At 33.1% G+C, this 62,052-nt stretch overlaps 2 protein-coding genes across 6 annotated transcripts in view; one reads left to right on the top strand and one right to left on the bottom strand.

Moving 5' to 3' along the window:
- The first annotated feature begins 3,961 nt into the window (after window positions 1-3,961).
- On the top strand, window positions 3,962-31,598 carry LOC143256213 (uncharacterized). 4 transcript variants are annotated; one of them, XM_076513103.1, is made up of 4 exons: window positions 3,962-4,297; window positions 23,568-23,776; window positions 25,221-25,349; window positions 31,316-31,598. In XM_076513103.1, the coding sequence occupies exons 2-4, from the start codon at window positions 23,586-23,588 to the stop codon at window positions 31,425-31,427; spliced, it is 432 nt and encodes a 143-aa protein (XP_076369218.1). In that variant the 5' UTR covers window positions 3,962-4,297; window positions 23,568-23,585; the 3' UTR covers window positions 31,428-31,598. The 4 variants fall into 4 exon arrangements, with proteins under 4 accessions (XP_076369218.1, XP_076369217.1, XP_076369219.1 ...); XM_076513102.1 differs by having other exon boundaries at window positions 3,966-4,297; window positions 25,221-25,525; XM_076513104.1 differs by having other exon boundaries at window positions 3,967-4,297; window positions 25,221-25,405.
- Window positions 31,599-61,500: 29,902 nt separating this feature from the next.
- Window positions 61,501-62,052, bottom strand: part of LOC143256211 (uncharacterized) — a 120,562-nt gene continuing 120,010 nt past the window's right edge. For both annotated transcript variants that reach the window (XM_076513097.1, XM_076513096.1), the window contains exon 5: window positions 61,501-62,052. This exon is cut by the window's right edge and continues 379 nt beyond it. The gene's annotated coding sequence lies outside the window, so the exon portion shown is untranslated.

The following is a 62,052-nucleotide window of genomic DNA, read 5'->3' as shown; positions in this document are numbered from 1 at the left end:
GAAAATGTGAACTAACATAAGCAGCTGCACTAAAACTATGTCCCCCCTCGCTGGTAAAGCAGTAAGTCTACAGATTTACAACGCTAAAATCATGGGTTCGATTCCTCTCGGTGGGCTCAGCAGATGGCCTAATGTGGCTTTGCTGTAAGAAGACAGGCACTATAAGTGTACAAGTAATAGACAGAAACACTACATTAGCAGACAAATCTTTCCAAGGAACTAAATGTTGAATTCGTTTCATTTTCATGAATTCAGTTTCGAATAAGAACATTTAAATTGAATAATGCAATAAATTCCTACAATGGCCAATTCCAATAATCTTGTAACATCGACTCAGTGACTACTTAGGATTTTAGTGTTGTTTTATGTACCCACCCACCCCTGCCTTGTTTCTGTACGTTTAAGATTTGTCATCTCTGTATTACACCTCAAGGCCTAGCGTGGCCAGATGGTTAAAGCACTTGACTCGTAATCCGAGGTTCGCAGGTTCGAATCCCTGTCTTACCAAACATGCTCGCCCTTTCAGCTGTGGGGGCGTTATAAAGTCACGGTCAATCCCACTATTCGTTGGTAAAAGCGTAACCCAGGGGTTAACAGTGGGTTGATGACTGTGGCTAACCGAGATAGCCCTCATGTAACTTTGCGCGAACTTCGAAACAAACCAATCATTCCTTGAAAAAAATTACTTGTTCCATCTTTTTTTTTTTTTTGACAGTATCAAATAATATTTTCTAATGAATAGCAGTCACCCTGAATACCATGTATCTAACGTGGTGTCATGAGTTGCCTTGATGGGCATCCTGTGATGAAATTAGTAAAACGCTATACTGCTACAAAATTCTGAACTTTATTAAATGACTTTGCAAAGCACCTTTCGTCAGACTTTCCAAATCTTTTCCCACAACTGATGTAAGACTGATAGGCCTATTACTACTAGGATAGTTTTTAATCACGATGAAACTTCTACAAAGTTTCATCGTGTATACTCTGCCTGAACAATCTATCAAAGAAAGTTTTTATCACCTTCTGATAATAAAGGAGTAACACCTACTAACTTCCAATTCTCTGTTACCTGCCCACTGTTCAAGGAGTTACACAAAATAGTAGCATGTGGATTACATATCCAATCCTTAACCTCCTTTGAAACCCTTGTGGAAGTGTTATCTGGCCAAGGATCCTTATTATTATTTAAAATTCTGAAATAATAAGTTTACAATTAATGTAATCATGTTGTTTCCATTGATCAACTGTTCAAAATGAGAAATACTGTTTAAGTCTTCGTTGGTAAAAAACTGAAGAAAAGTAGAAGTTACTAGCCTAACCATCTCATAACCATCAGATATGAATATTTCTCTTTCTATGCCAATATGAATTGGCCCGGCATAGCTAGGTGGGTTAAAGCGTTCGACTCGTAATCTGAGGGTTGCGGGTTTGAATCCCGGTCGCACCAAACATGCTCGCCCTTTCAGCCGTTGGGGCGTTATAATGTGACGGTCAATCCCACTATTCGTTGGTAAAAGGATAACCCAAGAGTTGGCGGTCAGTGATGGTGACTAGCTGCCTTCCCTCTAGTCTTACACTGCTAGCACAGATAACCCCCAAGTAGCTTGGTACGAAATAAAAAAAAAAAAAAAAAGCCAACAAGTGTTTAATCAAACTTTTTAAGATTTGTTTTTTCAGTTTCGAACATGTCTAGGGTAGTTGTTCCTTACTGAGCAGTGGAAGACTAGAGAGAAGGAAGCTAGTCATACTCTTAGTTTACTTTTTTAACAACGTCACTTATAACTCCCTCACATGTTTAGTATGACGGGGTTTCGAACCTGTGACCCTCGAATTACGAGTCGAGTACCTTAACCACCTAGCCACGATGCTGGCTTTATGTTTGAGAATCTACTGAAATAAATGATTGCCAGAATACTGTAATTAGAAATAAACAACAAATCTAATTGTAGCAACTCACCTATAAAAAATTCTGATATGAAAAATAAAACGTTTTCAAAAGATTTTTCAGAGTTTAATAGTGAATATTCCGGGAAAGATTTAGACATTTTAATACTAAAGTTAGAAAAAAAAAGACCTATACTCTCCAGAGGATATTAAAAATATTTTTATTTCAGTCAATGTTTCGTAATTGCGGCTTCATCGGGAAGACCCTGCTACGAAACCCACAAAAACAAATGCTTAGGTTTCTTATTGTTGGCTATTTGTGTGAGTATGTATGTGTTTCCTTATAGCAAAGCCATATCGGGATATCTACTCTGTCTACTGAGGGAAATCGAATCCCTGATTTTAGTATTGTAAATCCCAAAGGCTTACCGTTGTCCAGGCGGTGGGCATGACAAAATGTTAGATAAAATAAAACAAATTTGTAATTATCTGAAGTGTTGATTGGATTGATTTGCAGTAAACACGAAGTTATCTGTTTTGTGACCATCATATAACATAGTGTGTCAAAAGCTGTTTCTATTTCTCATGGTTAAACTGTTCAAGTAACATTATGTTAACAGCCGTTACTACTCGTCAAGGTTAAATTCTAAAGTAACACTGGATGTTAGAAGGTATGTTTGTCATGTTTAAAGTAATTCATATAACACTGTGTGTGTATAGTTTTCTGTATTTGTCATGTTTAAAGTAATTCATATAACATGGTGTGTGTATAGCTTCCTGTATTTGTCATGTTTAAAGTAATTAATGTAGCATGGTGTGTGTATAGCTTTCTGTATTTGTCATGTTTAAAGTAATTCATATAACATGGTGCGTGTATAGTTTTCTGTATTTGTCATGTTTAAAGTAATTAATGTAGCATGGTGTGTGTATAGCTTTCTGTATTTGTTATGTTTAAAGCAATTCATGTAGCATGGTGTGTCAATAGCTTTCTGTATTTGTCATGTTTAAAGTAATTCATGTAACATGGTGTGTCAATAGCTTTCTGTATTTGTCATGTTTAAAGTAATTCATGTAACATGGTGTGTCAATAACCTTCTGTATTTGTCATGTTTAAAGTAATTCATATAACATGGTGTGTCAATAGCTTTCTGTATTTGTCATGTTTAAAGTAATTCATGTAACATGGTGTGTCAATAACCTTCTGTATTTGTCATGTTTAAAGTAATTCATATAACATGGTGTGTGTATAGCTTCCTGTATTTGTCATATTTAAAGTAATTAATGTAAGATGGTGGATCAATAGTTTTCTGTATTTGTCATGTTTAAAGTAATTCATATAACATGGTGTGTGTATAGCTTCCTGTATTTGTCATATTTAAAGTAATTCATGTAAGATGGTGGATCAATAGTTTTCTGTATTTGTCATGTTTAAAGTAATTCATGTAACATGGTGTGTGTATAGCTTTATGTGTTTGTCATGTTTGAAGTAATTCATGTACCATGGTGTGTCAATAGCTTTCTGTATTTGTCATGTTTGAAGTAATTCATGTAACATGGTGTGTCAATAGCTTTATGTGTTTGTCATGTTTGAAGTAATTCATATAACATGGTGTGTCAATAGCTTTCTGTACTTGTCATGTTTAAAGTAATTCATGTAACATGGTGTGTCAATAGCTTTCTGTGTTTGTCATGTTTAAAGTAATTCATGTAACATGGTGTGTCAATAGCTTTATGTGTTTGTCATGTTTGAAGTAATTCATATAACATGGTGTGTCAATAGCTTTCTGTACTTGTCATGTTTAAAGTAATTCATGTAACATGGTGTGTCAATAGCTTTCTGTGTTTGTCATGTTTAAAGTAATTCATGTAACATGGTGTGTCAATAGCTTTCTGTGTTTGTCACGGTAAAACTGATTCAAGTAATGAGCGGTGAAAAGGTAATTTTTAATGGTTAAGAGCTATCACAATTAAAATTTCTTAAAGTTTGTTCTCTAATATAAAGTAAATAAATGATAGATTAATGTTATTATTATTTTTCTTATAAAAGTTTTCTGCAGCAGAGGTCAGTGCTGAGGTTGAATAATAAGAGACACTGAAATAATTTTTGTTTTTCTACGACATACTGTGAACTGGGATTGTGTTACTGGAGAGTTGGAAAGAAATTAAAGTGTGATTTTTATTGTAATTTCAAATTGTGGTTAATTATGCACGTGGCTGTAATCGTGAATATTTGTTTTTTGCTGTGTAACTGTCTACGGTGAACGCTAATTCACTGAAAACTGGGATTTCCCACCGAGCCGTTCGAGGACGACCTCGTGCTAATAGGAATTCAACCAACACCATATAACATTCTGTACTCTTTTAAAGTTTTACTAAGAGACGTTCCTCGCGAGAAGTTGTTTAGAAAGAGGTAAGTAGGTATTGATTGTTAGTTTTCAATATGAGTGAGTTAAGAAATATTTTATTTCTAATACGGACAGGTGTGCTTCAAACGTTAATAAAATACGAAAATAATTGAATAACATAGTTAAAATATGTGGAGACTACAAATTTTTATTGAAGAAGAAAGATTTATTTTAGAAATTGATGGTTAAGCAATTTTTTGTTGTATACATTAAAAAAAAGAAAGAAATTTCCTTCTATCGTTGAGGTTAGAACAGTCATGTCTTCACAGCCGACAGTCCAAGTCTGTTAAAATCTTGATACAGCCAACGCTTCATTTTTTTCTCTTTCGAAACTACGCGCGCGTAGTAAATGCGTAACTATCTAGCTCGGTGCATGCAATTGTTTCTAATAGAAACTTGTTTGTTTTAAAGAAAAGCCATATGTGGTTATTTTCTGTGACCATTGCTGGGGAGCCCGGCTTGGCCAAGTGTGTTAAGGCGTTCGACTACTAAACCAAGGGTCGCGGGTTCGAATCCCGGTCGCACCAAACATGCTCGCCCTTTCAGACGTGGGGGCGTTATAATGTCTCGGCCAATCCCACTATTCGTTGGTAAAAGAGTAGCCCAGGAGTTGGCGGTGGGTTTTGATGACTAGGTGCCTTCCCTCTAGTCTTACACTGCTAAATTAGGGACGGCTAACGCAGATAGCTTTGCGCGAAATTCAAAACAAATCACTGCTGGGAATCGAACTATGATTTATAGGGTTACAAGTCCACAGAATTGCCGTTGGCCCACTTAGGTGAACCGGATTAGCCGGCATCGGCTAGAAATGTTGTTTTACTAAACCGTTTGAAGGTTATGGCGAAAGAGCATTTGATAAAATAAAAAAATCATGTTTACAGATGTGAAAATTTCATGTTGAAATCGCAGGTTATTTTTATGTATGATTTTGTAATTTTATTCTGCTATTGAAATTTCATGTTTGAGACATTCGAACAGTGATTAATATTTTATTATATTATTTTATTACAAATTGTAAAACAATCACGCTGTCTTAAAGTAAAAATATGTTCAATGTTTCGTCACTAAGGAGGTATTTCCTGGCGTGTTACTCAAATTTATTTTACTTTTATAGCGTCATCAAACGAATTGTATCTGTAGGTAGATGAGAACGGACGGATTTGTCAGAACTAAAAATATGGTTTTATACGTAATATAAGAGTTAATGAGTACAAGAAATTCGATGAATAAATATTTTAAACGAGTTAATCATGACAGGAAGTGACGTCATACTCCCGCAGATTTCGTCTTTCTCCTAATTTTTTTATGATCTGTTTGGAATTTCGCAAAAATCTACACGATGGCTATCTGTGCCAGCTGTTCATAATTTAATAGTGTATGATTAGAGGGAAGGCAGATAGTCATCCCCACCCACCGCCAACTCTTGGGCTACTCTTTTACCAAAGAATAGTGGGATTGACCGCAAATTATAACGCCCCCATGGCTGAAAGAACGAGCATGTTTGGTGTGACGGGGATTCGAACTCGCGACCCTCAGATTGCGAGCCGAGTACCTTAACCACCTGGCCATGCCGGGCCGTTTTTTTCAGTCATTATATAAGTAGGCAGCCCGGCATGGCCAGGAGAGTTAAGGTGTGCGATTCGTAATCTGAGGGTCGCGGTTTCGAATCCCCGTCGCACCAAACATGCTCGCCTTTTCAGCCGTGGAGGCGTTATAATATGACGGTCAATCCTACTATTCGTTGGTAATAGAGTATCCGAACAGTTGGCGGTGGGTGGTGATGACTAGCTGCCTTCCCTCTAGTCTTACACTGCTAAATTAGGGACGGCTAACGCATATAGGCTTCGAATAGCTCGCGAAATTCAAAAACAAACAATATAAGTACGTAATATATTACGATAATATTTTCTGATTATAAATGCATATATTTGCAAAAGGTGCAAGTATATATATATATATATATATTACTGTAAACTTTATGAAATTGTGTTTTTTAATAACATACGGAAACAAAATGTAGTGTACCCTTAAAATTGTTTGGACACCAAAATGAAGAATATTATAATATGAGCTCATGAAATAGGCCTACTCCGTGTGGTATAAAACCGTGTAGGAAGTTACACGTAGTGGTTGTTGAAAGAGATTATAAGAAAAATATTGTAGGTCAAACACCCAGAAGTTAACTACAGAGATACATATTTTAATGCAAGTGGACTATTGGTTCCACTCTCTGGGTTATTATAGAGGTTTGACCTACAACAATAACTTGCAGAACAAGATGAGCACCCCACCCATCCATACTGTTCCGACATAACATTTCGGGCAATACACTTCTTCAGGTATGTTTTTCGCACAGTATAAAATAGAGAAACTGAAATGATATAACCTTTTACGAATGTTACAAAATTGCCCAAAGACTGCTAGTAAAACAGTGTTATTTTACTGATACTATATTTCTTATAAGCCTGTTCGAAGACATATTTATTTGATTTTTTTTTTCTTATCTCTAGCCCCAGCATGGCCAGGTGGTTAGGGTTGTTCGAATTACAATCTGAGAATCGCGGGTCGAATCCCCGTCACACCAAACATGCCTTTTCAGCCGTAGGGGCGTTATATTGTTATGGTCAATTTCGCTATTTGTTGGTAAAAGAGTAGCCCAAGAGTTTGCGGTAGGTGGTGATGACTAGCTGACTTCCATCTAGTCTTACACTGCTAAATTAGGGATGGCTAGCGCAGATAGTCCTTATGCAGCTTTGCGCGAAATTCAAATCAAACTTTTGTATCTAAACCGTAGGAAATTTATTTCTATTTTATAAAAAAATGAAAGAGATACAATTAAATAAATTTCATAAGTAACAGAAGGTGTAAACAGTTAACAGCGGTTGTTATTTATTTAGTTTACAACCTTTGAAGTGAAGTAACCATAGAAACGTTAGGTTTATAACTGTCAAGAACGTTGATATAAAGTTTTGTAACCATAGGAACATTAGGTTAACTTCTCTCTCCTTTTGTCTCCTTACGTACGTAACGGGATTTACGGCCATCAGGTATAGTGATGTTTCAGAGTCGTATTTATAGTGGTTCCACAAATTTGATTATTATATAGGTATTTTCGTGTTTATTCAAATATAATGCTACAACTTTTTTATTTATTTATTTGAGGGTGGAAACCAATTAGAAATTAACTAGGAAATAACCAATCCAGAGACTATTTTCTCATCCAGACTTTGAGCATTTTCACATTGCTAACATGGAAAACAGTGTGTTGAAGCTTTTAAATGTACAGAATACTGTTAAATTAGGGACTGCTAGCACAGGTTGTCTTTGTATAGCTTTCCGCAAAAAAAAAAAAAAAGAGGAAAATAGCCAATCAGATAGCCCTAATGTAGCTTTGCGAGAAATTCAAAACAAACAAACAAACAAACCACTTATGTATTTTTTTTTTTGTAGGTGTTTGAAAGGTGGTATTAACTCACGAGATGATAAGCACAGTGTGCAAAGTGCATTTAGCATGAAATACAAGATAATTCTACGGGCGTCATGCAACTATCTCAAACCCCTAAAACCCTAATGTTTCAACAGATTGAGTAGAAAATCGTTAAATACAATTAGAAGTTGTGTTATAACTATGTAAACATGATCTATTATATCACACATTATATCTAACAAAGCCTTCCGTGTCACAGTGGTACGTCTGCGGATGTGTAATACCAGATACCAGGTTTCGATAGCCGTAGGGACAAAGAACATATAACTTATTGTATAGCTTTTTGCTTAATTGCAAACAAACTCTAACGATGTGTAACAAGCCCATTTGTAACAAACTGTGACCTCTAATAGACAATCCAAGTTTTGGCTGATTAAAACCATTGATTACATTCTCGCAACCGGATTTATTCGTTAGAGATTTCCTGCGTACGTACTCTAACACTAACATGGCGCCATCTTCCAGTTCAGATACCGGAGATGATTACAGAAAATAACTAGACCAAGGTATCCGCGTCTTCTGTCGGATCAAGATTACAAATTTTTACGCGCGCACGTAGGTGCACAATAAAAGATTTAAGAACGTATTGTGTAAACTTTTGAAATACTCCATAATAATTGTTTCAAAAAAAGACCTCGGTCACGTGACTATCTTGCTTTATACTGAACAACCAGAAGTCTTTCTAAGTGTTTTAATGACCTTTTAGAATACATAAGACTGCGAATAAAGTCCGTTACTTAACAACTAGAATAGCAAAGTTTTAAAAACACTTTAAGTTCATCTCGGTTTGTTCCTTTCCAGTGTTTTTACTCAGTAATCTAGGGCTAACTTCAATTCAAGATCTATTATTATTATTACGGTATTAAACGTCTACATGGCCTGGCATGGCCACGTGGTTAGAGCACATCACTCCTACTCTGAGGGTCGCAAGTTCGAATCCCCGTCACACCAGACATGTTCGCCCCTTCAGCCGTAGGAGCGTTATAATGTGATGGTCAACCACACTATTCGTTGGTAAAAGAGTAGCTCAAGAGTTGGTGGTAGATAGTGATGACTAGCTGCCTTCCCTTCAATCTTACACTGCTTAATTAAGGACGGCTAGCGCAGATAGGCAACGTGTAGCTTTTTTACGGGCCAGATAAAAAAAAATCAAATACACCGTATTTTGTGATTTGAATTCGCGTATTTTCATGAAACAAAGAAATTTTATGAATTCGGGATTAATTATTGTATGTTTAGTTACTGTTACTCTTGAGGATGGTTATTATCCCTCGACTGTTTTTAGTCTGACATAGCCAGGTTGCTGGGGCAACTGGACTCGTAATCTGAGGGTCGCGGGTTTTTACTACAAAAAAAAAAATCCACCAGCACTGGACCATAAGGTATACCTTAGAATTAGGTATCACATGTGTATTTAATTATGGAATTGTTTGTGAATCTAAAAGAACAAATGAATAGAAGTAATGAAATACCAGTAATAGCTATAACTACTCTATTCATGGATATGACCCTGAAGAGGGAAATAGAACCAGTTTCAACTTAATATTTTACAAAGTGTCCAAGCTCTAATTTATACCACTACACCATTTGGTAGTTAAATATACAATAGTACAGAAAGGGATCTGAATAGAACCTGACCCTCCAAGGTCGCACACATCGATCAGATTCTGATCCAGAGTTAGTGCGATAATATATTTCTACAATAGGTTAGTGACGTATGAGTGACATAACAAGTAACAAGGAAACAGTGTCAGTGGTTCTATCTCAACAAAAGTGAAACATTTGTATGTTTCTCCCGATACTTTAGTCTATGATGTGGAAAGTCTAGTGTTTATCTGTTCTTTTACTAACTCCATTCCTAAACTAAAAAAAAGCACAGATATCGTATCACTTGTGTTTCGACATACGTAACTTAGCCAATAGAAATCAACCTTGTATATCGTTCGACGTAAACGTCTACAAGATAAGATTAAACTGGCGGGTAACTAAGATATTTGTCTTTCAACAACAATAGCTAACACGTGTTTGAATAATATTAATTATACAGTATTCTTGTCATAAGTTGTAATTCCCTTGTAGGAAGCCCGAGAAGCGTCAAGTACAGAACAGTGCTAATTTCTTGTAGGAAGCCCGAGAAGCGTCAAGTACAGAACAGTGCTAATTTCTTGTTTTGTCTCCCAAACATTTCTTTTCCTTTTATATTCTATGTTACCAGAGCTTTATTAAATATTCTACGACCGTGAACAGTACACTTGGGGAATGACCTTGTCAGTACAGTATCCAGCTGTTGTTACCACGATTTGAAGAACAAATAAGATACGTTGAGGAAAATAAGACAAGGAAGTTGGTTAAAAACCAGCCAATCACGTTTATCTCTTCCATTTTGTTTCATAAATTGGTTGGTGTGACTCATCCCTACTTACTACGTGAAACGCTACTGTTTGAAAGAGGAATTTGAAAACGATTTTATTCACTGAAATTAGTGATGATAAAGACATTCAAAGCCTCATTTTTTGAGACTGTAGAATAACTTGAAACACGTTAAATGAGAGTGTGCTTAAGACATTTTCCTCTCAAGTAACCTGAAGAAATACTATAACATAAAAGAGGTTTGGTTTTGTTTTTAATTTCGCGCTAAGCTACATGAGGGTTGTCTGCGCCAGCCGTCCTTCATTTAGCAGTGTAAGACTAAAGCTAGTCATCACCGCCCACCACCAACTCTTGCGCTACTCTTTTACCAACGAGTAGTGGAATTGCCCGTAACATTATAACGCCCCCACGGTTGAAAGGGGAATCATGTTGGGGGCTACGGGAATTCGAACCTGCGACCCTCAGATTACTAGTCGAGTGTCTTAACTCACCTGGCCATGCCGGGACAACAAAAGAGAGAAGACGGTAAAGAGATTCATAAACTTTCATTTCTTTCTAAGTTTCGAATTTTGCACAAAGCTACACGAGGGCTATCTGCGCTAGCTGCCCCTAATTTAACAGTGTAAGCCTAGAGGGAAGGCAGCTAGTCATCACCACCCACCACCAACTCTTGGGCTATTCCTTTACCAACAAATAGAGGATCGACCGTCAAATTATAACGCTTTCATGGTTGAAAGGGCGAACATGTTTAGTGTGATGGGGATTCTAGCCCGCGACCCTAAGATTGCGAGTTGAGCCCCCCTGACCAACTAGCTATGCCGGAGCTTAAACTTTCACACTTTATTCTGAATAATAACGTCGTGTTTATACATATAATCTATGGATGACCTATTCGCTCATATAGGCTGTCCCATCCACAGTAGCCAAACCTTATCATTTAAATATTTATCAAACTTAGCTTTAGATTTCCTTTGTTTGTAGTTAAGCACAAAGCTACACAATGGGCTATCTGTGCTATGCCCATTATGGGTATCGAAACCCGGTTTCTAGCGTTGTAAGTCTGCAGCTTTGCCGCTGTGCCTCTGAATGGAGGAAAACTCCGTTATATTAACTGCATTAACCACATCTGAAAGCAACTCCTCCCAAAGACAATTATGAGTTGAGTATGATACTGACCATTTCAACATTGTGTTCTATAGTCTTTCTGTTCCCGCCATTCATTGTATATAAGTACTGTAAGCAACCTTTTACGCTTCAATACGTTTATACATAAATACTGTAAGCAACCTTTTACGCTTCAATCAGATCCCTTCTTGCTGTCCTTTTTCAAGAGAACTAATTCTTAACCCATCAATAACAAAGTCTGATGGTTATGGTGCTCGACTTGCAATCTGTAGGTCCCAGATTCGAATCCCTTTCACTGAACAAGATTGTTCTTTCAGCCGTGAGGGCGTTAGCATGTGACTCTCAGTCTCGCTGTTTCTTAATAATAGAGTATCCCAAAAGATGGCGATGTACTGTGTTTGACTAGATGGTTTCCCTCTTGTCTATCACTGCTAAATTAGAGTCGACTAGCGCAAAATTCAAAAGAAACAGTTAAAAGTCCCTTCTAAGGTAATAAGCCAAATACTGAACACAATTCACCAAATGGAGTCTAACCAATGGTCTGTGAAGCGGCATTTCAATATTCTTAGACTTGTGTTCAATATACTTTGTTACAACGTAAAATTCCAATTGTTCTGCCACTAGCAACATCATGTTGTGTGGATGGGTTAAATTGATCAACCAGTTATGGTTATAATAAGTACGTACGTTTCTTAGTGGAATACTTTTAGCCACTAGTCGTTTTCATGTCTTGCTATTCCACGAAGTGACTTCATTGGCTGACACAAAAATAAAATAACCAATCGCAGTCAGGAACTGTGTTTCGGTGGGACAGCTGTAAGTTTACGGACTTAAAACGCTAACTTGAAGGGTATGAGTCCCAGTGGTGGACATAAAAAACAGCTCAATGTGGCTTTGCTTTAAAACAAACAAAAGTTTTATCCATCAAATTCAAACCAAGTCCATAAAGCTCAATTCCCCCTTCCAAGTGCTCAGCGTGAAGTCTAAATACTCGTAACCCTAAAACTGAGTTTCAGTATCCCCTAATAGGAATGGTTAAGATAACCCATCGTGTAGTTTTGTGCTAAAAGACAAACAAACAAAAACATTTGGTTGATTTAACAGAACGTAACCACGTGCTGTCAGAACTAGACCATGTCGTTATTTCTTCACAAATCACTATAAGACAAGATTAAATAGAAGTGTTTTAAATAAAACGGTAATCACACTATTAAATTAACTAATGACTTTTTACAAAATAATTCTATTAATTGGAAAATAATAAGACTAAACTGATTAGCTTTGTTAACTGAATAATCACACAAATACACGTATCAATTTAATTAATTGGATAACCACATTAATAAACACTTTATTTGTATTATCACAAAGCTAAATGTGAAATAATTTATGAATATTTACAGAATATTGGATATAATACACATATTATTGTCTTACAGAATATTATATATAATACACATATTACTGTTTTACAGAATATTATATATAATACACATATTACTGTTTTACAGAATATTATATATAATACACATATTACTGTTTTACAGAATATTAGATATAATACACATATTACTGTTTTACAGAATATTAGATATAATACACATATTACTGTTTTACAGAATATTAGATATAATACACATATTACTGTTTTACAGAATATTAGATATAATACACATATTACTGTTTTACAGAATATTAGATATAATACACATATTACTGTTTTACAGAATATTAGATATAATACACATACTGTTTTACAGAATATTAGATATTACACATACAGAATATTAGATATAATACACATAGAATATTAGATATAATACACGTTACTGTTTTACAGAATATTAGATATAATACACATATTTCAGTTTTACAGAATATTAGATATAATACACATATTACTGTTTTACAGAATATTAGATATAATACACATATTACTGTTTTACAGAATATTAGATATAATACACATATTACTGTTTTACAGAATATTAGATATAATACACATATTACTGTTTTACAGAATATTAGATATAATACACATATTACTGTTTTACAGAATATTAGATATAATACACATATTACTGTTTTACAGAATATTAGATATAATACACATATTACTGTTTTACAGAATATTAGATATAATACACATATTACTGTTTTACAGAATATTAGATATAATACACATATTACTGTTTTACAGAATATTAGATATAATACACATATTACTGTTTTACAGAATATTAGATATAATACACATATTACTGTTTTACAGAATATTAGATATAATACACACATTACTGTTTTACAGAATATTAGATATTATACATATATTACTGTTTTACAGAATATTAGATATAATACATATATTACTGTTTTACAGAATATTAGATATAATACATATATTACTGTTTTATAGAATATTAGATATAATACACATATTACTGTTTTATAGAATATTAGATATAATACACATATTACTGTTTTACAGAATATTAGATATAATACACATATTACTGTTTTACAGAATATTAGATATAATACACATATTACTGTTTTACAGAATATTAGATATAATACACATATTACTGTTTTACAGAATATTAGATATAATACACACATTACTGTTTTATAGAATATTAGATATAATACATGTATTACTGTTTTACAGAATATTAGATATAATACACATATTACTGTTTTACAGAATATTAGATATAATACATATATTACTGTTTTACAGAATATTAGATATAATACATATATTACTGTTTTACAGAATATTAGATATAATACATATATTACTGTTTTACAGAATATTAGATATAATACATATATTACTGTTTTACAGAATATTAGATATAATACACAAATTACTGTTTTACAGAATATTAGATATAATACACAAATTACTGTTTTACAGAATATTAGATATAATACACAAATTACTGTTTTTCATAATATTAGATATAATACACAAATTACTGTTTTATAGAATATTGGATATAATACACATATTTCAGTTTTACAGAATATTGGATGTAATACACATATTACTGTTTTACAGAATATTGGATATAATACACATTTCAGTTTTACAGAATATTGGATATAATACACACATTACTGTTTTATAGAATATTAGATATAATACACATATTACTGTTTTTCATAATATTAGATATAATACACACATTATTGTTTTACAGAATATTGGATATAATACACACATTACTGTTTTACAGAATATTAGATATAATACACATATTACTGTTTTTTATAATATTAGATATAATACACAAATTACTGTTTTACAGAATATTAGATATAATACACATATTACTGTTTTATAGAATATTGGATATAATACACATATTACTGTTTTATAGAATATTGGATATAATACACATATTACTGTTTTACAGAATATTAGATATAATACACATATTACTGTTTTACAGAATATTAGATATAATACACACATTTCAGTTTTACAGAATATTAGATATAATACACACATTTCAGTTTTACAGAATATTAGATATAATACACACATTTCAGTTTTACAGAATATTAGATATAATACACACATTTCAGTTTTACAGAATATTAGATATAATACACACATTACTGTTTTACAGAATATTAGATATAATACACATATTACTGTTTTACAGAATATTAGATATAATACACATATTTCAGTTTTACAGATTATCATATATAGTAAACATGTTACAGTTTTATAGAATATTGGATATAATAAACATTACGTGGTTGAACAACTGCAGCACTGATAGGTTTCTTTCTTAAAATTGATTTAAACATTTACAGAGATCCAGGTGTAAATCGCGTGTTTTAAGCTTTGTTGACACGCAACAGTCTAGAGGAAAAACACAACATTTTGCTTGTTTATTTTCTAAGCACCAACCTTTCGAATGTAAAATCAAGCATAATGGTATTCTGTTAGCGTTGCCACTGTGAAGAAACAATACAATATGGCCAGAAATACTTCTAAATACCTTGATATACTAACGGACTGGTCAGCTTCACGACAAATGTTGCTTTGACCCTCAAGGATAAATTATGGTTCACCAACGCAAAGTTCAAAACATTTTCTTAAAATCTTAAAAAGGTACAATTCTAGTTTAACTATCAGTATTTAATTTTGTTTGGCAAATACTGTCGTGAATTCGGTTTTACCGCGTTTGTTTATGCGTTAGCAGTTAGTTTCTTTTCGTTTTAGGAAGGAAGCACCCACCGACAACTGCTGGGCCACTCTTGTCTGATGGGACATTGAGATTTAACTGTAACTCTTGTAGCGCAACTATGGTATCAAAGTGTTGAAAATGGTTTCTATGGTAACCATATCATGCATGCCTCACTTGCAAGAGGAGTACATCATGACGAGTTGGGGATGGCTTTGTGTTTAGTGTGCCTAGATGGCAATCGAAAAACTCAAGGTTCGAATCCGCGATATGCCGCTTGCCGTGCCTCATACTTCTGGTTGTGGGTGCTTTATTTGCTTTTTAAATTTCGTGCAAAGCTACACGAGGGCTAGCTGTGCTTGCCGTCCATAATGTAGCTATGTAAGACTAGAGGGAAGGCAGCTAGTCGTCATTATCCACCGCCAAATCTTGGGCTACTCTTTTACCAATGAATAGTGGAACTGACCGTTACATTACAACGCCCCCACGGCTGAAAGGCCAAACATGTTTGGTATAATGGGGGTTCGAACTCGCGACCCTCAGATTACGAGTCAAGCGTCTTAACCACCAGGCCAGGCCATGCCAGGCCAGGCCTCGGGTGCTTTGTAAGAATGAAATTTAATTATGTTATTTGATTAAGAGCAGAGGCGAAAGGGGCGGATGCTGCTGATTGGTCGCCCTTCTTATGACCCAAATCAAGGATGGCTGTGCTGGATCTTTGGTCTAACCGTATGACCTCTGTGCCATGTGAAGTGCCGTTCAGGTTAATAATAACGAATTATATATAAGTACTTACTTTATAAAGTGGAAATACAAAGAAGCAGTATTTGATTGTTTGTTTAAATTTCGCGCAAAGCTACACGAAGACTATCTGCGCTAGTCGTCCATAATTTAGAAGTGTAAGACTAGAATTAAGGCAGCTATTTATCGCCCCCCAAAACCAACTTTTGGGCTACTCTTTTACCAACGACAGTGGAATTGACCGTCACATTATAACGCTACCAAGGCTGAAAGGGCGAGCATGTTTGGTTTGACGGGGATTCGAATCCATGACTCTCAGATTACAGGTCGAGCGCACTAGCTACCTAACCATACCGGGCCATAGTTGGAAGGCTACGCCCAGAGAGAAAACACTAAATTAGAAACAACGGCAAAACTTTTCAGATTGAGCAACGCGATCTGAAAGAAGGTAATGACTCATTGGGTTGTTATTAGTTAAAAGAACGCCCTCTGAACTTTATTTTGTTCTAGAGCAAAGAAACGCTACATTTATCCACTTTTTCTTCGTATTTCTTTACAATTTGTGCTGACCTAAAAGCTAGTGAAAAATTAAAGTCGGTTCGACAAGTATTAATTTGGCACAGAGATAATAGAATGAAAGTTCACTATAACTCCTCTCTCCGTGGCTCAGAGACATGCTTGAGGGATTATACCACTAAAATCTGGGGCTCCATCTCTCCGGCAGGCATAATGAGATAACTTTTTAACAATAAATAAAAAGGAAGTAAACTTCCACAGTAATATTTATAGTAATTTGTCTTACAGTAAAAATAATTGTTTAGTGAGGTATCCGTTGAGTCTCAGTTATGTTTTTGTACAGGATTTTCATATTCACGTCTCCAGTAACCGAGTTGCTGTGGAGACGTCATTAATCTTAAGGTGTCTGATTTTGACTTTTAGTAGTGCACTGTCACCGAGAGGTGAATACATACGTATGTTATGAGGAACAGTTGTCATGACAACGTTTTGAAGGTTGTTGTTGCTATTGGTTGTACCAACATCTAAGTGTTTTACACGAGATAAGAGAAATATTTTGTAAAATTAGTTTTTAGAACAGAAACATTTCGATCACTGGTGCGATCATTATAAATATATTTTAAAATAATATATAAACAAAAGGAATGTTTTTATCATGCTTTCAACTGCATTATTTGGTTTTACAAGTGAGTCATGCATTTACTAAGAAATAACACTATTGATATACCAGAAAAATCGCATTAAAAATTAAACTTTAACAAACTTTCTTGTACGAACGTTCCTACGTATTACATTCAACTAGCTTAAGCTTCCTTTCATCCGAGTGTAAACTTAGAATTGGCAGCTTGTTACACAGTAATTTAATTTCAACTTGGTCTACACCAACCATTACTGTGAGCGTGATACCAAGTTTTGACTCGTGCACTTAACGAAAGCCAACTAGGACTAATGTCTCACTTTGATCCCAAGGCCTTACAAATTAATTTATCAAAATAATCGCCAATCCAACCAGACCTACGTGTAATGCCAGTGTAATTCCTGATTCTGGTTAATTCACTAAACTGTTTCTCGAAGCATTTTCGCTGAAACGTAAAGATTCATTTATGCTATACATGATTTATCCAGTATATCAGCGACATCACACGGCCATGAATACAGCTATACTAGCGACATATTACGGTAACATTATGAATTTTTGTGTTGAGAAATATGGTTCTCTCCAGGATCGGGAATTTCCAATACAAATTTTACATTTATTACATTTCACAGTTTTTAATTACACTAGGAACCAAAATATGTTACTTACACTAGGAACCGAAACCTGTTAAGGAGACTTGGTCATCTTGAGTCATGATGTAACGAAAGAAAGTTTAGAAATGGAATTTTTGGAAGTGTATTAATTTAACAAATTTTATCTTCAGGCTTTTAACACCTTAAAATCTCCAAGGGAAAGAATTGGTCTTTGATGTAAGCCTTTCTTTTCGATATGCCTTTTTTAATTGGAAAAAATCAGTGGTTAACTTAACATCTCTCAGGGAAAAGTTAGAAGTCCTTGAAAGTCCTGGTTATTTGTCTTCTTTCGTTCTTTATTGCTTAATTTGTGCCTTCCCCCAAAAAAACAGTAGTTGAGTGGTAAATTTAATGATTTACAAAGCTAAAATTCGGGGTTCGATACAGCTGATAGTCAAATGTGGATTTGTTCTAAAGTACACAAAACTTTATACAAACATCTTTTTGACTGTTTTTCACAGGTCTACATAAAAAAATATTTCACCGAGTTTCAGTGAGATTTTTAAACAAAAAGTTACGGTAACATTCTAGGCCTAATCTCATGGTATTTACGCATTACATTAGATAGAGAGAGATTCTTGTATCACGGCAAAAGTTTAAAACTTTAATCTAACAATGTTATCGATAAAACAATATTGAAACAGTAATTTTTGACATGTAATTTCAAATCATTTGTCAAATATTAAACGACCAATAAATTGTATCAACCTAATGAAAATAGTTTTAAATGAATTACATTTTAAGTGTCTCTTACACTTCTGATTTCGAAACGGAAGTTTGACCAAAATGTCAGAGCCACAAACTGGTTCTCGTGAAAAATGCATGCTATTTAAAACACGTTACACAAGATGCGAGTATCTATTGAAGAATGAAACGGGTCCAGAAAGACTCTGTATTCCAGCAAAGCAAAACAAAAGCTTCTCAAATCTCAAAAAGGTAATAAATTAGGTTGGGCTTTGTTTCACTGAAATTTATTCTTTGATTTCATTTTTATAACTTTTTAGTTTACCTTTTGTTGTTAAATTTTACATTTTTGCCCAGCCACACTTTCCATTTTTCTATAATCGTTTTTAGAAAATTAGGATAAATTATTTACAAGTCAGTAAGATGTAGATTTAACGTTGTTTGTTTTCTTTGATTATATCATATTATGTAGATTTATATTTGTTTACCCAGTTTACATGCATCAGGTTATGTAACTTATAATTGCTTACCCACCTTACATGCATAAGCTTATGTAACTTCTAATAGTTTACCCACTTTAAATGCATCAGGTTACATAACTTATAATTGTTTATTCACTATCAATGCATAAGGTTATGTAACTTATAATTGTTTATGCGGTTTAAATGGCCCTCCGCTAGTACAGCGGTATGTCTCCGGATTTACAACGCTAAAATCAGGGGTTCGATTCCCCTCGGTGGGCTGAGCCCGATGTGGCTTTGGTATAAGAAAAACACACAAACATCCATTTTAAATGTATCACGTTATGTAACATAGAATTGTTTATCCACTTTAAATGTATCGGGTTATGTGACATAGAATTGTTTATCCACTATAAATGCATAAGGTTATGTAACTCATAATTGTTTATTCATTTTACATGCCGTCTATCAATGTTGAAATATATGAACTGCATATGTATAACATTAATAGTTTGATACTTGTAACGTCGTTTTGTTTAACAAACAACAATTTTGTTTCTTTCCTGTCAGTATTATTATTTGTAGTTGAGTACGTTTATTAAAACTATTTCGAATCAGTAAGCTACATTACAATCACAGTCACAATTCTAGTTGGAATGGAAACTGTCAGTTCTCTATGTTAATGTCACTTGGTGTTTGGCTGCTAGAGTGAAACCAACGAAAATCGTTCGTTTTTGTGAAAGATATGTAGTAATCTCTTCGGATTCAAATATTCTTACACTCAATTCTTGAAGGTGCGTTCAAATTGAGTATTTAGAACTTCAAAGTTGTTAATGGCATTGGAAAAAAAAAAGGCTATCGACCAACTTGTGAAACCAGGACCATCAAAAAAGAGACTTCCAACAAGTGATAACCAGAGTGTAACAGGTGAGAACCTGCTAACACAAAGATTGAAGGCAAATGTTATCCTCATTTCACAGGCAATAGTACACAACATAGTAAAAAAAAACAAACCGATATGATATAAGGTTACAAAGATAAGGCTTCCAATTGTACCTCCCATTTAACTATCTTCTATGTCAGTCAACTAAAGCATGAAACGGTATTCATACTGTTGCATGCAAAGATATAGAGGTTAAGTCGCTATGGATTTGTGTGATTGCGTTGTTAGACGTGTGCTTGAAAGCTGTTCTTCTAGTACACGAGATCAGTGATTTTTAAAGTGGGGTTAGCTGACTACTGGTGGTATGTAGGCTGGTCCAAAATGAAAACCACTGGTGGGCAATGCCATGCTTGAGACAATACGAATCATTAGAGGTAGGGTAGGATAGGTAAGTGGTTCATAGGGTCTTTGCCTCGGTGAAGTGGATCGCGGACAAAAAATCTTGACAAATATTGCAGTAGATGGATTATTGAAACATATCAGGGAGGCGTGATGTGCTTTGGACATGAAAATCTTACGAGAACGCCTTTTGCAATGGAAACTTAGCTGGAGGATTATTGTAAAGATGTATCAACAGACTTGGCGTTATATAGACAGCAGTCACGTAGCTCGGTTCCAAACCCATTTTAATGAAATGTATTCCTTTTCTGTGAAATTTCACTTCAAACCACACATTTTATTACTCGAATATTTCGTAAAAAATAAACATATTCTATATTCATAATTGTTTAAGATTTTGTTTCCAAATATCGTGACTACTTTCAGAGATTTAATACTCATTGATATAAACACATCTTAACAACACCGACAATTGTTTGCTTTTGAATTTCGCATAAATATAAAGGGCTATTTGCGCTAGCCGTCCCTAATTTAGCAGTGTGAGACTAGAGGGAAGGCAGCTACCCGTAGTTATCACCACCCACCGCCAATTCATGGGCTACTCTTTCACAAAGGAATAGTGGGATTGACCGTCACATTACAACGCCACGACGGTTGAAAGGGCAGGCATGTTCGGTGTGACGGGGATTCGAACCCGCGACCCTCGGATTACGAGGCGAGTTCCTCAACCACATGGCTATGTCAGGACGTCTTCTAAAGGCATGTTGATATGAAGGGAAACTACATCAAAACTAAAATTCAGTTGTTTTTTTTTAAATTTCTTGAATAAACTGGTGTATGTAATGTACCCATTTGCAGTTATTGGCCTTAACAACTTAACCAGTTTATAGAAATATGTCCCCATGCCACACACTATTGGTTTAACCGGACAATCATCTCTTTATAAACTCGTTAGATGGTACCAGAATTAGAACCAAATTGTTTTATTGTATACTACTCTTTAGCAGTCAAAGCGATCGACTTGCGATCTGCGGGTTCGAATTCCCGTCACACCAAGCATGCCTGCCCTTTCAGCCGTGGAGGCTTTATAAAGTGATGGCCAATTCCACTATTCGTTAGTAAAAGAGTAGCTCAAGAATTGGTGGTTGGTGGCGATGACTGGTGGCCTTTCCTCTAGTCTTACACTGCTAAATTAGGAGCGGTTAGCGCAGGTAGCCCTCATGTAGCTTTCAGCCAAATTCAAAACAAACAAACAAACATGGTTTGTTGGTGATTAGCCTAAGTTTAACGAGTGTAGTTCATTTATTGGTTTAGGAAGTAATGATTGTAAGGTGTCTCTAGGTAACAAAACTAGCTGATTACATTATGTAACACAACTTTTGTTCCTGGATAGTATGTGTTATTTCTTAATTGCTTATGTTGTAAAAGTACAGAAAATGGCCATTATTCTCTTCAAACTTTGCTTTTGTGACCTGGATAATGAAATTTAGAAATTAACCTATTTTCTATATAAAAACAGGCAAATTTGCACATTTTCATTTACATAAGGTCTGAATAAAACAACATATGAATCAAGATTTACATGTGTTTACACTAAAGTTATACAAAAATGTTTAGAAGTGAGTAGTCTTTCGAGATTTCCGACTTTAATGTAAATCACCTTCACCCAAATATGGTCTCCCATCGTGTTTTCCTTATACGCTCCTTGGTAGCGGCGTTCAAAGTCCAGTATATCTTGGGGGAAGCGCTCGCCTTGCTCCTCTGAGTATGCTCCCATGTTCTCCTTAAATTTATCAAGATGAGCGTCAAGAATATGGACTTTCAGGGACATCCATTTTGCCGTAGTTCTTCACCAGAGCCTCAACCGTTCCACATAATTTTCGGCCTTGTGATTGCCCAAGAAGCCCCAAACCACTGCGACAAAGCTGCCCCAACCTTTTTTATCTTCTTACTGAGCTTCTTGGAGAATTCTGTGTACTCTAGGATCTTCTTTATTTGTGGTCCTACGAAGACACCAACTTTGACCTTTGCCTCAGACAGCTTAGGGAAGAAGTCTTGAAGGCTACAGACTCCTTATCAAGAGCTGTGACAAATTGTTTCATAAGACCCAGTTTTATGTGCAATGGTGGGAACAACACCTTCTGGAGGTCCACTAGTGGCTCACACTTGACATTGTGCCTCCTCACAGAGAATTCGGTCCATTATGGCCAGTGATTCCTGTTGTAGTGTACTGCAGGGATGCTGTCTTTAAGACAAACATAACAGAGAAACTTGGTAAAACCTCCTTGGAGACCCATCAGGAATGCCACCATTTTAAGTCTCCGATAACCTCCCAGCCATACTCATCATACTTCAAGGCTTCTAGCAAGGTCTTGACACTGTTGTATTCCTCTTTGAGGTGCACCGAAAGATATTTAAATTTTAAAAGGTCTAAAATTTGTACAATATAAAATCTTGCTACTCAAGCAAGCAAAAATTGTCCGTCTTACCTTCTAAGAGTTTTTTTGCAGTACTCGCAGGTAAAATGAAGTGCCCAAAGTTTGTCTTGATCCCTGACAGGCATGCCGAAATATGCCTTATAGGCTTCTCACATTTTAGCAGATGCTGTAATAGAGTACTTTTTCGCTCTTGTCTTGATAAATTGGCCACATACGTAACAGAATGCGACTGAAGAATCCTTGCAGCTTCTTGATGCCATCTCTGATAAAATCAGATAGGTTCTATGTGTTCACTTAGACAGCTAGAACTAAACTGAAGTGGTGAGCCCATGTATATATATTACTATGGAAAGTTCTAAAAAATTCTCGTTTTAGAAAATTTTTGTAAGTTCTACAACACTCTTGAAAATTCTTGTATGTTCTACAACATTCAAGAAAGTTCTTGTCAGTTCGACAAAATTCTCTATCAGCTACTCAGCACCGAATCCACCTGGAATGTTTTGGAAAATGGTTAAATTTGAAAATTTCCTTATCCAGGTCACAAAAGCAAAGTTTGAAGAAAAAAATAGGTCTTTTCCATTTACTTTACGAATAAGCAATTGGGAAATAACACTTTCTGCCAAGGAACAAGAAAAAGTAAAAATTTTGTTACTTGTCTTGTCTACTTTTTCGATAGAAATCAACCTCAAGAAGGATGAATGTCTTTCGCGCAAGGGTAGAGCTCCTCCTAGCGGTCTGCAGTATGCTCAGTCCACTTAGCAAGTGTGTGAATGTTTCTGGTGATAACGAAACCAGGAATCGTTTTATTCCTGCTCCTCCAGGCCAGAGACCAGCTTGTGCAAAACCTGGGTTAACGTATTGTGAATACGTGAGCAACTATCCAACGTAAGCATAAACAATGTCCTGGTTTGTGTTAATATGTTATTATTAAATATATGTTAATATATGTTTGTGTTAATATGTGTTATCATTATGTTTGTGTTAATATGCATTATTATAATGTCACTGTTATAAATACAGATATTAGTGAGCTCAAATACCTACACCTATATCTAAATACAGATATTAGTGAGTTAAGAGAAATAACAGACTGGAAAGGTATGATTTGTGATATTGAAATCGAGTTTGTGTTGCAAGTATTTTTATTGTCATGAAAACAGTTTTTTAGAAATCAAATTTTCTCTAGTTTTGGTTAGTAAGATCTACATAAAAGCTAAAAATGTGTAAGTTAAATAGTTTTATAAAATAATTACGAGAGAAACGGTTGTGTTCTTTTCGATATGTTGGTTCTGTATGTGGTTTTGAATCGCGTTGTAAACAACACTTTTTGAGGAACTTAACACAGTTAAGAATAATTATGACAAATTTAGATAATCAAAATTTAGCTAATTTAATGTTATTAAATATGAAAAACAAGGTATAAAATCTGCTTTTAGTCTTAACTCTCAGCTTTAGATGGCGCCAGCTGTCCTATCAAACAAAACTATTGCGGTGCTCACGATTTATCGAAACATCATTTTTAGTGTTTAAATCCTGCAGATTTATCGCTCTGCTGGTGGGCCATAAAAGTGAAAAATAATGATGCATTATAGCAAATTACGTTTTAGCAAATTAGAAAAAGGTAAGTTAAAACATTGGAACAGTATTCATTAATTTCATTTCACTTAGAAAAATTTAAAGTCTAAGATAAATGATATTAACTGTATGTAAAAAAAAAAAGACAACAAAGAAAATAAAATGAACTTGTACTTGAATTTAAATTAACTTCAGGACATGGTGAAGTTTTCTCTGAGATATGTAAATAAGCCCTGATTGTAAAAATGGCAGAAAAATCTTAAATCAGTAAACAGAATTGAAAGAACAAGACGTGTAGCCAGCAGTACATGAGAGAACAAACAAAAACAACTCATTACTGTCATTATTTTTATTAAATCGTATTAATGTTACACAGCAGGTTAACCTGGATGTTAGAGATGATTAACAAACACTTTTCTTATTATGTCATATTATATTACTTAGTAACCTGGCTGTAACGTATGGTTAATAAACTCTTTTCTTATAATATAATATTTTAACTACTTAGAAGCCTGTAAGAGTACAGATAATTAATAAACCATTTTCTTATTATATCGTATTTATATTACTAAGTAAGCTGACTGTCACAGATAATTAATAAACCATTTTCTTATTATATCGTATTTATATTACTAAGTAAGCTGACTGTCACAGATAATTAATAAATCATTTTCGTATTTATGTTACTTAGTAACTTTGTTGCTATTAGTGCTTAAGGTTAAAGCCTCAATGCTATTTTATTTTCTTACGACAGAGACACCATAATATCTGTGTTAACAGAACTTTCGGGAGAAAGTTTCAATGTCTCATCAGTTTTTTTCGACGAAAGTGACGGGTTTCAAGAACCATCAGAACTGTTAAGTGGACACTTCAGGAAGTCAAGGTCAGCGAGGCCCATTATTCCGATTGGTGACCTTCAAAAAACAAGAAAATCATCTAGTAAGAAATGCACACTAGCACCAAAAGTGGCCCTCACTCACAGACACAAATGGCGTTTTATATCTACTCATATTCTAACAAAACAGGGCGTCGTGGAACAAAAAATACCTTTAATTCCGTGTCAGTGAGTGGAAACAATCTATATTCTTATTTACATTACGTTAACAGGTTCAATATAGACGGTTTAAATAACTCTAACTATTCGTTCTGATACTGTTTCTTTCACAGTACATGATACGATGTATGTCCAGTCTCTTTCCTAGTAAATAATACACAGTTATTTTTCTTCATGATTACTTTTAATGCAGAATTACTTTTCTTCGGTTTCTCTTTCAATAGAACATATAAAGTACATGGGTGTATGATTAAGGTTCAATATTCTAATATTAGCTGACGTTGAACATTTTGGATAACATAAGCTGTATTATTCATAACTCCCTATCAATAATATAATCATGATTAGTTGAGTGACAGGATACACGAAGTAAGTTGTTTGTTAATATGTGTTATTAAAGTAGATAATATCCGATCAGAGGACATTATCCACGTGATCAGAACTGAAATAATATATTTAGCAGAGAGCACATCATTAAGTATATCATTCCAACTACATTAATTGTAATGTTTAGGAAACCCATAAATTAAGATAACAATGGGAAATCCTTAATATATGAAATAATAACCGAAACATTAGTCATTAAAGAATATAAATAGTGCACGCTCGTTTTAACGATACTCGGCCGGAAACTTAGTAGTGGTACCTTGCATTGCGAGGCCAAACGATTAGGCTTAAGTTTGCCCTAAATTTATGTACTAAGCGAATTATGCAGAATAATCATTATAACTTAATAAATATAAAGTTAAATTAGGAATAATAAGATTAGAGGTAGATATATTAAATATTTTAATAAATAATGTGGTAAAAGTTTTACTTGTTACACTGTGGTTAAATTTATATCTATCTTGACCGCATTACTATATTTAGGTTATTATTAAACTGATAAACTAAGGGAACAATGTAAAATTTTGTTTATGCTAAATAATAAATAAATAATAATTTATAATAAATATAAATAACCAATAATTTAAAAAAGTAACTTAAGTATTTTTTTTAGATATTTTACTTGGTCAAGACAAATAAAGAAAATGAAAGTAGGGTATAGTGACTTTCTGTACCCGAGTTTTTTGTAACAAATTTGGAAATGTTGCAGAAAGGTGTTGTGTACTCCATGGGTATCAAAACCGTAGACCATCGGTTGGCAAAACGTAAAATGAGAAAGGGCATATTAAATATGTGAAACAATAACAACAAAATATAATATAACAACATTATTTACGATTCTTTAAAGAAATAGAATTTTAGATTTTTTTTATATCGTATCGAACTAAATTCTTACTGAATTCTACAACTTTAGTCCGACTGTTCCATGAAACGTCACGCACAATTCCACCTCCCTTCCATTGCTCGTTAAATTTTTTGTTGTTTATTTGCAACTTTGTGCGGTAAATTTATATTTCCTGTTAAAGAGAATGTAAAGGGTGTCCCAAATGTTATTTATTGTGATACTGAAAAAATTATTGGAATAACTTTTCTTAACTCTCCGTTGTTTTACATTGGCACAAAAATTTGGACAAATATGTACAACATTTGCTGGACCTACTTCAAGCAATGTTATGATGTTATTTAATATTCATTACTGTGAAGTGTGAGAAGAACGAGACAGTTTATCGTAAACATTTGGTTTTAATAATCAACAGACACATTCGTAGGATCTCGAAACTGCAAGAGCTTGAGCGCTGAAATTTCCAGTATTAATGTTTGTATTTCATCACGAGGTTGTGTTTTAATTAAAATAAAGTACAAAACAACGTTTCGACCGTCTAAGGCCATCTTCAAGTTAACAAAGAGAGTTTGTAACTGACCGCTGCCAGGCACACGTCTTAGGGATGAGAGTATAAACTGGTACGGGATTGTAGGGAGCGTTGCAGTTGGATGTTAGGTTATTAATCAGTATAGGTATAAACATTTTCCTTTATACACTGCTGGCCAAAATCTTAAGACCAAGAAACATAAAGATAAAATATGCATTTTGCTTTGTTAGACCCAACCACTTATTTGAGTAGAACTTCGAAAGATGAAAATAAGAAAAGAGAAAATCAAAATGAAAAACCTTTTAAGCATTTAATAGGGAAAATGTGAACACTATGAAATTAGCCTAAATACTAGCCTGGTGTATCTATATCAACGTTCGAATCTTTTAGTTATTATAAATCAAGATTGAACTAGTATCGAAGATTTAAGTTTTCTTGGTTTGGTAAAACTATCAAAATTTGCCTAATTCTATTAAAAAACCCCTTTAAATTATGAAGTTATTGGTAACCACCATTTTCCGTTGAGTGGTTTTGAAAGAGATAAAAAATACAAGAAATAATAACAGGTAACCATGATGTTTCGTTGAGTGGTTCTGAAAGAGAAAAAAATACAAGAGGAAGTAATAACAGGTAACCATGATGTTTCGTTGAGTGGTTCTGAAAGAGAAACAAAATACAAGAAGTAATAACAGGTAACCATGAAGTTTCGTTCAGTGGTTCTGAAAGAGATACAAAATACAAGAGGAAGTAATAACCGGTAACCATTACAACGCCATTATCTATTGTTTAATGTATCAGAAAACCTAAGACAAAGTTTGTTGTCTCTCTCGAGGACTTATCGACGAGTTTTATGGGCTTTTGACAGCAATAAACAAATCGGGATTAGATTCCTGCGAGGACCACACGCAGCACAAATAGCTCACTGTGCAATTCTGCGCTTAAACATTAATTTTGGTATTGCAGTAGTACGGTTCCTCGATATGTTCTTGTACCATTAACAGTTGTTTGAAAGTTTTGCATTTGTAAAAAATTAATTACTTGGCGTCAACGATAAGATACTTTAAATGAAAGAAATTTTTAGACGTTGTATGGCTGATAGGTGGCGTTATCGGACTGTCAATCAAACATTGTGTCATTTATAATTCGAACTAAAACATTCTGAGTTACTGAACTCATTTTTAACGCCTCAAGGGGTGTGTAAAAAATCACAAGGGGCGCAACACGAATCAAGGCCTGATACAATTGCGTTGGTTTGAGCACGTGCTTGTAATATTTTTACACCAGCTTTGAATAACAGGACTTCTACCCACAGCATATGGAGCCTGTTTACAACAACTATAATGTAATTTATTTGAATAAACTGTGCTGTAAAACGAGAGTTAACAATATACAAGGCGAGAGCTGACGAAAATATTAAGATCCGAAACTATTTTCGCCTGTCCTAGAAATTTAAGTGAAACATAAAATGTGAATTAGAATAGACTGGGCGTGGTCGTAGCTCGGAATAGGGCACGTAGTTTAAGGAACCAAGAACGGAGGAGAGCAGTGGGTCACATCGGGTAAGTAACCGTAATGCAAAACTTACAAAGATAAAATAGATACACAGATCAGATAACAGGGAAGAAAACAGTTGATTGTTCAATGCAAGGCTGAACTAAGTACTATCCGTGTTTATGTTTTTCGAAGGGATCAAACCACGAATTCTAACGACGTAAGCCTTTAAATTTACCGCCGAACCACCGGGGGTCGTGAAGAAGGAGGTGGTACGATACATTGAAAATATTTTCTTCCGCACATATCAATTTATTTTAATTTGGGCAACTTCTGACCTCGTGGTTTTCATTTTCCAATTTAAATACATTGACCTGTTTTATTGACCGACCAGCTTACTGTTTTGGCTTAATGGGCGCGTTGACAAATGAGGTAATAGGACCGGCATGGCCAGGTGGGTGAAGGCGTTCGACTCGTAATCCGAGGGTTGCCGGTTCGAATCCCGGTCTCACCAAACATGCTCGCCCTTTCAGCTGTGGGGACGTTATAAAGTGGTGGTCAATCCCACTATTCGTTGGTAGGAGAGTAGCCCAAGAGTGGTGATGACTAGCTGCCATCCCTCTAGTCTTACACTGCTAAGTTAGGGACGGCTAGCGTAGACAGCCCTCGTGTAGCTTTGCGCGAAATTTAAAAACAACCATGAGGTGATAAAACACAGTTGGTGAACGAGTGTTAAATGCAAGGAAAATACGTTTAACATCTGTTCTGGTTCTGTTGATTTACATATAAATTTTATCTCTTTAAAATACAGTACTGAAATGTTTGTTGTTTTTTCTATTCTCCTCTTTGTATAGATTTTATGGTATTTGTAATTACTGTAGTCAGAAATAGTTAGCAAACAGCCATGACAGTAACACTATCAAATTCAAATATTAACTTAGCAGGCTCAGCTTTCAAAGGAGATTTCTTAATAATAAAGATTTTCGTCCAAGACGTTTAGACCAACTTTCAGTAACGGAAGAAGAGTGGTTTTTGTATCTGACAGAAGTTTACATAAGAACTAGAACAGTTGACTTGTAGTTATGGGAAAAGATCAACATCCCGTATTCTCTCAGTTAGATAGTACTTACCATCCGGGTTGATATAACATCCCGTATTCTCTCAGTTGGACAGTACTTACCATCCGGGTTGTTATAACATACTGCCTTCTCTCAGTTGGACAGTACTTACCATCCGGGTTGATATAACATCCTGCCTTCTTTCAGTTGGACAGTACTTACCATCTGGGTTGATATATTATACTGCCTTCTTTCAGTTGGACAGTACTTATCATCCGGGTTGATATAACATACTGCCTTCTTTCAGTTGGACAGTACTTACCATCCGGGTTGATATAACATACTGCCTTCTTTCAGTTGGCCAGTACTTACCATCCGGGTTGATATAACATACTGCCTTCTTTCAGTTGGCCAGTACTTACCATCCGGGTTGATATAACATCCCGTATTCTCTCAGTTGGACAGTACTTACCATCTGGGTTGATATAATATACTGCCTTCTTTCAGTTGGACAGTACTTATCTTCCGGGTTGATATAACATACTGCCTTCTTTCAGTTGGCCAGTACTTACCATCCGGGTTGATATAACCTCCTACCTTCTTTCAGTTGGACAGTACTTACCATCTGGGTTGATATAATATACTGCCTTCTTTCAGTTGGACAGTACTTATCATCCGGGTTGATATAACATACTGACTTCTTTCAGTTGGCCAGTACTTACCATCCGGGTTGATATAACCTCCTACCTTCTTTCAGTTTGACAGTACATACCATCCTGGTTGATATAACATCCTGTCTTCTCTTATTTGGACAGTACTTACCACCTGGGTTGATATGTAACATACTGCCTTCTTTCAGTTGGACAGTACTTATCATCCGGGTTGATATAACATACTGACTTCTTTCAGTTGGCCAGTACTTACCATCCGGGTTGATATAACCTCCTACCTTCTTTCAGTTTGACAGTACATACCATCCTGGTTGATATAACATCCTGTCTTCTCTTATTTGGACAGTACTTACCACATGGGTTGATATGTAACATCCTGTCTTCTCTCAGTTGGACAGTACTTACCACCTGGGTTGATATATAACGTCCTGTCTTCTCTCAGTTGGACAGTACTTACCACCTGGGTTGATATATAACGTCCTGTCTTCTCTCAGTTGGACAGTACTTACCACGCAGGTTGACATTAACAATACAAAAGGGATGTCATGTTGTTACAAACAAACACATGATATGCCTAACATCAACAACACAGAAAGGTTGTTATGTTGCTAACAAACAACGACATGATATACCTGACATAAACAACACAGGGTGTTTTGTTGCTACAAACAACGACATTATATACATAACATCAACAACACAGAAGCGTGTTATGTTGCTACAAAAAAACAACATGACGTTATAATGACGTTTTGCTGTATGACACGTTTTATATCAAATTTTCCATATTCTTATTGTTTGCTTCTATTCTATTTTAGGAAGAAAGACCAAAGCAAGCTGGTGGTTCGATTCCTGGTGAGTCTAGATCCCATAGGACGTCTGGTATTAGACCGTTTTTTTATCCCCTCCTGCTGCTCATATCTATCGTGAGTGACTTGTAATTAAACCCCCACTCATCAATCCAGGAAGGAACAGTTTTCAAGTATCCAGTATATCTAAATTCAAGAAAATAGAAATGGATAAGTACGTTCTTAACAGGAAAGAATTTATGTCTATAAATAAGTTCTTGGTGTAATGAATTAAACATTTTCTTTATAAGTATCATGTGAAAATATTTTCAATGCAGGAAACACACCAGTAACACCAACTATTATAGTATGAAAGACATCAGTAACGCCAAGTAATATACTAAGGAAATACATTAATAACACCAACTTATATACTACAAAATACATCAACAACGTCAAGTAATATACTAAGGAAATACATTAATAACACCAACTTATATACTACAAAATACATCAACAACGTCAAGTAATATACTAAGGAAATACATTAATAACACAAACTTATATACTACAAAATACATCAACAACGTCAAGTAATATACTAAGGAAATACATTAATAAGACAAACTTATATACTACAAAATACATCAACAACGTCAAGTAATATACTAAGGAAATACATTAATAACACAAACTTATATACTACAAAATACATCAACAACGTCAAGTAATATACTAAGGAAATACATTAATAACATAAACTTATATACTACAAAATACATCAACAACGTCAAGTAATATACTAAGGAAATACATTAATAACACAAACTTATATACTACAAAATACATCAACAACGTTAAGTAATATACTAAGGAAATACATTAATAACACAAACTTATATACTACAAAATACATCAACAACGTTAAGTAATATACTAAGGAAATACATTAATAACACAAACTTATATACTACAAAATACATCAACAACGTTAAGTAATATACTAAGGAAATACATTAATAACACAAACTTATATACTACAAAATACATCAACAACGTTAAGTAATATACTAAGGAAATACATTAATAACACCAACTTATACACTACAAAATACATCAACAACGTTAAGTAATATACTAAGGAAATACATTAATAACACCAACTTATATACTACAAAATACATCAGTAACACCAAGTAATATACCAAGGAAATACATTAATAACACCAACTTATATACTACAAAATACATCAGTAACACCAAGTAATATACCAAGGAAATACATTAATAACACCAACTTATATACTACAAAATACATCAACAACGTTAAGTAATATACTAAGGAAATACATTAATAACACAAACTTATATACTACAAAATACATCAACAACGTCAAGTAATATACTAAGGAAATACATTAATAACATAAACTTATATACCACAAAATACATCAACAACGTCAAGTAATATACTAAGGAAATACATTAATAACACCAACTTATATACTACAAAATACATCAACAACGTCAAGTAATATACTAAGGAAATACATTAATAACACCAACTTATATACTACAAAATACATCAACAACGTCAAGTAATATACTAAGGAAATACATTAATAACACAAACTTATATACTACAAAATACATCAACAACGTCAAGTAATATACTAAGGAAATACATTAATAAGACAAACTTATATACTACAAAATACATCAACAACGTCAAGTAATATACTAAGGAAATACATTAATAACACAAACTTATATACTACAAAATACATCAACAACGTCAAGTAATATACTAAGGAAATACATTAATAACATAAACTTATATACTACAAAATACATCAACAACGTCAAGTAATATACTAAGGAAATACATTAATAACACAAACTTATATACTACAAAATACATCAACAACGTTAAGTAATATACTAAGGAAATACATTAATAACACAAACTTATATACTACAAAATACATCAACAACGTTAAGTAATATACTAAGGAAATACATTAATAACACAAACTTATATACTACAAAATACATCAACAACGTTAAGTAATATACTAAGGAAATACATTAATAACACAAACTTATATACTACAAAATACATCAACAACGTTAAGTAATATACTAAGGAAATACATTAATAACACAAACTTATACACTACAAAATACATCAACAACGTTAAGTAATATACTAAGGAAATACATTAATAACATAAACTTATATACTACAAAATACATCAACAACGTCAAGTAATATACCAAGGAAATACATTAATAACACCAACTTATATACTACAAAATACATCAGTAACACCAAGTAATATACCAAGGAAATACATTAATAACACAAACTTATATACTACAAAATACATCAACAACGTTAAGTAATATACTAAGGAAATACATTAATAACATAAACTTATATACCACAAAATACATCAACAACGTTAAGTAATATACTAAGGAAATACATTAATAACACAAACTTATATACTACAAAATACATCAACAACGTTAAGTAATATACTAAGGAAATACATTAATAACACCAACTTATATACTACAAAATACATCAACAACGTTAAGTAATATACTAAGGAAATACATTAATAACACAAACTTATATACTACAAAATACATCAACAACGTCAAGTAATATACTAAGGAAATACATTAATAACACCAAGTAATATAATAAGGAAATACATTAATAACACCAACTATTATACTATGAAATACATCAGTAACACCAAGTAATATACCAAGGAAATACATTAATAACATAAACTTATATACTACAAAATACATCAACGACACCAAGTAATATATTGTGAAATACATTAATAACACCAACTTATTTACTATTAAAGACATCAACAACACCAACTTATTTACTATTAAAGACATCAACAACACCAAGTAATATACTAAGGAAAGACATTACTAATACCAAGTAATATACTATGAAAGACATTACTAACACCAAGTAATATACTATGAAAGACATTAACAACACCAAGTAATATACTATGAAAGGCATTACTAACACCAAGTAATATACTATGAAAGGCATTACTAACACCAAGTAATATACTATGAAAGACATCAACAACACCAAGTAATATACTATGAAAGACATCAACAACACCAAGTAATATACTATGAAAGACATTAATAACAAGTAATATACTATGAAAGACATTAATAACAAGTAATATACTATGAAAGACATTAATAACAAGTAATATACTATGAAAGACATTAACAACACCAAGTAATATACTATGAAAGGCATTACTAACACCAAGTAATATACTATGAAAGACATCAACAACACCAAGTAATATACTATGAAAGGCATTACTAACACCAAGTAATATACTAAGAAAGACATTATTAACACCAAGTAATATACTATGAAAGATATCAAGAAATTCTGGATTTAAATTTCAGTTTTACAAGTATTTTATACATCTGTAAAGTGTTAGAACATGGTGTTGGTGTTTACCTTTGGAAGTACTGTCTGCTTACAATCGCTTCGTATATATGGAAGTTTTTCATTTTCACAGAGACTGTTTTGATTTGTTTATTTTGTCATATTCAATCCATTAAACTATCTTTTAAATTACTTATTGTGTGTTTATCTGGTCTCTGTGTTCTGATTTATTTTAGAAATCCAACCTATTTTTAATGGTTTATATGCTAAGAACCCTAAATTTCGTCATATTATCCCTGTCTGACATACAAATAGGGTAATGTATATTGTTAGACAGAATGTTATCAGGACACAGACAACCAACAGTCAAGAGAAAGTTATAAAACTAAAACAGATGCTAAATTAAACATAAGTTTCATTTCGGTGTCTTTAAGACACCTTGGTTCGAACCGTTGCTCATGAACCAGAAATACTTGGACATATGTGTTAAATATAGGGAATTGACCTGATTTGTTGAAATAAATCGGTCAACGACTCCTTCCTACCATGGTTGTGCTAAGATTTATCACTTCGACTATGTTTAGACCTGTAAGGTGAATAATAGTACTGTAGATATTCTGGTTTTATTGGTCACCTTGTAGGTTCTCTTCACTCAACAGCTATTATTATATTTCTGGTTGTATTAATCTATTACACTACAGAGATTAGAAGTACATCACCTACTGTTCTACCTGAAATTACGTGTTCTTCACATACATTAGAAATCTGTTTTAAATGTTTAGGTCAAGCATTGGTTAAACGATCAGTTCAGAGACGCCTTCAGAGGTCAGGGGATCTAGAGATACCGAACCGATCTCTATTCTTAACAGACTAGAAGGATTAACTTCAACAGCTGAACGTGTGGTGTGTGATCAGGGATAAATCTCCTTAGCAGCCGGCCACAAGGACATACCCCTCGAACCTTGAACCTTCTGAAGGCAGCTCGGCACAATAACTAACGGGGTAACGCTAATTCATTTCAGAATAAAATTGCGTTTGTAAAGCCGGGTGTGGTCGAAATGCACGACGTTTTAAAATATAATAGTTTACGTTATGATGTGAACTCACACAGACACACAAACGATCAAAAACCTCTGTAGGGAAGGAGAATATAAATGGTCAACGTTTTAGCGCAATGACCTTCATCAGAAACATTGACCACTTAATTTTTTATTCGCCTTATAACATTCTCAGATTTTATCACAGTTTCAGTTCATTGTTATTTGTGTTATCATGAATCAGTAAAATATGAAACACTAGGAAACTGAAAGTGTTGGCGGTAAAGATTTGATCTGTTTTAACTCATACCAGCACAGACACGCAGACATTTGCTTTCAGATTACTATCTTCATTGGTACAGGGTTAGAAACCCCGGTTTTTATCCGTGGTGGGCAGAGCACAGGTAGCCTATTGTATAGTTTTATATAAGTTGTTTGTTGAAACGGCTTTACATAGAAGAGCGAACAACGTTTCGACCTTCTATGTAAAATATTTTTCAACCCAAACGAGCCGTTTTGCATATATATTTCTCTACAAGTGGGTTTCTCGACATCACTGATTATTGTATAGTTTTGTTCTTACCTACAAGGCCTGGCATGGCCAAGCGTGTTAAGGCGTGCGATTCATAATCTGAGGGTCGCGGGTTCGCATCGCCGTCGCGCCAAACATGCTCGCCCTTTCAGCTATGGGGGTGTTATAATATGACGGTCAATCCCACTACTCGTTGGTAAAAGAGTAGCCCAAGAGTTGGCGAAGGGCGGTGATGACTGGCTGCCTTCCCTCTAGTCTTACACTGCTAAATTAGGGATGGCTAGCACAGATAGCCCTCGTGTAGCTTAGTGCGAAATTATTAAACAAAAACAATCCCACCAACAAATAGCGGTATGTCTGCGGACTTACAACGCTAAAAACCTGGATTCAATACCCGTGGTGGGCCATTGTGTAGCTTTGGGCTTAATTCAAAATAACAACAAACAAATACAGCAACAATACTTCTTGAAACACAGAATTTTTCGAATAATGAAATTAATTCTCGATTTCGTTTGTTCTGAATTTCGTGCCAAGCTTTTGTTCGCGCTAGCCGTCCCTAATTTAACTGTGTAAGACTAGAGAGAAATAACTCTAATTGCAGACACTAAAATATATATGTCCACATGTCGTAGGCCTAACATTAGTTAGCCTATATTCGATAAAGATGTATATTAACACTGTAACTTGGGTACGTTTTTTTGTTTAAGTTTTATTACTTTGAATCATTATCGTACTTAATACAGCCAATAAATTATGTTATTACACGACCTAACATTAGACCTACGCACGAGCTTTGATAAGGTTTTAATATGATGATATACAAAATGTCTACTAATGTATATTTACAGCCGTATTTTGATTTCTTACGTTGAAAAGAAGTGCGCGCGCATTTTCAGGACAGACAAAAATTCATTATTATTATTATAGATTATTTTACCACACGAGTGGCTCAGCGGTACGTTCGTGAACTTATAGCACGTGTGGGCACAATACTGTATACTTTTGACATTTTAATATTAAATTAAGATATTTAAATAAAACCAAAAATAATCCACTTACCTTTGAGTAATCTTGAAGCCTGTTTATCAGAAGTAAACATTAGATGTAATAATGAAACCAATTAAAGTTTTCTACGCTGACTTCTTATCTTTGTCAAACGTTAATGTGGACAGAACGGCGTCTCGGTAACCGTGACATTCAAACAATGGTGAAAATTAGTCTGTTGTAATATTAACAACAAACCTTTGCGCTGCTTAGTTTAAGTCTGTTGGGTTTCAATTTGGAAACAAAGGGAAGTGATTTAATATGCAGATTTATTCTATAGATATGGCTACATTTTTCTTTTTATAATAATAAAGCAAAAAACTGTAAACCTTGTGAGATGCCGTCTTTATTCAGTGCAAAATGTGACTTTCAAATAGCTAACATACGAAAATCAGAAAAGCAGCTTACGAAAGAAAGATCGTTATAAAATTAATAACGTATTTTAGTACCAAAATAAAAGTATTTTAATAAGTTTAGAACACGTAAAAACTTATATTTTCCCCTATGTTTCGGGTAACCGTTTATAAAAAACATCAAATCTATAGAAACAACTTTCTTGTTTAAGTTGTTAGAGGGGGTAAAAGTTGTATAAATAATAAATTTGTTTTTAATTAAAAACAAGACCACACAATGGACTATGTGTGCTCTGCTCACCACGGGTATCGAAACACTGTTCCTAGCGTTGTAACTACGCAGACTCACTGGGGAGGCGAATAATTTTGTAGTATTACTTATTAGGAATATAAGTTTACTAATAATTTTGGTAGGCAGTATCTTGCTGGTGAAAGCCTTACGAATTAGAAACACCAACTGTTGAGACATGTACTTTGTTATGTAAATTCAAGTAGGAATATAAACTGTCTAGACAACTACTTTGTTGTGTAACTTGAATTAGAAACACCAACTGTTTAGACATGTACTTTGTTATATAAATTCAAGTAGGAATATAAACTGTGTAGACAACTACTTTGTTGTGTAACTTGAATTAGAAACACCAACTGTCTAGACAAGTACTTTGTCGTGCAAGTTGTAGTAGGAACATCAACACAATAAATAGTTATCTTATTTTTTACGGTTTATTATGAAGGCAAGCTGTCTACACAGACATGTTGTAGTGAACACCAACTCTAACAGTGATATTGTTGTTGATAGTTTATTAAAATAACGACCGCTTAAATTATCATGAATTATTCCTGTACTGGTGTCGTCTTTCAGTGGATACCCTAGAGCCAGTTGGTTGGTCCTCTTGGGTCAGCTGAAGTCCAGTCTTAGACCTCAACTGATGTTTTGCAAATTGTAGACATTGTATCTGACGCTGGTGTTTGGGCATTGTGCTAATGAAATCTTGGTGTTGCTGCAGTGTCTTTGTTTAGCATTTTTGTACTTTCCTCTCAGGGCTCTAAGGTGGGCGGGGTCATTGAACACTGAATCTTTCTTCTTTCCTTATGGATCCACAAATCTTCCAAAAAACCGTAAATAAAACGGCTAAGTGGTAAATGACCGTGTCTTGAAGACTCTAGACAGTCTCCAACCCATTCTACAGCTGTACCTCGTTTTATCATACTACATTCTTTGTGAAACAAACCTCTAGGGCAAATATGACCCCTTTTTATTCAGAAAGGATAAGAAGAGCTTGCTAGTTCCTCAACGTTAGTTAAGAAGCTACGTTCTGAGGACGTCTTAGTGGGAACATCTTACCTGAAACACAGTGAAATCGAAAGTCATTGTGGATATACCCATTGAGGTTACTTCCCATGCTGCTTTGAATTCTTCATGAAAAGGACTTGAAAAACTTCCCAGAGTTGTAGATCCTAAACATCCCAGAGTTGTAGGTCCTCGGTGGTTTTTTTCCAGCCAAAGAGTTTCTGCAATGTGACATATCTCCACTCACAGAGATGGAATTATTCTGTCTTGCAGTGTTTTCATTTTTGACGTTTACATCACCACGTCTACCTGTCAATGTCAAGGTTATGTGAACTGTAAGGAATGGCAACATAATCCCAGCCTTTTCTGATTTTTCGAGTGTCAGCGGTTCGGCCATTTGAAGGCATCTTGTCGTGGTTCTGTAACGTGTGCTAGTTGTGGTGCCAAAAATTACGACACTTACGGGTGTCAACTGGACAATTGTAATGGTTCTCACCCTTTACTTTCAGTGTTGCCCTATATGGGTGAATGAGAGAGAGGTATAGCATTTAAAAGCCGTTACTAACATTTCTTATTTAGAGGCTTGACAGCTGTTGCTCCAACTTTATCTCGGAGCTTTGCTGTTCCACTACATTCTACTTCTACAGTGGATTTGCAGACAACACTTTCTGTATCTTCGTCAGAGTCATTTTCACATTATATGAAGTGTCTTTTGACCTCAATGGATAATAGAGTTGACAAATCAACATCTACTCATGTCTCTGTCTACATCATTCCTTTCAGTAACTACCCAGGCCCAATTACTTTGTTTCTGGCTTCTGGTGTCTTCTCTGGTTCATTTTCCTTTGCCATCAGATGCATAGTGATTATTCGTTTACGTCCTCCGTTGCCGGATTCTACGTCTGTTAACAAAAATCTGCCCACTCGACCTAGGGCAAAGTCCATACAGGTTGATAGACTTCTTTCTCATAAAGAAAAATGACTTGGTCATAATCCTATGAGTTCTCCACTCAATTCTCGTTCACGTAAATAAAAATGACCACTTTGATACAGTGGAACAGCCGAGATTTCCATTCAGATCTGGATGAATTTAAGGGTTTGATTGATTCCTCTCATCTTGTGTGTCTTTCCTTACAGGAAACATTCCTGTAACCTGCCGATAAAGTGCCTTTGGCAGTGTTTTCTATACCAGAATCACAGATTGTGTGACAATCGAGTGCATGGAGGGATGGCACTGCTGGATGTCTGTGCAACTTAATACACCTCGGAGGTGGTATCCATCTGTATTTCTCTGGGTTATATTATCATTGTTTGTTCAACAGTTTTCGCCTCTCTTTTGAATCCTGAAAGTGTAACTGATATTGACGGGAGGAATTATTTCCCTTTTCTTCTCAGTACTGGTTGTCATGCTTGTTTTCATATACCTATTCATTCTTTTACTGTCATCAAACTATTTGTCTGCTCCACTGTACTTTTCTCTCGCTTCTCTTTGACGGTTGACAGTGATAATTTTCCTACTGTTTTGAAGGAGATTGGCCGTAGTCGATGCGACCCAACTTTCGTGCTTCGGTGGTAGTTGGACAAAGCCAACTGGCTTTCTTTCACCACTGCCTTAGAACTTGATCCTACTGTTGCCTGTCTACCATGAATAGATGACTACGTGGTATCAGTGACTGACTGTATTCTGTTCCTAGGATCTCGACACGTTTACCATGGTATCCCAGTTCATGGTGGAGTCCTGCTTGCCAGGAGGCTTATAATTGACCTGGAATACTCTTTACAGGTATTTCATTCTTTTAAACTGCATTACTTTCCAGGATGCTCATGACATCAAAGCAAAAAGGAACCTTGGGTTAAGTTTACAACTAGAATATCTTCTACCACCAGTTCAAAAGTAATATAGTATCAGATTAAGAAGTACAATGAGAGGTATTATTGCTATCTCCTTTCCATCTTGCTCTTCAATGGCCAAGAAGTTGCTGATGTACAAAGCATTACCGATACTCTTAATGAGAGCTTTTCTTACCGATTCTCTTGGTGAAATCTTTTCTTACCGATATTCTTGGTAAGATCTTTTCTTACCGATACTCTTGGTGAGAGCTTTTCTTACCGATACTGTTGGTGAGATCTTTTCTTACCGATATTCTTGGTGAGATCATTTCTTACCGATATTCTTGGTAAGATCTTTTCTTACCGATACTCTTGGTGAGAGCTTTTCTTACCGATATTCTTGGTGAGATCTTTTCTTACCGATACTCTTGGTGAGAGCTTTTGTTACCGATACTCACCCAGCAGTTCTATTTATCCCCTTCTTTTTTACCCATTAAGTCTTGGGCAGAATGATTGTCTTTTTCCTTTCAGGCCGATCGTCTCTACGACTGTATTTGCCCTTTTACACTGGTGGAATTCAAACTTACTTTTCATTGGTCTTATAGTACATCAATCGAACCTGATTATGCTAACTGTGAGATAATGCGCCATCTATCTTCTGCATCTCTTGCTATTCTTCTGGTTGTTTTTAACAAGCTCTGACAGAATAATGTTTTTTTTTCTCTGATGCTTAGCGATGGGCTATTGTCCTCCGTTTCTGTAAGCATGGGAAGGATCCCAAAACTCCTTTGACGTGCTGGCTAGGGTCTTAGAGACGATGGTTAATTCTTGTCTTGTTTGTTTTTTTAAATCAAATATTTTCTTGCCATCACCATGTGAGTCTTGTCAACAACTCTCCACCGTGGACCACCTGATTCAATTCGAAACCTTGACCAGGGAAGCCTTTTTCAAAAGAGAGCATCTTGTTTCTGTGTTGTTGTTTTTTTTTACCTTGAGAAAGCTTACAACACTATTTGAAAGTACAGCATTTTGTGAAAACTTCACCCATTTCTAGTCAGAACTTTTACTGTATAGGCGATTTTATGTTCATGTGGATTCGACTCTTTCCCGTTCTTTTCTACATGAATTTGGTGTCACTCAGGACTGTGTTTTGACCATAACACTTTTCAGTATTAAAATTAATGCTATCAATACACAACTTTCTTCTACTATTGCAAATGGGTTCTATATCAACTACCTTCACAGTTCGTGTTGATCGTTGAACACGAGATTTACTGGGAGGCAGAGTCGTGCTTGTTGAAACGTACCACAGCAAACAGTTTTACCTTTTTCAAAACTCCACCACCTACAGAGTATCCCAAGCTCCGTCTCGGTGATGTTATTCTTCCTGCGGCTTCTGAGTCAAAGTTCTTGGTGCTTATGTTTGACCATGAGGTTACTTTTCATTCCTCACATGAAATAGCTACGTGTCAAGTGTACAAAATAAAAGATACTAAACATCCTATTCTCCTCTCTTCCACCACTTTGGGAGTAGATTGATGATTTGTGCTTAAGGTCCATTGTAGTCTCATTTGATTCAAACTGGATCATGGGCCTTTAGTGTATGATTCTGCCAGGACCTTGGGTTTGAAGATGCTGGACTCCATTCACCATATTGGGCCTCGGTTCTGCATGGGCGTTTTTAAACTTCTCCAGTCCAGAGTTTACACATAGAATTCCATGAATATACTCTTCACTTCCACTGTTTGCAACTTTTTCTACAGTATACTAAGCTTTGATCCTTGCCACAGCATCCCACCTGGAGTTGTCGTTCGTTCTTGGTTCTTTTAGAATGGGTGGTCTATAATTCATTCTATTGGCCTTCGTATCCAGGCACAACTGGATGATGTTTCTGTCCCCAGTTATCAGCCCATCCTGCCATGGGTCATTACCATCCCCACTTGTGACCTTTCCTTATGTCGTCTGCGGAAGGCAGATACTTCTTATTGAAAGTACCATTCTCTTTGCCGAAAATCTTTCGAATCATCCATCTACTCTCGTTTACGTGGATGGTTCGAAATCAGGTGATTCTGTGGATTTTGCCTGGTTTGTTGTGGCTTAGTGGTTGCTCACAGGATCCTCTCTATAGTTTCTGCTTTAATTACTGAGTTGTACGCCATTTCTCTTATACTGGACCACGTAGAAACTATTCAGTACACAGACTGTTCTATTTATACCTACTCTCTTAGTTTTAAACTAGCTCCGAATTTGCTTCACGTTAGTTTTAATCCTGTTATCGTCGATATTCAACAACGACTAGCATGTTTATCTTCATCTTCCATTAATATTCATATCGAAGTTCGCGGGAACGAGCTCGCTGATAACATAGCTAAGTTTACTTGCTTCGGTGCTGTCACGACCATATCTATTCCATATACGGACTCTTGGAGGTTCGGCTCTACGCCAGTTAGCAGTCGACTTGATTTGAGCAACGTGATAAGAAGCTTTTTAATATCAAGCCTACTGTTGCTCTATGGCCGTCTTGGTTTCGTCAGAATCAGAAGGAAGATGTTTTCTTGGCTAGGCTACGCATTGGTCACAGTTTTTTGACACGTCGTTTTTTTATCTGGGTCTGATCCACCAACGTGCGACATTTATGACACTGAAGTCACAGTATTTCACGTTTTATGTCGTGTCGTCGTTAAGACGGTGTGTGGTAACACCAATTTTGATATGTCTTTTCCAGGGTTTACCTCTTACATTGAACAGTGTCATTGGTGATGGCAACACTGTCCAACTTAATTATGTTTTTAAAATGTTTAGGGACCGTGTTACTTGTGATATTTTATTTTTACACTGTTACGGGTTTGATGTAAATGGCCTCGTTGCTTTGTGCTGTAAATCATCATTCAAACCAAATCTAATGTAATGGTTTTCCTATTGATAACATCTGATGTAATGGTTTTCCTATTGATTACATCTGATGTAATGGTTTTCCTATTGATTACATCTGATGTAATAGTTTTCCTATTGATTATTATTGATTAGACGTTTCACTTGCTGTTTACACAGTCCTGTGAACCTGAACGTTAAAAATGTTGTTTTGGTTTTAATAACAGATTTTCCATAATTTAGCTACCAGAATTCGAAAATAATGTTGTTTTTTTATCACATAAGAATTTTTTTAATCATGAATAGAAAAAATCTTACATCAAATTATTATTTTGTTTACCAAAATGAATATTTTTTATTATTATGCTTATTAACAAAAATACAAAGTGAAAAAAGATGGAAGAACATTGATGTCAAATAAATATGCATCCTTGTTCATCATAATTTTTGTATGTGTGATATCTATGTTTTTTAGTCTCAAAACTGTGTTTTCTGGTCTTTTTTATGTATCGCATCTGGAGCATCTCGTTGACCAGCAGTAATCAGCCATCATGCTGATGTGCTACCTTCCATGACACCTCTTCTTCATTTACCTGAAGACTTGATAACCAGCAGTAATCAGCCATCATGCTGATGTTCCACCTTCTCTGACACCTCTTCTTCATTTAACTGAAGACTTGATAATCAGTAGTAATCAGCCATCATGCTGATGTTCCACCTTCCCTGACATCTCTTCTCCATTTACCTGAAGACTTGATAACCAGCAGTAATCAGCCATCATGCTGATGTTCCACCTTCCCTGACACTTCCTCTCCATTTACCTGAAAACTGGATGACCAGCAGTAATCAGCCATCATGTTGATGTTCCACCTTCCCTGACACCTCCTCTCCATTTACCTGAAGACTTGATGAAACCTTTCTTCTTGTTCTTTGCTAACAGCACCAATATTTTTAAAGAAATAGTCAATGAGTGTAAGAAATGAACTTTCAAAATCATATTAGAACCCAACTCTTTTAATTTATCAGCCATATTACTGGCAATATATTTTTACTTCGGGTCCTTGTTGTTTCCTAAAGATTTGTCAGTAACATCTTTAAAGGCAATTCATGCTTTTTTCTCCAACTTTCCTTTGGAATTGTTCATCGAAAGTCAATTTCCTAATGGGTGCTAAGCGCATAACGAATTTACATAATTTATTTTATATTAGTTACACTTACTGATTTTCGATTATATATATTACTATATTATTCATTGCTCTTTCAATAAATGATAATTTCATAAGTTTGATCTATTACTTTGAACTTCCTGAGGGACGCAGGACACAGTTTGAGAACTTCTGGTTGATATACTAGCGGTGTTTCTCGAGGGTTCCAGAACGATTGATAAAACTCACATCGTGATTGGTCTAGACCAGAGAAAACATAGCCAATGGGTATCAAAATTTTAAGCATTACAAAATGTGGCTCGATTTCAATGGAAACGATTCCCTTATGAAATAGTACATATGAAGTTTTGTGAAAAATCTTTACATGATGGAGAATAATGGATATCATTTTCGGAGTGAGAAAGCCTGTGGAGCATGCGAAAATTTCAAGACAATTAAACCATCGCAGACCTGTGTTACATCTTGTGTAATCCTACTGATTACGCGATTGTTGACTGGTACTACTGTGTTAAAATTAGTTTATGAAATTACGCAAAATTATTGAATTTTGAAGAAAATATTTTTAAACAACAAACAAAAAACACGATACAATGATAGTTCGTGTGATTGTTAGAAAATATTCTTAAAGAACAAACAAAGAACACGATACAGTGATAGTTCGTGTGATTGTTAGAAAATATTCTTAAAGAACAAACAAAGAACACGATACAGTGATAGTTCGTGTGATTTTTAGAAAATATTTTAAAGATGAAACAAAGAACACGATACAATGATAGTTCGTGTGATTGTTAGAAAATATTTTTATAGAACAAACAAAGCACACGATACAGTGATAGTTCGTGTGATTGTAAGAAAATATTTTAAAGATCAAACAAAGAACACTATACATTGATAGTTCGTGTGATTGTTAGAAAATATTCTTAAAGAACAAACAAAGAACACGATACGTTGATAGTTCGTGTGATTTTTAGAAAATATTTTAAAGATCAAACAAAGAACACGATATAGTGATACTTCGTGTGATTGTTAGAAAATATTCTTAAAGAACAAACAAAGAACACGATACAGTGATAGTTCGTGTGATTGTTAGAAAATATTCTTAAAAACAAACAAAGAACACGATACAGTGATAGTTCGTGTGATTCTTAGAAAATATTTTAAAGATGAAACAAAGAACACGATACAGTGATAGTTCGTGTAATTCTTAGAAAATATTTTTAAAGAACAAACAAAGCACACGATACAGTGATAGTTCGTGTGATTGTAAGAAAATATTTTAAAGATCAAAAAAAGAGCACTATACAGTGATAGTTCGTGTGATTGTTAAAAAATATTTTAAAGAACAAACAAAGAACACGATACAGTGATAGTTCGTGTGATTGTTAAAAAATATTTTTAAAGAACAAAAAAAGAACACGATACAGTGATAGTTCGTGTGATTTTTAGAAAATATTTTTAAGATGAAACAAAGAACACGATACAATGATAGTTCGTGTGATTGTTAGAAAATATTCTTAAAGAACAAACAAAGAACACGATACAGTGATAGTTCGTGTGATTGTTAGAAAATATTCTTGAAGAACAAACAATAAACACGATACAATGATAGTTCGTGTGATTTTTAGAAAATATTTTAAAGATCAAACAAAGAACACGATACAGTGATAGTTCGTGTGATTGTTAGAAAATATTTTAAAGATCAAACAAAGAACACGATACAGTGATAGTTCGTGTGATTGTTAGAAAATATTCTTAAAGAACAAACAAAGAACACGATACAGTGATAGTTCGTGTCATTGTTAGAAAATATTCTTAAAAACAAAGAACAGGATACAGTGATAGTTCGTGTGTTTGCTAGAAAATATTTTAAAGATCAAACAAAGAACACGATACAGTGATAGTTCGTGTGATTGTTAAAAAATATTCTTAAAGATGAAACAAAGAACACGATACAGTGATAGTTCGTGTAATTCTCAGAAAATATTTTTTAAGAACAAACAAAGCACACGATACAGTGATAGTTCGTGTGATTGTAAGAAAATATTTTAAAGATCAAACAAAGAACACTATACATTGATAGTTCGTGTGATTGTTAGAAAATATTTTAAAAAAAACAAACAAAGAACACGATACAGTGATAGTTCGTGTGATTGTTAGAAAATATATTAAAGAACAAACAAAGAACACGATACAGTGATAGTTCGTGTGATTGTTAAAAAATATTTTAAAGATGAAACAAAGAACACGATGCAATGATAGTTCGTGTGATTGTTAGAAAATATTCTTAAAGAACAAACAAAGAACACGATACAGTGATAGTTCGTGTGATTGTTAGAAAATATTCTTAAAGAACAAACAAAGAACACGATACAATGATAGTTCGTGTGATTTTTAGAAAATATTTTAAAGATCAAACAAAGAACACGATACAGTGATAGTTCGTGTGATTGTTAGAAAATATTTTAAAGATCAAACAAAGAACACGATAGAGTGATAGTTCGTGTCATTGTTAGAAAATATTCTTAAAAACAAAGAACAGGATACAATGATAGTTCGTGTGTTTGCTAGAAAATATTTTAAAGATCAAACAAAGAACACGATACAGTGATAGTTCGTGTGATTGTTAGAAAATTTTTAAAAAACAAACAAAGAACACGATACAGTGATAGTTCGTGTGATTGTTAGAAAATATTCTTAAAGAACAAACAAAGAACACGATACAATGATAGTTCGTGTGATTTTTAGAAAATATTTTAAAAATCAAACAAAGAACACGATACAGTGATAGTTCGTGTGATTCTTAGAAAATATTTTAAAGATCAAACAAAGAACACGATACAGTGATAGTACGTGTGATTCTTAGAAAATATTTTAAAGAAAATATTTTTAAGAAACAAAGAACACGATATACAGTGATAGTTCGTGTGATTTTTAGAAAATATTTTTAAGAAAATGAAACAAAGAACACGATACAGTGATAGTTCGTGTGATTGTTAGAAAATATTCTTAAAGAACAAACAAAGAACACGATACAGTGATAGTTCGTGTGATTTTAGAAAATATTTTAAAGATCAAACAAAGAACACGATACAGTGATAGTTCGTGTGATTGTTAGAAAATATTTTAAAGATCAAACAAAGAACACGATACAGTGATAGTTCGTGTGATTGTTAGAAAATATTCTTAAAGAACAAACAAAGAACACGATACAGTGATAGTTCGTGTGATTGTTAGAAAATATTTTAAAGAACAAACAAAGAACACGATACAGTGATAGTTCGTGTGATTGTTAGAAAATATTTTAAAGAAAATATTTTAAAGAGAAAAACAAAGAACACGATACAGTGATAGTTCGTGTGATTGTTAGAAAATATTCTTAAAAATCAAAAAAAAGAACAAACAAAGAACACGATACAGTGATAGTTCGTGTGATTGTTAGAAAATATTCTTAAAAAACAAACAAAGAACACGATACAGTGATAGTTCGTGTGATTCTTAGAAAATATTTTAAAGAAAATATTTTAAAACAAAGAACACGATACAGTGATAGTTCGTGTGATTGTTAGAAAATATTTTTAAAGAACAAACAAAGAACACGATACAGTGATAGTTCGTGTGATTGTTAGAAAATATTTTAAAGATCAAACAAAGAACACGATACAGTGATAGTTCGTGTGATTGTTAGAAAATATTTTAAAGAACAAACAAAGAACACGATACAGTGATAGTTCGTGTGATTGTTAGAAAATATTTTTAAAGAACAAACAAAGAACACGATACAGTGATAGTTCGAACACGATACAGTGATAGTTCGTGTGATTGTTAGAAAATATTTTAAAGAACAAACAAAGAACACGATACAGTGATAGTTCGTGTGATTGTTAGAAAATATTAGTTCGTTAAAGAACAAACAAAGAACACGATACAGTGATAGTTCGTGTGATTGTTAGAAAATATTCTTAAAGAACAAAACAAAGAACACGATACAGTGATAGTTCGTGTGATTGTTAGAAAATATTTACAGTGAAAGAACAAACAAAGAACACGATACAGTGATAGTTCGTGTGATTGTTAGAAAATATTTTAAAGAACAAACAAAAAACACGATACAGTGATAGTTCGTGTGATTGTTAGAAAATATTTTAAAGATAGTTCGTGTGATTGTTACAAACAAAGAACACGATACAGTGATAGTTCGTGTGATTGTTAGAAAATATTTTAAAGAACAAACAAAGAACACGATACAGTGATAGTTCGTGTGATTGTTAGAAAATATTTTAAAGAACAAACAAAGAACACGATACAGTGATAGTTCGTGTGATTGTTAGAAAATATTTTAAAGAACAAACAAAGAACACGATACAGTGATAGTTCGTGTGATTGTTAGAAAATATTTTAAAGATGAAACAAAGAACACGATACAGTGATAGTTCGTGTGATTGTTAGAAAATATTTTAAAGAACAAACAAAGAACACGATACAGTGATAGTTCGTGTGATTGTTAGAAAATATTTTTAAAGAACAAACAAAGAACACGATACAGTGATAGTTCGTGTGATTGTTAGAAAATATTTTAAAGAACAAACAAAGAACACGATACAGTGATAGTTCGTGTGATTGTTAGAAAATATTTTAAAGATCAAACAAAGAACACGATACAGTGATAGTTCGTGTGATTGTTAGAAAATATTCTTAAAGAACAAACAAAGAACACGATACAGTGATAGTTCGTGTCATTGTTAGAAAATATTCTTAAAAACAAAGAACAGGATACAGTGATAGTTCGTGTGTTTGCTAGAAAATATTTTAAAGATCAAACAAAGAACACGATACAGTGATAGTTCGTGTGATTGTTAAAAATATTCTTAAAGATGAAACAAAGAACACGATACAGTGATAGTTCGTGTAATTCTCAGAAAATATTTTTAAAGAACAAACAAAGCACACGATACAGTGATAGTTCGTGTGATTGTAAGAAAATATTTTAAAGATCAAACAAAGAACACTATACATTGATAGTTCGTGTGATTGTTAGAAAATATTTTAAAAAAACAAACAAAGAACACGATACAGTGATAGTTCGTGTGATTGTTAGAAAATATTTTAAAGAACAAACAAAGAACACGATACAGTGATAGTTCGTGTGATTGTTAGAAAATATTCTTAAAGAACAAACAAAGAACACGATACAGTGATAGTTCGTGTGATTGTTAGAAAATATTCTTAAAAACAAACAAAGAACACGATACAGTGATAGTTCGTGTGATTGTTAGAAAATATTCTTAAAGAACAAACAAAGAACACGATACAGTGATAGTTCGTGTGATTGTTAAAAATATTCTTAAAGATGAAACAAAGAACACGATACAGTGATAGTTCGTGTGATTGTTAGAAAATATTTTAAAGAACAAACAAAGAACACGATACAGTGATAGTTCGTGTGATTGTTAGAAAATATTTTAAAGAAAGAACACTATACATTGATAGTTCGTGTGATTGTTAGAAAATATTTTAAAAAAAAAACAAAGAACACGATACAGTGATAGTTCGTGTGATTGTTAGAAAATATTTTAAAGAACAAACAAAGAACACGATACAGTGATAGTTCGTGTGATTGTTAGAAAATATTTTAAAGATCAAACAAAGAACACGATACAGTGATAGTTCGTGTGATTGTTAGAAAATATTCTTAAAGAACAAACAAAGAACACGATACAGTGATAGTTCGTGTGATTGTTAGAAAATATTTTAAAGATACAAACAAAGAACACGATACAGTGATAGTTCGTGTGATTGTTAGAAAATATTTTAAAGATCAAACAAAGAACACGATACAGTGATAGTTCGTGTGATTGTTAGAAAATATTCGTTAAAGAACAAACAAAGAACACGATACAGTGATAGTTCGTGTGATTTTTAGAAAATATTTTAAAAATCAAACAAAGAACACGATACAGTGATAGTTCGTGTGATTCTTAGAAAATATTTTAAAGATCAAACAAAGAACACGATACAGTGATAGTTCGTAAGATGAAACAAAGAACACGATACAATTATTTCGTGTGATTGTTAGAAAATATTCTTAAAGAACAAACAAAGAACACGATACAGTGATAGTTCGTGTGATTGTTAGAAAATATTTTAAAGAAAACAAAGAACACGATACAGTGATAGTTCGTGTGATTGTTAGAAAATATTTTAAAGAAAAACAAAGAACACGATACAGTGATAGTTCGTGTGATTGTTAGAAAATATTCTTAAAGAACAAACAAAGAACACGATACAGTGATAGTTCGTGTGAATCTTAGAAAATATTTTTAAGGAACAAACAAAGAACACGATACGTTGATAGTTCGTGTGATTTTACAAACAAAGAACACGATACAGTGATAGTTCGTGTGATTGTTAGAAAATATTCTTAAAGAACAAACAAAGAACACGATACAGTGATAGTTCGTGTGATTGTTAGAAAATATTCTTAAAAACAAACAAAGAACACGATACAGTGATAGTTCGTGTGATTCTTAGAAAATATTTTAAAGATGAAACAAAGAACACGATACAGTGATAGTTCGTGTAATTCTTAGAAAATATTTTTAAAGAACAAACAAAGCACACGATACAGTGATAGTTCGTGTGATTGTAAGAAAATATTTTAAAGATCAAAAAAAGAGCACTATACGTAGTGATTGTTAGAAAATATATTTAAAGAACAAACAAAGAACACGATACAGTGATAGTTCGTGTGATTGTTAAAAAATATTTTAAAGAACAAACAAAGAACACGATACAGTGATAGTTCGTGTGATTGTTAAAAAATATTTTTAAAGAACAAAAAAAAGAACACGATACAGTGATAGTTCGTGTGATTTTTAGAAAATATTTTTAAGATGAAACAAAGAACACGATACAATGATAGTTCGTGTGATTGTTAGAAAATATTCTTAAAGAACAAACAAAGAACACGATACAGTGATAGTTCGTGTGATTGTTAGAAAATATTCTTAAAGAACAAACAATAAACACGATACAATGATAGTTCGTGTGATTTTTAGAAAATATTTTAAAGATCAAACAAAGAACACGATACAGTGATAGTTCGTGTGATTGTTAGAAAATATTTTAAAGATCAAACAAAGAACACGATACAGTGATAGTTCGTGTGATTGTTAGAAAATATTCTTAAAGAACAAACAAAGAACACGATACAGTGATAGTTCGTGTCATTGTTAGAAAATATTCTTAAAAACAAAGAACAGGATACAGTGATAGTTCGTGTGTTTGCTAGAAAATATTTTAAAGATCAAACAAAGAACACGATACAGTGATAGTTCGTGTGATTGTTAAAAAATATTCTTAAAGATGAAACAAAGAACACGATACAGTGATAGTTCGTGTAATTCTCAGAAAATATTTTTAAAGAACAAACAAAGCACACGATACAGTGATAGTTCGTGTGATTGTAAGAAAATATTTTAAAGATCAAACAAAGAACACGATACAGTGATAGTTCGTGTGATTGTTAAAAAATATTTTTAAAGAACAAAAAAAGAACACGATACAGTGATAGTTCGTGTGATTTTTAGAAAATATTTTTAAGATGAAACAAAGAACACGATACAATGATAGTTCGTGTGATTGTTAGAAAATATTCTTAAAGAACAAACAAAGAACACGATACAGTGATAGTTCGTGTGATTGTTAGAAAATATTCTTAAAGAACAAACAATAAACACGATACAATGATAGTTCGTGTGATTTTTAGAAAATATTTTAAAGATCAAACAAAGAACACGATACAGTGATAGTTCGTGTGATTGTTAGAAAATATTTTAAAGATCAAACAAAGAACACGATACAGTGATAGTTCGTGTGATTGTTAGAAAATATTCTTAAAGAACAAACAAAGAACACGATACAGTGATAGTTCGTGTCATTGTTAGAAAATATTCTTAAAAACAAAGAACAGGATACAGTGATAGTTCGTGTGTTTGCTAGAAAATATTTTAAAGATCAAACAAAGAACACGATACAGTGATAGTTCGTGTGATTGTTAAAAACTATTCTTAAAGATGAAACAAAGAACACGATACAGTGATAGTTCGTGTAATTCTCAGAAAATATTTTTAAAGAACAAACAAAGCACACGATACAGTGATAGTTCGTGTGATTGTAAGAAAATATTTTAAAGATCAAACAAAGAACACTATACATTGATAGTTCGTGTGATTGTTAGAAAATATTTTTAAAAAAACAAACAAAGAACACGATACAGTGATAGTTCGTGTGATTGTTAGAAAATATTTTAAAGATCAAACAAAGAACACGATACAGTGATAGTTCGTGTGATTGTTAGAAAATATTCTTAAAGAACAAACAAAGAACACGATACAGTGATAGTTCGTGTCATTGTTAGAAAATATTCTTAAAAACAAAGAACAGGATACAGTGATAGTTCGTGTGTTTGCTAGAAAATATTTTAAAGATCAAACAAAGAACACGATACAGTGATAGTTCGTGTGATTGTTAAAAAATATTCTTAAAGATGAAACAAAGAACACGATACAGTGATAGTTCGTGTAATTCTCAGAAAATATTTTTAAAGAACAAACAAAGCACACGATACAGTGATAGTTCGTGTGATTGTAAGAAAATATTTTAAAGTTCAAACAAAGAACACTATACATTGATAGTTCGTGTGATTGTTAGAAAATATTTTTAAAAAACAAACAAAGAACACGATACAGTGATAGTTCGTGTGATTGTTAGAAAATATTTTAAAGAACAAACAAAGAACACGATACAGTGATAGTTCGTGTGATTGTTAAAAAATATTTTAAAGATGAAACAAAGAACACGATGCAACGATAGTTCGTGTGATTGTTAGAAAATATTCTTAAAGAACAAACAAAGAACACGATACAATGATAGTTCGTGTGATTTTTAGAAAATATTTTAAAGATCAAACAAAGAACACGATACAGTGATAGTTCGTGTGATTGTTAGAAAATATTTTAAAGATCAAACGAAGAACACGATACAGTGATAGTTCGTGTCATTGTTAGAAAATATTCTTAAAAACAAAGAAGAGGATACAGTGATAGTTCGTGTGTTTGCTAGAAAATATTTTAAAGATCAAACAAAGAACACGATACAGTGATAGTTCGTGTGATTGTTAGAAAATTTTTAAAAAACAAACAAAGAACACGATACAGTGATAGTTCGTGTGATTGTTAGAAAATATTCTTAAAGAACAAACAAAGAACACGATACAATGATAGTTCGTGTGATTTTTAGAAAATATTTTAAAAATCAAACAAAGAACACGATACAGTGATAGTTCGTGTGATTCTTAGAAAATATTTTAAAGATCAAACAAAGAACACGATACAGTGATAGTACGTGTGATTCTTAGAAAATATTTTAAAGAACAAACAAAGAACACTATACAGTGATAGTTCGTGTGATTTTTAGAAAATATTTTCAAGATGAAACAAAGAACACGATACAATTATAGTTCGTGTGATTGTTAGAAAATATTCTTAAAGAACAAACAAAGAACACGATACAGTGATAGTTCGTGTGATTGTTAGAAAATATTCTTAAAGAACAAACAAAGAACACGATACAATGATAGTTCGTGTGATTTTTAGAAAATATTTTAAAGATCAAACAAACAACACGATACAGTGATAGTTCGTGTGATTGTTAGAAAATATTTTAAAGATCAAACAAAGAACACGATACAGTGATAGTTCGTGTGATTGTTAGAAAATATTCTTAAAGAACAAACAAAGAACACGATACAGTGATAGTTCGTGTGAATCTTAGAAAATATTTTTAAAAAACAAACAAAGAACACTATACAGTGATAGTTCGTGTGATTTTTAGAAAATATTTTAAAGATGAAACAAAGAACACGATACAATGATAGTTCGTGTGATTGTTAAAAATATTCTTAAAGAACAAACAAAGAACACGATACAGTGATAGTTCGTGTGATTGATAGAAAATATTCTTAAAGAACAAACAAAGAACACGATACAATGATAGTTCGTGTGATTGTTAGAAAATATTCTTAAAGAACAAACAAAGAACACGATACAGTGATAGTTCGTGAGATTGTTAGAAAATATTTTTAAACAATAAACAAAGAACACGATACAGTGATAGTTCGTGTGATTATTGGAAAATATTCTCAAAGAACAAACAAAGAACACGATACAGTGATAGTTCGTGTGATTGTTAGAAAATATTTTTAAAGAACCAAAAAGAACACGATACAGTGAAAGTTCGTGTGATTCTTAGAAAATATTTTTAAAGAACAAACAAAGAACACGATAAAGTGATAGTTCGTGTGATTGTTAGAAAATATTCTTAAAGAATAAACAAAGAACACGATACAGTGATAGTTCGTGTGATTATTAGAAAATATTCTCAAAGAACACACAAAGAACACGATACAGTGATAGTTCGTGTGATTGTTAGAAAATAATTTTAAAGAACAAACAAAGAACACGATACAGTGATAGTTCGTGTGATTGTTAGAAAATATTTTTAAAGAATAAACAAAGAACACGATACAGTGATAGTTCGTGTGATTATTGGAAAATATTCTCAAAGAAGAAACAAAGAACACGATACAGTGATAGTTCGTGTGATTGTTAGAAAGTATTCTCAAAGAACAAACAAAGAACACGATACAGTGATAGTTCGTGTGATTGTTAGAAACTATTTTTAAAGAACAAAAAAGAACACGATACAGTGAAAGTTCGTGTGATTCTTAGAAAATATTTTTAAAGAACGAACAAAGAACACGATACAGTGATAGTTCGTGTGATTGTTAGAAAATATTCTTAAAGAATAAACAAAGAACACGATACAGTGATAGTTCGTGTGATTATTAGAAAATATTCTCAAAGAACACACAAAGAACACGATACAGTGATAGTTCGTGTGATTGTTAGAAAATATTTTAAAGAACAAAAAAAGAACACGATACAGTGATAGTTCGTGTGATTGTTAGAAAATATTTTTAAAGAACAAAAAAGAACACGATACAGTGATACTTCGTGTGATTATTGGAAAATATTCTCAAAGAACAAACAAAGAACACGATACAGTGATAGTTCGTGTGATTGTTAGAAAGTATTCTCAAAGAACAAACAAAGAACACGATACAGTGATAGTTCGTGTGATTGTTAGAAAATATTTTTAAAGAACAAAAAAGAACACGATACAGTGATAGTTCGTGTGATTGTTAGAAAATATTCTTAAAGAATAAACAAAGAACACGATACAGTGATAGTTCGTGTGATTATTAGAAAATATTCTCAAAAAAACACACAAAGAACACGATACAGTGATAGTTCGTGTGATTGTTAGAAAATATTTTAAAGAACAAAAAAAAGAACACGATACAGTGATAGTTCGTGTGATTGTTAGAAAATATTTTAAAGAACAAACAAAGAACACGATACAGTGATAGTTCGTGTGATTGTTAGAAAATATTTTTAAAGAATAAACAAAGAACACGATACAGTGATAGTCCGTGTGATTATTAGAAAATATTCTCAAAGAACAAACAAAGAACACGATACAGTGATAGTTCGTGTGATTGTTAGAAAATATTTTAAAGAACAAACAAAGAACACGATACAGTGATAGTTCGTGTGATTGTTAGAAAATATTTTTAAAGAACAAAAAAAGAACACGATACAGTGAAAGTTCGTGTGATTCTTAGAAAATATTTTTAAAGAACAAACAAAGAACACGATACAGTGATAGTTCGTGTGATTGTTAGAAAATATTTTTAAAGAACAAAAAAGAACACGATACAGTGATAGTTCGTGTGATTGTTAGAAAATATTTTTAAAGAACAAACAAAGAACACGATACAGTGACAGTTCGTGTGATTGTTTGAAAATATTTTAAAGAACAAAGAAAGAACACGATACAGTGATAATTCGTGTGATTGTTAGAAAATATTTTTAAAGAACAAAAGAAGAACACAATACAGTGATAGTTCGTGTGATTGTGAGAAAATATTTTAAAGAACAAACAAAGAACACGATACAGTGATAGTTCGTGTGATTGTTAGAAAATATTTTTAAAGAATAAACAAAGAACACGATACAGTGACTGTTCGTTTGATTATTAGAAAATATTTTTAAAGAACAAACAAAGAACACGATACAGTGATAGTTCGTGTGATTATTAGAAAATATTCTCAAAGAACACACAAAGAACACGATACAGTGATAGTTCGTGTGATTGTTAGAAAATATTTTTAAAGAACAAAAAAAAAACAAGATTCAGTGATAGTTCGTGTGATTGTTAGAAAATATTTTTAAAGAACAAAAAAAGAACACGATACAGTGATAGTTCGTGTGATTGTTAGAAAATATTTTTAAAGAATAAACAAAGAACACGATACAGTAATAGTTCGTGTAATTATTGGAAAATATTCTCAAAGAACAAACAAAGAACACGATACAGTGATAGTTCGTGTGATTGTTAGAAAGTATTCTCAAAGAACAAACAAAGAACACGATACAGTGATAGTTCGTGTGATTGTTAGAAAATATTTTTAAAGAACAAAAAAGAACACGATACAGTGAAAGTTCGTGTGATTCTTAGAAAATATTTTTAAAGAACAAACAAAGAACACGATACAGTGATAGTTCGTGTGATTTTTAGAAAATATTCTTAAAGAATAAACAAAGAACACGATACAGTGATAGTTCGTGTGATTATTAGAAAATATTCTCAAAGAACACACAAAGAACACGATACAGTGATAGTTCGTGTGATTGTTAGAAAATATTTTTAAAGAACAAAAAAAGAACAAGATACAGTGATAATTCGTGTGATTGTTAGAAAATATTTTTAAAGAACAAAAAAAGAACACGATACAGTGATAGTTCGTGTGATTGTTAGAAAATATTTTTAAAGAATAAACAAAGAACACGATACAGTAATAGTTCGTGTGATTATTGGAAAATATTCTCAAAGAACAAACAAAAAACACGATACAGTGATAGTTCGTGTGATTGTTAGAAAGTATTCTCAAAGAACAAACAAAGAACACGATACAGTGATAGTTCGTGTGATTGTTAGAAAATATTTTTAAAGAACAAAAAAAGAACACGATACAGTGAAAGTTCGTGTGATTCTTAGAAAATATTTTAAAGAACAAACAAAGAAAACGATACAGTGATAGTTCGTGTGATTTTTAGAAAATATTCTTAAAGAATAAACAAAGAACACGATACAGTGATAGTTCGTGTGATTATTAGAAAATATTCTCAAAGAACACACAAAGAACACGATACAGTGATAGTTCGTGTGATTGTTAGAAAATATTTTTAAAGAACAAAAAAGAACAAGATACAGTGATAGTTCGTGTGATTGTTAGAAAATATTTTTAAAGAACAAAAAAAGAACACGATACAGTGATAGTTCGTGTGATTGTTAGAAAATATTTTTAAAGAATAAACAACGAACACGATACAGTAATAGTTCGTGTGATTATTGGAAAATATTCTCAAAGAACAAACAAAGAACACGATACAGTGATAGTTCGTGTGATTGTTAGAAAGTATTCTCAAAGAACAAACAAAGAACACGATACAGTGATAGTTCGTGATTGTTAGAAAATATTTTTAAAGAACAAAAAAAAGAACACGATACAGTGAAAGTTCGTGTGATTCTTAGAAAATATTTTAAAAGAACAAACAAAGAACACGATACAGTGATAGTTCATGTGATTGTTAGAAAATATTCTTAAAGAATAAACAAAGAACACGATACAGTGATAGTTCGTGTGATTATTAGAAAATATTCTCAAAGAACACACAAAGAACACGATACAGTGATAGTTCGTGTGATTGTTAGAAAATATTTTTAAAGAACAAAAAAAGAACACGATACAGTGATAGTTCGTGTGATTGTTAGAAAATATTTTTAAAGAACAAACAAAGAACACGATACAGTGATAGTTCGTGTGATTGTTAGAAAATATTTTTAAAGAATAAACAAAGAACACGATACAGTGATAGTTCGTGTGATTATTAGAAAATATTCTCAAAGAACAAACAAAGAACACGATACAGTGATAGTTCGTGTGATTGTTAGAAAATATTTTAAAGAACAAACAAAGAACACGATATAGTGATAGTTCGTGTGATTGTTAGAAAATATTTTTAAAGAACAAAAAAAGAACACGATACAGTGAAAGTTCGTGTGATTATTAGAAAATATTCTCAAAGAACAAACAAAGAACACGATACAGTGATAGTTCGTGTGATTGTTAGAAAATATTTTAAAGAACAAAAAAAAGAACACGATACAGTGATAGTTCGTGTGATTGTTAGAAAATATTTTTAAAGAACAAACAAAGAACACGATACAGTGACAGTTCGTGTGATTGTTTGAAAATATTTTAAAGAACAAAGAAAGAACACGGTACAGTGATAATTCGTGTGATTGTTAGAAAATATTTTTAAAGAACAAAAGAAGAACACAATACAGTGATAGTTCGTGTGATTGTGAGAAAATATTTTTAAAGAACAAACAAAGAACACGATACAGTGATAGTTCGTGTGATTGTTAGAAAATATTTTTAAAGAACAAACAAAGAACACGATACAGTGATAGTTTGTGTGATTGTTAGAAAATATTTTTAAAGAACAAACAAAGAACACCATACAGTGATAGTTCGTGTGATTCTTAGAAAATATTCTCAAAGAACAAACAAAGATCACGATACAGTGATAGTTCGTGTGATTGTTAGAAAATATTCTTAAAGAATAAACAAAGAACACGATACAGTGATAGTTCGTGTGATTATTAGAAAATATTCTTAAAGAATAAACAAAGAACACGATACAGTGATAGTTCGTGTGATTATTAGAAAATATTCTCAAAGAACAGACAAAGAACACGATACAGTGATAGTTCGTGTGATTGTTAGAAAATATTTTTAAAGAACAAACAAAGAACACGATACAGTGATAGTTCGTGTGATTGTTAGAAAATATTTTTAAAGAACAAACAAAGAACACGATACAGTGACAGTTCGTGTGATTGTTTGAAAATATTTTAAAGAACAAAGAAAGAACACGATACAGTGATAATTCGTGTGATTGTTAGAAAATATTTTTAAAAAACAAAAGAAGAACACAATACAGTGATAGTTCGTGTGATTGTGAGAAAATATTTTTAAAGAACAAACAAAGAACACGATACAGTGATAGTTCGTGTGATTATTAGAAAATATTCTCAAAGAACAAACAAAGAACACGATACAGTGATAGTTCGTGTGATTGTTAGAAAATATTTTAAAGAACAAACAAAGAACACGATATAGTGATAGTTCGTGTGATTGTTAGAAAATATTTTAAAGAACAAAAAAAAAGAACACGATACAGTGAAAGTTCGTGTGATTCTTAGAAAATATTTTAAAGAACAAACAAAGAACACGATACAGTGATAGTTCGTGTGATTGTTAGAAAATATTTTAAAGAACAAAAAAAAGAACACGATAGAGTGATAGTTCGTGTGATTGTTTGAAAATATTTTAAAGAACAAAGAAAGAACACGATACAGTGATAATTCGTGTGATTGTTAGAAAATATTTTTAAAGAACAAAAGAAGAACACAATACAGTGATAGTTCGTGTGATTCTTAGAAAATATTCTCAAAGAACAAACAAAGATCACGATACAGTGATAGTTCGTGTGATTGTTAGAAAATATTCTTAAAGAATAAACAAAGAACATGATACAGTGATAGTTCGTGTGATTATTAGAAAATATTCTTAAAGAATAAACAAAGAACACGATACAGTGATAGTTCGTGTGATTATTAGAAAATATTCTCAAAGAACAGACAAAGAACACGATACAGTGATAGTTCGTGTGATTGTTAGAAAATATTTTAAAGAACAAACAAAGAACACGATACAGTGATAGTTCGTGTGATTGTTAGAAAATATTTTTAAAGAACAAACAAAGAATACGATACAGTGACAGTTCGTGTGATTGTTTGAAAATATTTTAAAGAACAAAGAAAGAACACGATACAGTGATAATTCGTGTGATTGTTAGAAAATATTTTTAAAGAAGAAAAGAAGAACACAATACAGTGATAGTTCGTGTGATTGTGAGAAAATATTTTTAAAGAACAAACAAAGAACACGATACAGTGATAGTTCGTGTGATTGTTAGAAAATATTTTTAAAGAACAAACAAAGAACACGATACAGTGATAGTTCGTGTGATTGTTAAAAAATATTTTAAAGAACAAAAAAAGAACACGATACAGTGATAGTTCGTGTGATTGTTAGAAAATATTTTTAAAGAACAAACAAAGAACACCATACAGTGATAGTTCGTGTGATTCTTAGAAAATATTCTCAAAGAACAAACAAAGAACACGATACAGTGATAGTTCGTGTGATTATTAGAAAATATTCTCAAAGAACAGACAAAGAACACGATACAGTGATAGTTCGTGTGATTGTTAGAAAATATTTTTAAAGAACAAACAAAGAACACGATACAGTGATAGTTCGTGTGATTGTTAGAAAATATTTTAAAGAACAGACAAAGAACACGATACAGTGATAGTTCGTGTGATTGTTAGAAAATATTTTATTACACGGTGCAATGATTCTAAAATTTTCCACATAAATACAACAACAAATACCTTTTCTCAAACTTTGTTGTTTTTTATGAAGGTTGGACGTAAGTTCACATCAAAATTGACACTTTGTAGCGATATTGACAATTTAAAAATGTATTTTTTGTAAAACATCAAAATGCGAATCATAGAGACATACCTCTGAGAAATCTGATAGTACGTCGAAGTTAAACAAGAAACACATTAACCCTAACGATCTCAACAATTACAACTCCATTTTACCACTGAAAGGTATTCTTTTGGAAGATGTTGAAGTTATCGGGAATCTTTAGTTTTTATTTACTTTCGTTATTGGTGCTTTAAAACATTGCCTATTACATGGTATAGTATGATATTCTCAAGTAATATTATCCTTAAATTTGAAATACGAAAATAGAGAGGCTTATTATAAATGTTTAGGTGAGTCCGTGGTTATTTTAAGGACACAAGTTTCTACACAACTACTTCAACTAGAAGTTCCAATGAATTTTTCTTGCTGGTCGTTG

Source organism: Tachypleus tridentatus, chromosome 7, assembly GCF_004210375.1.
Source record: "Tachypleus tridentatus isolate NWPU-2018 chromosome 7, ASM421037v1, whole genome shotgun sequence".
In the NCBI taxonomy this organism is placed as follows: Eukaryota; Metazoa; Arthropoda; class Merostomata; order Xiphosura; family Limulidae; genus Tachypleus; species Tachypleus tridentatus.
Note: the sequence above shows the minus strand (reverse complement) of the source record. Positions and strands in the feature narration are given on the sequence as shown.

What these genes read in the sequence shown, in the direction of transcription:
- LOC143256213 (XM_076513101.1), top strand. Translation starts at nt 23,586, where the DNA reads ATGAATGTCTTTCGCGCAAGGGTAGAGCTCCTCCTAGCGGTCTGCAGT. An exon ending in TACGTGAGCAACTATCCAAC is followed by an intron (nt 23,777 to 25,220) that starts GTAAGCATAAAC and finishes TTCTTACGACAG; the next exon opens with AGACACCATAATATCTGTGT. An exon ending in ATACCTTTAATTCCGTGTCA is followed by an intron (nt 25,530 to 31,315) that starts GTGAGTGGAAAC and finishes ATTCTATTTTAG; the next exon opens with GAAGAAAGACCAAAGCAAGC.